The sequence below is a fragment of the Prosopis cineraria genome, unplaced genomic scaffold, assembly GCF_029017545.1.
Source record: "Prosopis cineraria cultivar Desert tree isolate PC_DT_omini unplaced genomic scaffold, ASM2901754v1 PC14, whole genome shotgun sequence".
Lineage (NCBI taxonomy): Eukaryota > Viridiplantae > Streptophyta > Magnoliopsida > Fabales > Fabaceae > Prosopis > Prosopis cineraria.
Window position 1 is genome coordinate 26,274,202 of NW_026555345.1, and position 72,089 is coordinate 26,346,290.

A 72,089-nucleotide genomic window follows, 5' to 3' on the forward strand; every position below is an offset into this window, starting at 1 on the left:
ATCCCACTAGGTGGGGTCGGCTACATGGATTGCAAGACGCCATTGTGCTCTATCATTTATTAAGCTTTTAGAAATATTATTAATTAAGAGATCACGTTCAACAACTTCCAAGAGTGTTCTCTTAGGCCTTCCTCTACCTCTCTTAATCGGACTCAAAGTTATATGTTCCACTCTTCTCACTGGTGCCTCCCTTGGTCTTCTTTGTACATGCCCAAACCATCTCAACCGATTTTCTACCATTTTTTCCTCAATAGGTGCCACCCTCACTTTTTCACGTATGTGCTCATTTCGAATTTTATCTTTACGTGTATGTCCGCACATCCATCGTAACATTCTCATCTCTGCTACTCCAACTTTATGCTCTTGCTGTCCCGTTAGAGCCCAACATTCACTACTATATAACATTGCCGGTCTGATAGCAGTACGATAAAACTTTCCTTTAAGTTTATTAGGCACCTTACGGTCACAAATAACTCCTTTAGCTTTTCTCCAATTAAACCACCCAGCTTGAATTCTATGTGAAATATCTCCACTGATTTCGCCATCATTTTGGATAATGGCTCCCAAATATCTAAACTTTTCCACTTGAGGTATAATTTGATCTCCCAATTTCACTTCCAAATTATTTTCGAATAGTCCTTTATCAAATTTACAATATAAATATTCCGTCTTACTTCTACTCAGACGAAAACCTTTCGACTCCAATGTCCTCCTCCATAACTCAAGTTTGCAATTAACCTCTTCTCTTGTCTCTGCTATAAGAACTATATCATCCGCGAAGAGCATACATTTCGGGATTTCCTCTTGAATATGTTCCGTCAAAACATTTAAAATCAAGTTGAACAAATAAGGACTCAGAGATGATCCCTGATGTAGCCCAATCTTTATAGGAAAATCCTTTGTTTGACCACTAGGCGTTCTTATACTAGTTTTTACCCCCTCATACATATCTTGTATGGCTTTAATATAAGCAATCCGTACTCCCTTTTTTTCCAACGCTTTCCAAAGCACTTCTCTTGGTATACGGTCATAAGCTTTTTCCAAATCAATAAAAATCATGTGTAGATCTTTATTTTTACAACGATACTTTTCCATTAATCCCCTTAGTAGATAAATCGCCTCTGTAGTTGATCTACCTGGCATAAAACCAAATTGATTCTCAGAAATACTTGTCTCCAATCTCAACCTGTGCTCAATTACTTTCTCCCACAATTTCATTGTGTGGCTCATGAGTTTAATCCCTCTATAGTTAGTACAATTCTGAATATCTCCTTTATTTTTATAAATAGGAATTAATGTACTTCTCCTCCACTCATCAGGCATTTTCTTGGACCGTAAAATCACATTAAATAACTTAGTTAACCATCTCACCCCTTCTTCACCTAAACATTTCCACGCTTCGATAGATATACAATCAGGTCCGTTAGCTCTACCATTTGCCATTTTCTTAAGAGCTTCCTTTACCTCCTTATCACGTATTTTTCGATAGAATGACAAATTTTGTTCTCCTTCACCAGTTACTAAATCCTCCAAGTTACTAGATGAATCCTCTCCATCATTGAAAAGTTTAGAAAAATAAGTCTCCCATCTATTTTTAATTTCATCATCTGTAACTAAAATTCTTCCCTCTTCATCCTTAATACACCTTACCTGTTCTAGATCTCTTGATTTTCTTTCCCTACTCTTGGCAATCTTATAAATATTTTGCTCTCCTTCCTTCGTCTCAAGGTTCTTATAAAATTCTTCAAAAGCTTTAGAACGAGCTTCACCCACAGCTCTCTTAGTTTCCTTCTTAGCCATACGGTACCTCTCCCAATTTTCCTCATTGTTACACAAATGTATGGCTTTAAAACAGTTCTTCTTATACTTGATTTTGTCCTGTACACTATTATTCCACCACCAAGACTCCTTATCTCTCGGACCAGGACCTTTCGATTCTCCCAAAACTACTTTTGCAACCTCCCGTATCTTTTTAGCCATATCCTCCCATATGATGTTAGCACTTCCCTGAGAATCCCAAATTCCTTTATCCAAAAGATTTCGCTTGAAAATATCTTGCTTCTCACCTTTTAATTGCCACCACCTAATCCTTGGTGTTACTACTTGTCGACGTTTTTGGATTTTACTCATAATACACACATCAAGGACTAGGACCCTATGTTGTGTCGTTACAGCATCTCCAGGGATCACCTTACAATTTTTACAAAGTTTTCTATCTGTGTTCCTAACCAAAAGAAAATCAATCTGCGACCTTGAGGCTCCACTTTTGTAGGTGATGAGATGCTCATCTCTCTTCTTGAAACAAGTGTTGGCAATCTTAAAATCATACGCCAATGAGAAATCAAGAAGAGTTTGCCCTTCATTGTTTAGCTCTCCAAAACCAAAACCACCATGCACCCTCGCATACTGACCAGCTTCCCTCCCGACATGCCCATTAAAGTCTCCTCCAATAAAAATCTTTTCACTCTGTGGTATGTGTCGAATCAACCCCTCCAGATCCTCCCAAAATAATTCCTTAAGACTGGCTTCTATCCCGACTTGCGGCGCATAAGCGCTAACAATATTAACAGTCTCACGTCCAATTATCATTTTTAAAGAAATAATTCTGTCTCCAATTCTGCTAACTTCTACAACGTTCTTCTTCCACTCCTTATCTATAATGATGCCTACTCCATTGCGTGCACTTACTTTTCCTGTATACCAAAGTTTGAAACCTTGAATATCCTTAGCTTCTTCTCCACGCCATTTTGTTTCTTGCAAGCAAAGGATATTGATTTTCCTTTGAATCATAACCCCTACAACCTCTACAGATTTACAATTTAATGTCCCAACATTCCAAGTACCAAATCTAATTTTGCTCTTATGGACTAACTTCTTTAGCCGCGTGCGTCCAAAATGACGCGGTAGCCCTTGCTCATTTAACACTACATCCGGGCGCCGATGCAGCGGCTCTAACTCACTTATCACTGTACTCGAGCCATGCAGCGCGTTACTTACGGGCAACGACCTAGCATTAACATTATAACGTCTATTGTCCATGTTCATGATAGATTCAACAAATTTTTACATTGGCTGTTGATGGCCTAACACAACCCTCCTCCTTTACCCGGGCTTGGGACCGGCTATAAACATAGGCGGAGTTTAGGGACATATAATTACAAAAATTAAATTATGAAAGATAGATATACGAACTTCGATTTTTCTTTTCTGATCATCATGTTCAGATTTAACTGATTAAGAAGTCTCTGACATTTGATCATGAAAGGGAAGTGATATTATAGAAGGCATAGTGTTGGACATGCCTAACCTGGAACAAGAAGTGAAGCTGAGTGCTGATGCCTTCAAGATAATGAAGAGACTTAGAGTCCTCATAGTTCGGAATGCACGTGTTTCTGAAGCTCCTAAACATCTTCCAGACAACTTGAGATTGCTTGAGTGGAATCAATATCCTTCACCATCTTTACCAAATGATTTTTATCCACGCACACTTGTTGTCCTCAACATGCCACATAGTCTTCTTGCACCTGACCAGCCATTCAAGGTTTGTTATTTTGACATCATCATTGTGAAATGTCATGAGCTACCTTCTTAGAGATTATTAATAGCTGCTAAACTGGGGAAAATATTCATCGGATATTGATAACAAGAATGATATCACATGAATATTGTCTTTTCTTTCTTAGCTTAATCATTTGGTCATCAACTCTTGCTTCTGTATATACTATATATACCGCAACTAATTACTGTTTTACTTCGTTGTCATGCAGAAGTTTGAGAACTTGGCTTTCATGAACCTCAGTAACAACAATTCTATAACAAGAATACCTGATGTCTCTACAGTTCCTAATCTAACAAGACTTCTTGCTAACCACTGTCCAAACTTGGTTGAAATTGATGAATCTGCTGGAAATCTTGGCAAGCTTGTCACGTTGAGCACCCAAAATTGCCCTAAACTTCAGAGTATTCCACGTGTCATGAGATCTAGATCTCTTGAATATGTAAATCTCAGCAAGTGCTCTAGCATTCAGAGTTTCCCAAATATGTTGGCAAAATTGGAAAACGTGAAAAATATTGACACGGAAGGAACTGCAATAAAAAAATTTCCCAGTTCAATCACAAACATTGATGGACTTGAGGAGCTAGTTTTGCCTTCTTGTATTGAAGATCTGCCTATTAACACTGATGTGTTTCAAAATACTGAAGAGATTAACGTGGAAGGATGTCCACAGCTTTCAAAGCTTCTGGAGAAGGTATCAATGGTGGATCGGACAAACTGGACACCAAAGTTAAACAGACTGGTTCTAAAAAGCTGTAATCTGTCCGATGATGATCTTGAGTTGATTTTGAGTTCCTTTCTGAAATTGAAGTGGTTGGTGCTATCAAAAAACAACTTTGTAAGCATTCCTGAGTGCATTGAAGACCTTCAGGACCTTCTTTTCCTTCATGTGGATAATTGCAGGCAGCTTAGACACGTTTCTGTGCTTCCACCATACTTGCAATACATTGATGCCAGGAACTGCACATCATTGACTCCAGATTCATTTGACGTAATACTGAGTCAGGTTGATTTCTCATTCTTGTTCTATATAATATAATAACTCTTATAAAACCCAAACTAGTATAGACACAAATGACTAAAACACATTACAGTGTTGTGATCTATTTCGTGTTTATTAATAACAATTAATTAACAGGCATTTCTAGATGTGGAGAACATAGACATTGTTGTCTCAAGGCAGAAAATTCCAAGATGGTTCGACCATTGTAGAAAAGGAGGATCTGTGGCTTTCTGGGTTCGTCGGAAATTTCCTAAAATTGCTGTACTTTTGGTTCTAGGTGGTGAAACTGAAGCATCATGCATCAACTTTACATGCGAATTCAGCTTGATCATCAATGGCCTCCAAGTGTACCAAGATGAAGGAACGTTGCCAATTGACCATGTATGGCTGTTTGACCTGCGAATTCACTTGACAGCCCAGGAGAGGCTCAACCTCAACGAACATCTTCGTAAAGGTTGGAACCATGTGGAGATTTCATGTACTGTCAAGAACAATCAGCCACGCAATGCCGTTGTTAAGTGCTGTGGGATTCATCTCTATAAGGATAGAATGAACATCCATGACGTCTCCTTCAAAAACCCAGAGGATGAGGATTCTGACATTGCTCATAAAGATATGGTAAATTCTGATGCGGATATTTATGATGAAGAAAACAGAGATGTTGTTTTCCGTCAAGTATTAGGTAAATTTTTTGGCAAGGGGATTATAAATCTTATGGAAGCTCTTCGATCTAGTAGAACAAGAGATGATGAGGATGAGGCTGAGGAAGAACAACATATGACTGACATCGTCGACAATGAATTCCCAGAAATATGTGAGGTTGTGGTTAAGGACAAAGGGAAAGGTAAAGTGGCATGCAGTGACAACCCTGAGGAGGAACAACATGGGGATTTTACAATTGATAGTGAAACTTGGGATTTGATGAAGTTGGAGAGTTTGAAAGGTGAAAGCAGTAAACAAGGTAAGACTAAGCAATGATTGAATCAAGCTGAAACAACCTCCAAATTAACCTGCAAAGTTTACTGATTTTAGTTAACTTTGTCTTCGCCTTTGCTTGCAGGTGCCCAAGTGAGCAAATTACTTCTGGGTCCTTCAACAGAACTAGAACCCTCTGCTTCAAGCATCCAATACAAAGAACCTTTTTTAATTGGAAAAACCAAACTTGTGCGGGTAAGCCTTACTTTGATTTTTATTTTCCTTTTGGCCCTGACTTGTATATATTGGTAGAAGAAACTTACTCATTCTCATTCATTTCTGCTCGCCTTCCTCTGTTTTTCAATTTCTCAATTCCAAACAAAACCCAACATTGATAAACTCCTTTCTAACAATTTCCCTATTCAAGTTCAGGGGTCAACTTCCTTTGCTTTTGCAAGCACTAACAAGGGAATACCAGACAATGTTTCAACCAACTTTAAGGTCCCAGAAGTTATTAGTACAATGACCAACCTAGAAGCAGAGGAATCTAACATCCAGATTCCACAACCTAGAGCTATTCAAAAATTGGAAACAAATGACATTGAAGGTCCTCTGATTTCGATGGAAGTATTCTATGCTTCTCTTGAAGCAGAGAATGTAACTCTTTCAGATCGCGAAGATACCCAAATCAACACAACGTCATATGAAGAAACAAAACATGCATTGCAAATTGTACGAGGCTTTGTCTCAGAAAAGTTCTCTCATTTGTTACAACCTGAACAGTCCAAGCAAATGAAGGACAACCTTGAGTACCTCCTCAGTTTGACCCCAAGAGATGGAATTTCGTTGAGGATGAGATCAGTGATAAGTCAAATTTCAAGTAGTTTTACTGAGTGGTGTACGGATTATCACAATGCAAGTTTTAAACTGGAATCTGCAACTGCAGAAGTATCAAAAGTTGAAGAACTGAAAGAAGGGGTTGAAGGTAATGTGAGAGAATTCCGAGAACTTGAGGAATTAGAGAACGGAATGTGGAGACAGTTGGAAGATTTGGAAGAAAAGAAGAGAGAACTAGAGAAGAAAATCAACGCAGTGAAAGCTGAGATTGCAGATTTCACTTCAGCCAGAGAGGATTTTGCTAAGAGAAAAAGGGAAGTCTGTGAGAATGGAAGAGTGCTTAAAGCTCGAAGGGATGATTTGAGGATCAGATTGCCACGGTTGATATCTGAAGAGGAATGGGCCAAGATAATGCAAGCTAATATTGAAGATGAATGGTCAAAACTTGGACAACAATTTATTGAAAACTTAACTTTTGGAGATTGGGCTAGGTGCACATCTTGTGCCATGTCTCTGTATACAGACAATTTGACGTAGGTACACTCATTATTATGTTATTTAAAATTATATTTGATCTCACGTCATACTCTAGCTTGTTAATTCAACTTACTAAACGTAGTACACATAATAATACAATCTTTTACATGTGGGACTGATTACCTTACTGTTAAAAGTATGTTATCCCTCCCAACACAATTGAGTTCATATTTCATATCCCCTTTTCTTGATAATGATGTTGTCAACACATTGCTTGATTGGCAATATTTTGCGTCAGACATCTATAAATTAAATCAATACTAACGATTCTTTAGGAAATTCCATGAGATTAAAATCTTAAATGCACCTTGCTGATGTGGAAGAATGTGCCCTGAAGATCAACTAGGAAGGATATTAACTGTGGACAAAGCATGAAATGACCATGATACCAAAAGAAAAGTGAACTCTGTAATCATGAAGAAACTTGAGATCAACTTGAGATCATGGCTTGTGTAGATCATCATCCACTTGCATTCCATGAAAGTGTTCTAATATACTTTCGCTTTACTTTAGGCCCTGCCAGTGCCACCTGCTGACAATTCTTGCAGTGCTTCTTCTGCCACTTACGATCACCCATTCATGTTACCATGTAGATCGTTTCAGCTGATTCTTGCTTGAGGTCATTTATGGTGTTCATATGCAACTTCCCGGAAAGCCTACCGAGTAGTTGAAGATCAAGGTCTTTCTCCTTCTGCACTACAGGAAAATTTAAATCTGACCGTTAGCCCTGCTTTCTTAAGAAGATTATATGCAAATAGCCAAGTAGGTATGGTAAATAGAAATGAAAGTATTAAACATTTCTTTTTTTTTTGCCTTTTTTCTTTTTCCTTGTGAGAATGAGAGGTCAATGGGTCAACGATGGTAAAGTGGAGTCCTTAATTACTGGGAAGAATTAATCATAGATAGCGTCTTCCAGCCAAAAATAAAAAAATTGGACACATGGGTGCTTTTCATTGGAAAGGAAACTCCTCACAATGCCACGACGAGTGAAAGCAAACCGCAAAAGCAAATTAAGAGAATGCGTGATAGTCCCACATTATGTGACGAGAGAATTAATCCCAATTATATAAGTATATGGTGAGTCCTTTTAACGTATACTTAAATTATTTTGATATAAGTGACAAACCTTAGTTTGTGATTAATGTACTACTCTAGTTTGTGATTAATGTACTACTCTCCTGATTCCTATTATAAAGCGCATTTTAAAAGTATTTTTCCCCTTGATATAATGAACTTGTAATGATATTAATTACTTTTTTTTAATATTATCCTTATTCAAATTCATTAACAATGAGAGGGAATATAATGCATTACCTCTCCTTAATTATAATGAGATAGTTATAAGTGCCTTATAATATGGACAATAATGAATGTACAAATACAGTCAATTATACAATCAATTAATTAATTAATTCCCTTCATGACTCACTGTTCCAATAATTCTAATTAAAGGGGGTAATTAAGCGTGCATATAGGCATAATGCTGCAGTGCAGCAACTCTAATTATAACTCTTACTAACCAACACAACAGTCAACACGTGTTTTCCAGTTAAAATAATAATGATTATATACTATGCGAATGCAAGTTGGCAAATCCAAAGACCAATCATTGTCTCTCACACCATATGATTAAATGAATAAACCCTTGAATAATGATCCGTTTAACTTATTCAACCCTCATTGTTATTGTTGGGTGTCAAATGTCAATGGTCACCCATGGCGTCAATAGTCAATGGCAGGAAATCATTCTTAGATCGATCGAGTTATTCTAGTCTTATGGAAATTGGAAACTTACAAAATATTCACTTTCTTATATCTTTCTGGGAGTCATTCTAGTCTCGTGAAAACTAACAAAAAGAACACTTCCTTAATCTTTCTTTGATGAGAGTCATTCTAGTCTCGTGGAAACTTAAGAAACATTCAACTTTCCTCTGGAAAGATATATACTGTAGTTAATTATCACATCTCACTGTTGATGTCTGATTTGTGAGGTAAAGCATGTTGATGAATGACGACAGCGTGCATGCATGGGGGCTCTATCTTTGAAAAATCAGCAAGTGTTAAGTATTAACATAGAACCTTGGATTCCTTTTTGAAGATGGAGACTAGCAAAACAACTGTTATGTGTGCACAAATCGTTGGAAAAGGTAGGGGTCCTATTTTTTGGAGCTTCAAAGTGTTTTTTTGGTAATATTAGTGTTTGCACGTGGCCCACAAAAGATGAATCCTTAACTTATTTTTCTCTGATTCAACGGCACATTAAGCAGCTGAACAATTACCCCTATTACGTACTATTCATCTGTCTATACACGCTACGCAGTAATTTCGTGTTGCCAATTATTTTTTTTTCCTTGTGGTATAACACTCATAGATTCAATATCTTGGAGTTTTAGGTGAACATATAATGCCAATTAAATCAATGTATATGTTTGCTTTTGAAAATAAAATTTGAACTTACCTGAAAAGAAGGGAACTGGCCACCAATCACAAACTGAGAGAATAGAGATTCAACTTAACTTCTCTCTTTTTAAAGTTACAATACACCCATTCTTTTTCATAATAGACAATCTTATTTGAAACTCAATCAAATACTAAATTTTGATACTTGATTTATCACTATGCGAAGGATTAGCTCCTTTTTAATCGGAGCAATGTGAGGGAGTAACCACTTAACCTCTTTTTAACTTCCAAGTTTTGTATTTATTATATGTATTAGGTTGTCCCAATGTATGTGAACATAAATTAATGTGGGAAATCACAAATCAAATAAAATTGGATTTAACTATTAATATATAATAAAAAAAAAGGATTCATTATTTTGAACATGGAAGTTTAATTTTGAATTAAAATATTATGTCCTCCTGCTAATCTTCGCATTACACCATAACAGCAAATTTCTATTTATTTCTTCATCTCCTTTCCATATGAATCACCAACTCCCTCAAATTTGCTTTCACTTCCATTACATTCTGTTAATGCTTATATTTACATATATCTTGCTATATGCTATGCGTTTATCAGAAGAGAGATAAATTCCTTCTATAACAAAGAAATTAATGGACTTCAGGTCAGAATTTGGGATGTGGAAGTTCGATATGTTTTTTAAGCTTTAAAAGGTGAAGATACCTGCAAGAGTTTCACAAGCCATCTCTTTGACGCACTTTTGTCAAAAAGGAATATATACTTTCACAGACATTAAGGAGCTCGAGAGGGGAGAAAAGATTTCAGCCACAATTGAGAGAGCCACTGAAGACTCTAGAATCTCTATTTTTGTCTTATCCAAAACCTATATGAAACGGAAGCATGAGCCGTCTCACTACCGTTCACGGGACATCTAGGAAGCCAAAAATGTCCCAACATCCTAAAGATAATTAGAACCAATAAAAGCTAGCATAACATTTGTACCCTCTCACCTATTCCATTTAGAATCCTAATAGTATAAATAGGACTACTTTTTATGCTGTAGCATCATTTATTTTTGGAATAAAGATCAGAATATCCCTTTTTATTTGGTTTCTGTACCATTTTAGCATCAAAGCTTATCCCCAGAGGTCCAGAGAGTGAGAGAGTGAGGTGAGAGAGTTAAGGAATTATGTTAGAGAGGAGAGAAACTTTGAGGAGGAGTCCCTGATTTGTTCAAACCTTGCATTTCATGCATTTTTTTTCAAAAATTGACATTACCATCAAGCTCAGGAAGTTCAAAAAACGTGGAATAGGAGGTTCCTTATCACCAAAAATGCTTTCACACGCCTTCACACTCCATCACTTGAAGCCCACTCGCCGTCACCATTGTTACACGTGCCTGCTGGAGGTTGAAGATGATGGCATCATTAGTCAAGGCATCAACCACATCACCTTTTTGACTAGTCAACAACAAGTCAAGCCAACCAGATTCTGCCATATGTCACTTTAGCCACGCCATCCTGTCTAGTCAACCCTATTTTTAAAAATTACAATTTGACCCCTAAACTTTCAAAAATTTCATTTTAGCCCTAATAATTTCCAAAAAATACACTTGACCCCTCCATTTTACAAAAATTCCATTTGTACCCATTTTTTGAAAAATTACACTTTAACCCCTCAATTTTACAAAAATTATATTTTGGCCAGATTTACCCAAAATTACATTTCCACACCAATTTTTCTGAAATTTTTCTTTCCATCCTATACCATAAAAAAATACAATCACACCCTTATATTTGTTTCTTAAAGTCCTAACCTTATAAAAAACACCCCAAAGTGCCTCCAAGACGCAGGAATGTGTATAAGGTTAAGATAAAAGAGATGAGACGTAAGATATGGGAATTAAAAGCTATAAGGTCACCCTTACTTATCCACAATTAACTCCACAAAATCAAGATAACTATAAGAATAACCCAAATGAATTACCAAATTTCTAAAAATTTTATAAATAGGATCCCAAGTCTTTAAAAGTTAAAATGCTATAAAATTATTTTAAATAAATAAAACCAGAGCAAAATATGCATACAGAAGCAAGGATATCATACAAGGTAAGATAACATCAAACTAGGGTCAAAATAATAATAAAAACTAATTTTGGCACAATTACGCTGCAACATAAATTTTATGCTGTAACAGAAATAGCAGAATCCATAATAGTAGCAAAAAGCTGTTATGGCAAACTTTTAGGCTGAAATTTTGACATACGCTAAATTTTCGTCTGACGTTCGATTGAGGTGGTCTAGGTGTCTACAAAAAGCTTTCTCCAAGCTTTAGCTATTGGCACTAGTTTCGCATTTAAATCATTTCTCAATCAAAAGTTGGACACTAAAATACAAACTTACTCATTTATGCTTTTAAAGCATAACTAGGGTGTCCAAAACTTAATCCAAGTGCCAAAAGCCACCACCAACCCTTATATCACACTCAATAGATTTAAAACAACCTATGTAACTTACCATAATAATCAGATATCACATATTCCACAATTTCAACCCTCAACCCCTTGATTTAAGAAATAACAGGGGGAGGCATTTTAACTTCAAAACTCAATATAATCTAATACAACCATGCATATAGTCAAATTTATACTTGCACTAATATTTTGACCTTGCTTATATATCTCAACTAAAAAAATACCACACATACTAGGCCCAAAATACACCTTTCAATACTCAATATTCAGTAGTGCAAGTAATAACAAAATATGAACATCCTAGTTGGCAATATCAATTAATTACACATATGCAACTAAAATTACAAGAGGCCTATAATAAGAAGCTGAGTTTCCAAGCCTTTGGTGCTTCTCCTTTGTCCTGCTCGAAACTAGTGCTTGCAAAATGTTAAATAGAGGGGTGAGTACAAGTACTCAGTAATCAAATTTCACCTAATCTATACAGTTGCATATCAATCGAAAATGGATGTAATTGGTAATAAACACACATATAAAGTACATATGATAATGTATAGCCTAGGCCACAATAATAACAACCATGTGACCGCTTGCAAAATGTTAAATAGAGGGGCGAGTACAACTACTCAGTAACCAAGTTTTACCTAATCTATACAATTGCATATCAATCAAAAACAGATGCAATTGACAATAAACACACATATAAAGTATGTATGATAATGTATAGCCTCAGCCACAATAATAACAACTATGTGACCGGGCTTCCAACACATAATCATATATATATATATATATCAATAATGCACAATCTAGCGTCACAATAATACCAACCATACGCCCCTAAGTCACACCGGATCATAATACTAATGGCCATGTGGTCGAGACTAAATGTATGATCATATACCAGCCGTATATCTTCCTAATTACCTCTGACGTGAAACCAATGGCTATTCGATTGCTATGCCCTTCACGGACTAACCCAACCTTCCACTTGTGAGGAGCTACCAGGCTAGGGTCAACTCACTCACTTGTGTAATCTGGTTTTCTCTAATATTAACAATCATGGGGTGTCGTACCCCTAATCTTGCCTCCTCATGAACTGGTAGAGACTAGTTAGGTTTAAGTCCCTTATAGAACAAGTAAGACAGTCCCGAATCAACTATGGAATAAGGGTTACCTCCCGATTTCAATAATTGGTGCCAAGGCAAGCTCTCGATTCCAACTGTAGCTGCCAATACCACATGGATTTATCAATCTACTCATCTCCCTAGGCGAACTCTGACCAATAATCATGCTATACACAGGTTACACATATTATGCAAAAGTGACCAAATTCACAATCCCATGTCATGTCCACATCAATTTCTCACTCCCAATAAACTCCACAGCTAATATATATATATATATATATATATCACATATGTTATATTTTCACAATATCACATTCAAATAGCATCATTGCTTCACATATATGTATCATGCATAAAACTCTTTATTTTTCAAAAGCCATTTTATGTATAATACCACACATTACCAAAATTGCATCAATAACTTTCTACACATCAATCAAGTTTCAAATCATAAATTTCAACAACTACTTAATTAACATACAACTATATAAATAAGGTTTCCCCATTTACCTCAAACCTTTGAGAAATTAAAGGTTACTCCTCAATCATACCTTACTTTCCGAGCTAAATTCAAGCTCACCAGTGTTTTGTGAGGTTAATCTATAATTACATTAATATCCATTACTAATAATCATTAAAATCACCACTTCTAACATATAATTTCAAACTTTAATAACTAAATTTCTCAACTACAAGATCAACCTTACATCCAATGAGTTCCTTAACTCTCATTAACTTCATTTAGCTCTCCACAACTTAAATAATCATAATATATCATCCAACAATCCAAAATCATCATCACTATCACAAATTACTAACTTTCAACTCTCAAATTTCAATACTTTAATAACCCAAACCTCTCAGCTATTGAATTTAATCACTACATTTGGTTTATTAACTCTCATTAGATCTAACTAACATTAACAAAATATTTAATCAATATCAATGGTAGCCACTTACCTCAAGCGCCACCATTTATGGTATTTAAATGCACAAATTCGTCTATAATTGAGAGCCCACTATTATGGACATATAAAACCTCTATATCTAGGCTTAAATAACTCTAATAACTCCCATTAGTCCTATTTAGACCAATGAATTTAGACCCATAACCCTAGGTCCAAAAATCATTAACTTCTAACCTCAAATCTCACTTCCAAACATGTAGAGAGAAGAAGAAGAGATAAGGAAGACTTACCTAGGTGAAATCAAGTTCCAATCATCTTAAGTTGATGCTGTAACAGAGAAGTCTCTCTCTTCATCGCTCTCCCTCTGTTTCTAGTCTTCTCTCCCTATTTCAGACCCTTTTTTGTGTTTTTAAAAAAGCTAATTATAGGAATGCATTGTAAATTTTTATGCTACAGCATAATGCATTGGGCCAAAATTTATTTTTTTCTATAATTTAAGCCCGGGTGACCCAATCCAAAGGCTAAAGCCAAACCTAATAACCGTCTCTAATTATTCTCAAATATATTTATATTTAAATTTACAAATTTATCCTTCATTAGCTTAATTAATTAAGGGAATAATTTTTAGGATGTTATAGAAGCTATTGTAGAAATGCAGCAAACTTTGTTAGACAATAATAGAGAAAACCCACAAAGAGATTCGGGAAGCAGCAGTTCATCATCCACTGACAATCATCGCCATCCTCGACAACAATCATTTTGTCTTAATGACATCAAGATAGACATTCTTGAATTCGAGGGAAGACTCCAGCCAGACGAGTTTGTAAACTGGCTTCAAACTATTGAATGTGTATTTGAATATAAGAAGATTCCTAATACATAGAAAGTCTAGATTTTCACCCTTAAACTCAAGAAACATACTTCTATTTTATGGAAAAATATCAGGAAAAGTGAGAATGTGAGGGGAAGCACAAGATTGAGACTTGGGCAAAGATGAGATGCCAGCTCAACAAAAAATTTCTACCGGACCATTACCATCATGATAACTTCCTCCAACTATAAAATATTTGACAAAGATCGTTGTTTATAGAAGAGTATACCAGAGAGTTTGAAAAACTTATGATGAAGTATGACATTCAGGAGAAGGAGGAGAAAATAATAGCTCGATACCTTGCAAGCTTAAACGCTGACATTACTGTCCAGTCTAACTTCAACAGTATTAGACCTTGGATGATGTAATCTGTCTAACCATTCGTGTTAAGAAACAGACACCCAAGGGATCATCTTTCTAACCCTCTTTCTCTAAGGGTTATTCAGATGCCCACAAGGTAGAGTTTTAATAATCCAACCCCTCAAGCAAGCCATAATCTTGCGTTATGTGCAAGCCACCATCAAATACTGCTAACAAATCTAGCTCTAAAGCACCTAAATGCTTTAAATGTCAAGGATTTAGCCATATTACTATGGATTGTCCTACCTAGAGGTTGTCACTATTATGGAAGGGCAAGTGCATGTAGCACCTGAAGAAGATGAGGAGGAGACTAAGTCTTATGAAACTAATCTAGTATATAATGAAGAGGTTACACCTGTGGATTGGGGTGAAGTATTAGTGATTAAATGAAGTCTGCATACAACTATAGTTAAGGAAGAACCTTAGTTATGATGTAACATTTTTTCACACTCGTTGCACGACCCAAGGAAATGTTTGTAATGTTATCATTGATAATGAAAGCTTTGAAAATATAGTGTCTGATTACGTGGTGGAGAAATTGAAGTTTCTAACACAAGACCATCCACATCCTTACAAGCTTCACTGGCTTAATTAGTGAAATGAGGTAAAATTTTCTAAACAATACCTTCTGACTTTTTCTATTGGGAACATGTATTGTGATGAAGTTTTGTGTGATGTTGTTCTAATGGATGCATACCACCTTATTTTAAGGAGACAATGGCAATATGATTGAAATGTTATGTATAACGGGGTGCAAATACCTATTCTTTTAAGAAAGAGGGTGTCAAGTTCACACAAACGCCTCTATGCCCAGTGACAGTGAGATTAGCCAATTGTTGAGGATATTTAAGCCATTGATGTCTGTAATGACCAAGGAAGAATTTAAGGTGATGAAGTTTGAAGCCTAAATGACCAAGGGAATTCTAGTGTTTGAGGTGAATGATAAGTCTATCAATTTGCTAGGAGTCATGCCTTTATTGTCTAAATTTCCAGATGTGATATTTGATAAGATACTACCAGGATTGCCACCCATACAAGACATACAGCATGCCATTGACTTGTTCTAGGAGCAGTTATTCCTAACAAACCTGCTTATAAGATAAGTCCCCAGGAACATGCTAAAGTCTAACGGCAAGTTGAAGAGCTATTGAAGAAAAGGTTGGTTTAAGAAAGTGTTAGCCCTTGTACTATACCTATTCTTTCGGTACATAAGAAGGATGGGAGTTAGAGAATATGCATTGACTGTCGAGCTATCAACAAGATCACTATCAAGTATTAATTTCTGATACCCTGACTCGATGATATGTTAGATCAATTGCATGGTACCACTACCTTTTCTAAAATTGACCTTCGTAGTGGATACCATTAAATTATAATTTGGCCAGGAGATAAGTGGAAGACCACTTTCAAGACCAAAGATGGCTTGTATGAGTAGAATGTGATGCATTTTTGGTTGACAAATGCCCTTAACACATTTATACGCCTAATGAATCAGGTATTGAGACCCTTTATTGAAAAATTTATTATTGTATACTTTGACGATATTCTTATTTATAGCAAGAGTCAAGAAGAACACTTAGATCACTTATGGCCAGCTTTGCAAACCTTATAAGAATAGAAGCTTTATGCTAATGTCAAGAAGTGCACCTTCCTCACCAGTGAAGTTGTGTTCTTGGGTTACATCATTACTGTAGAGGGTGTTCAAATTGATCCAAGTAAAGTTACAGCCATTAATAGCTGGCTAATTCCAAGATCTATTTAGAAAGTTCGAAGCTTCCATGGATTAGCTTCTTTCTATAGGAGATTCATCTATAATTTTAGCTTTATGACTGCACCACTTACAGATTGCACCAAAGGAGATCAATTTTACTGGACAAAGCAAGCTCAGAAAAGTTTTAAGGAGCTTAAGAAGAAGTTGACTGAAGCTCCTGTTCTAGCTCTTCCCAATTTTGACCAAGTATTTAAAGTTAGCTATGATGCTTACAACATCAGCATTGGTGCTATCTTAAGTCAGGATGGCCATCCCATCTCCTTTTTCAGTAAGAAGCTCAATAATACTAAACTTAGGTATTCTACCTATGACAAAGAATTCTATGTCATTATTCAGGCTCTTTAATGTTGGAGTCACTATCTTGTGAACAAAGAGTTCATACTCTTTTCTAATAATGAGGCTCTCAAGTATTTAAATTCTCAATAAAAGATTAGCCATAAACATGCCCATAAAAGTGAACTCTTACAGTCTTATCCATTCCTTATTAAGCATAAGGCTAGAACTTTGAACTTTGTAGCTAATATTCTTAGTCGATGACCTATGTTGCTTATAACAATACAGACTAAAGGTGTTAAGTTTGAACTTATCAAAGAGTTGTACTAGAATGATCTTAATTTTTAAGGAGTATGAGAAGCAACTACAAATCAATCTTTCTACTAATTTTATAAACATGATGAGTTCCTATTCCAAGGTAAAACGCTATGCATTCCACAGGGTTCCTTAAGAGAAGCTAAGCCATAATTTGGGAAGCCCATGATAGAGGACTAGTTGGTCATTTCAATAGAGACAAAACAGTTGATCTAGTCAAAGAGAATTTCTATCAATTGAGGCTTAAATGAGATGTCAATTGGCATATACAGAGATGTAAAATTTGTCATTTGGTTAAGGCTAAGAGTTAAAACATAGGATTATATATGCCGCTGCTAGTTTCAAAAGCACCATGGGAAGACGTGAGCATGGATTTTGTTCTTGGTTTACCATGAACATAGAGACAAAGATTCCATCATGGTAGTCGTGGATCGATTCTCGAAGATGGCCCATTTCATTCCATGCCAGAAGACCAATAGCACCTTTCAAGTAGCAAATTTATATTTTAAAGAGATTGTTCATCTTCTTGGCATTCCTAAGACTATTACTTCTGATCGAAAGTTTCTCAGCATTTTTGGCAAACGCTATGGAAGATGATGGGAACTAAGCTCTAATTTACTAGTGCTAGTCATCCTCAATCAGACAATCAAACTGAAGCTATAAATAGGGTTCTTAGCAACCTTCTTCACAATTTCATAGCAAAGAATTTGAAGCAGTGGGACCTTATCCTTGTTCTAGTTGAATTTACCTATAATAACTCAGTTGACCAAGCAACTGGAAACTATCCGTTTGCATTTATTTATGGTGCTCGTCCTCTTAAGCCACTAGACTTGACGCCTTCACTTGACATACTTTGGTGCATATTAAAGGGCTAAGAAAATTAAGAATTTGCATGAAGTTCATGAACAAATACAAAAGCAGAACTTGAGATACAACACTCAACATGACAAGCATTGAAAATATCAAACTTTTAACGAGGGAGACTTGGTTTGGATACATCTAAGAAAGGAACATTTTCCTAAACAACCACACGCTAAGCTGTCCCCAAAAGCTGATAGTCCATTCAAGATCATGCAAAAGATCAACAACAATAAGGTGGAATTGCTTGGTTTTTATGGAGTATCTTCTACCTTTAGTGTTGCTAATATATCCCTTTACATTGATGATGAAGCCGAACTTGACTCGAGGGCGAGTTCTAAGGAACCCAAGGAGGATTAAATGGAAGCATGAGCATGAAATTAAAGCATAAGCCGTTGCACTACCGTTCACGTCGCGTCTATAAAGCTAAAAATGTCCCAACATTCCAAAGATAATTATAACCATTAAAAGTTAGCATAACATTTGTAACCTCTCATCTATTCCATTTAAAGTCCTAGCAATATAAATAGGACCACTCCTTCTGCTGTAGCATCATTCATTTTTAGAATAAAGATTAAAGTATCTCTTTTCATTTGGTTTCTGTAATTATGCTTCTTCCAGTTCATACTTAGATGAGGTCTTTAAGATCCTCTAGGTCAAGGATTCTAAGGGACAACTGGTGTTGCTAGTGTTCTATAATGTAGATCCTTCAAAAGTACAACATTAGAAGGGAAACATTCATGAAGGTTTCCTCAAACATGAAGATAACTTGGGAATTACAGAAAAGGTTAATAAGTAGAGGGTAGCCCTACACGAAAGTGCTTCTTTGTCTGATTGGCATCTATGTAATGAGCATGTGTCCGGCATAAAATTCACCTAATGTATTCAATTTTTGGTGAATGATTTTACTTGTTATTTTTCTATAACAGTTCTTTTAATATGATCATCCACAAGATTCAAACTCTTGACATTGTTTGAAAAAATTGGATCATTTTCACTCAATTAATAATTGATTCAATCTTACAAGTGGACAGGTCATTATATTAATAAAGTATCTCACAATGAAAGTCAATCATCATTCATTTGGTTCTAGCCTTCATCCAATAGCGGATATACAAACAAAGATGAGCAAGTGACCTCCCTTAATTTTATGATTCTTCTTATTCATGGAACACAAGTCACACTCTCCTTCTCCTTAGCAATTGTGGGTATTTTCAGCCTGATCTTCTTTTATCTTATCAAAAAGAGCACTAACAAACATGCAAGATATCAACACATGACTAAATGTGAAAGTATGGAATTTTCAAAGTGATAAGAGTTTATAGTCATTTCAAAAATGGTGGAGACGGATTGTTAGAATATTTTCAAAATAAAGACAAGTCTGAAAAATCATGTCCTTAAAAATTAAGGAATTTGTATGAATTTAGAGATTTATAATCATCAAGGTCATGTCTCTCTAAATTCTAAAGGCAAATCTACAAATTTATAAAACTAAAAGGTGTCACTTAAAAGGACATAATGCATCTAATAAAACTTTACATATTAAAAGGATGTTTATTTTCATGCAAAGTTATTGGGAAAATATAATTTTTGGTCCTTATAGTTTTATCAGGTTTTATTTTTAATTCCTGTAGTTTTTTTTTTCAATTTCTTTAGTCCCAATAGTTTCAGAAAGATTGGATGACATTTATTTTCTAGGTTCCTATAATTTTTATTTTTCAGTAGTTTTAATCCTTATAGGTTTGAAAACGTTGGAAAAAAAATTACAAAGATTAAAAGTAAAATCCGATGAAACTATAAAAACCAAAGATTATGTTTTTTCAAAGTTATTATAAATAACATTTGGTTAATATTAACCAACATATAGTTATGAACCACAACATAAGTTATAACTTTTAAGTAGAGTTTTATTATTTAAAAGGTATCACTTCAAGGTATTGCTTTAGTATTTATAAACATCCCTCACCATTATTCATTTTGCATGTCTCTATCTATTGCAATTCAGTGTCTTTGTCTTTGAAATTGAATGCACAAAAGATAATGTTAAATTATCACTTTATAAAAACTATTGTTATATTAGTTTAGTTTTGGTATCGTGAACCATACTCAAGAGTTTTTGTTGTATTTCAAAGAAAATTTGTTATCAACTCAATTTGTACCTGAAAATTGGAATAGGGTGGAGTGAATTAAGCCTGAAGAAAGCCAATGCTCACACCTTAAAAACACCGCACATAACTTTCTTCTTTACTTCTACTTGAAGATATTCCTGCCAACAATCGTCACAGTGCCATTCCTACCAACAGTATACTCGGATACTCATTATAATTCTCGTGCCCTAATTTCTAAATCTAGTGATTCATGTTGTGCAACAAAAAGAAAACCAGCACCATTATTCATTTAATTTAATTAAAACCCCCAAGCAGCCAAGGAGGTGGCGAGTTGAAGCCATATGTCTTTCATTTGTGTGTGGACATATATATTAAAAAAATGGCTGCCAAAAATTCAAAATTCGCAGTTACAAGTTTTTAGAAGTGAATTTTCATTGCTAAAAAGCTTTCGCTATAACTATCATTGCTAATAATTTTTTACGGCAATAATATATACTTTCAAAGGTGACAAATATCATCACCAAAAGTTTTTCGCTATTAAAAAGTCTATTGTTAGTAGCAATAGATGTTACTACCAAAATTTTTTTAAAAGAAATTTATTTTATGTCACATCACTCTGTCACATGTGCATTACGTTATGCCACCTCAAGCCATGTGTGTACCTCCTTAAGCCACCTCATGTGCCACATCACCACCTCATGATGCATTACATATTTGTTGCAAAATATGCAAAAGTCAATCTTTAAACTCTTGACCTCTTATCTCAAGACCTTAAATCTCATTTCTTTACCAGTTGAACTAAAATGCAATTACAGTTATTATATGCGAAATTAAATATATGTTATTTAACTACATACAAATATATCAAATAATAATTATTAAAAAGATATATATATATATATATATTATTTTCTATTATCAATATGACAAAATAATTTATTTGAATATTTAAATTATATTTTAAATATTAAATAATATCCCTATATGCATTGTATACAATTTTTAAATTTTGTTTTTGCTTTTAAAATGAAAATGATTAGGTATACAATTTATTTATAAATATGTATTATATTATTTTATGTTAAATGTCTTTTACTTTTTTCTTCTCCATATTTTTTCAAAAATTAATAAATCAAATGATTAAATTTTTATCTTCTCTCAAAATGGTTAAATGTTTCCCCTTCTTTTATTAAAAATATATTTTATCTATAATTTTTTAATATCTTAAAAAAGTATTTTAATAACATTAATTTCAACCACATAAATTTTATTAATAGTCATTTTAAATAATTTTGAATTTTTAATGAATACTAATAACTTTTACAATACAAAATAATTAATAGAATCTCATATGTGATCAATCTAACTAACGTCTAATCATTCTCTATCTTATAACAAGGTGAATTTGAATAATTTTTCATATTCTTCTTAGTAATAATTAGTTATAAAAATCTTATTGGCAACTTCTTTTTTAGAACAGTGAAAACCAAAATACATTAGATAGAATCACATAAAATTCTTATTCAAAAGTCATTAGATCCCAACAGAAAAAATAAACACCATGTATATATTTCAAACTAAGCATTAAGTGCGTAATATATCAAGTAGTTTATTTGACATATTTTTTTTTGAATATTTATAAGGATTTTTTATCATTTGAAGGGTAAGCATGAAATAAAAAAATAAAAATTTTAAAATAATTTATTTTTATCTACTTATGAAATGTTACTTTATGAAGATTTAAATTTAAATAAAAAAATTGTTGTATTTTAAAATTTGTTTTACTCAAACATATTAAAGATATAAAATAATTTTTAATTTTATTTTATACAAAATTTGTTATTTCATGTGAGTTAAGATTTGAAATAATAAAAATTATTCATCAGATTATACACATATTTTTTTATAATTTATATAAATTAAGTTTGTAATTTCATTGCTATAAAACATTCTATTTTATGATTTATTATTTAAATTTATATTTTATAACACAATTAATTATTTTATATATATACAAAATACCAGCAACAAATAATAAGTAGAGTTCCTACCTTTACCAAAAATAGTAGGTCTTTTCTTATTTTCTATTATAAATTTTATATTCACAAATATTTTTTATTATGAGTCCCACATGAGATCTTAGTTTACAAGAATTAATTTTTTTTAAAATATATGATTATTATTCATTCAACTGTAGATCAACAATAACCATATGCATTTCACACACACATATATATTCTTCATGTGAGGGGGGTGCATTCCCCTCAGGCCCTCACATATGTGTAGTTCCACCATAGAATGAAATTATAAACATTTAAATAATAAACGTCATTTAATTTTGTTAAGACTATAAAAATTTTGAATACTTAAAAAATTATAATAACTAAAAATAAAATTTGATAAAACTATATGTATAAATGATTGTATCTTCCTGCTAAAAAAAGGTGCATTATCACCTGTGAGGTCAATATTCATGAGTGGAAAAGTAATCTTTCTTTGAGTCATTCTAGTCGTTTGGAAACGCATAAAAGACTGTAGATGATTAATCGTTTGATTTGGGGTCAAGCAAGTTGAGGCATGAGGCCGTAGTGCATGGGGCTATCTTTGAAAAATCGAAAGGATTAACATTCAACATTTGATTTTTATCCCAAAAAAAAAAAAACTAGTCTTTGATTACTTTCCTGGAAAGGAGACTTTTAGCGTAACAAACGGTACGTGGACTCTGGAAGTGCCATGGAACTATCCATTTAAGTCTAAGATTATGATAAAAAAAAATTAATAACATGATTTATAAATAAAATTATAAATTTATTTTCACTGTTTAAATAAGATTGAGAAAGTATTTATTTATATGTTTGTAAACAAGCAAAATGGGCACCCATGCGAGCATTAATGAAACTAGTTTCAATACTATAAATAGTTTAAATTTAATATTAAATATTTTTAAAATTTTTATGAAGTTTTATTTTTGTAGATATAATATTAAAATAAAAAATAATCTCCAAACTAACCCTTTCAAAAAAATATTTTTAAAAAAATGTTGCGAGTTAAAAATTTTAAATATAAATTGTCCAGAGTATTTATAAATAATTAGTTTATAAAAATTTTAAAAAATTTTAATATTAAATTAGATCATTCAAGTTAAATTTATATCATTTAAATTGATGAAAAAAATATATTTATCAACATTTTTAATTTTATTATAATAAAAATAAACTAATTCTTTAAACTTGGACTCAGATCTCATCAGCTTGATGAGTGCATGGTGCTCATCAGGATAAAAGCATTGAAACTGGTTCAGACCTAAGACCTATGTGCTATTTAGACCATACCATATACAAACTAAGAGATCCAACTTAACCTCTATTTAATCCTTCAAAAATTAGATCTAGTAAAAAGGATTAGTCTCTCAAATGACAAACCAAAATTTGAATTCTCACTATAAGAGGTACTCACATTTAGTACATGTGTTTTAAATGGAATTGGCCTCCATCCTCCCACTCTTCCCTACTCCTACCCTCCTTGGCTTCTACCACTTTTTATTGAATCTGAACCATTTAGATTTAATCTGGATAATCTATATTTAAATTTAATATTTTTATTTTAGTAATATCAAATATATAAAAATTATAAATTTTTTTGATAAATATTCTTGTCAATCTAACAGTCTAGAATTAACATGAACGGTCCAAATTTAAAATTAAAAATTTAAATTGATTATTCAAATGGGCAATGTAGATATGCTTTGGACAGAGTAGTCAACTTACTAAAAAATTTTAATATTAAATTTAGATCATTTATATTAAATCTTAATTGTCTAAACTGATGGGCAATTTATATAATTTTTATATATTTTTATTCTAATAAATATAAATATAAAATAAAAATATTAAATATGCTTCAAATTTATACCTCACGGGGGTGCAGAGAAGCGCTCCTAGAGAGCCAACTCTATTTTAAACAAGATTGTTTTCAATAATAAAAGAAGTTGTGGGTAAGCTATATATATATATATATATATATAATTAGATAAATACTAATCCCTCTTGAGGTGGCTTCAAGGCTGTACGGTAAGCCAGTGGAGGTTTTTTTTTTTTTTGTGCAGTTTTTGAGGTGGACAAGGCATCGAACAGTAATATTGCTGGAACCGGAATGTTTTCATGTGTTTATGAGGTTATCATCAAAGATCACAAATTTTTGGCTATAGCAAGAAATTTCGATTCATTGGAGACAAGTCACGTGTGGCTGACAAAGATCAATTTTTGTCGTCTGATGTGGCCGTTCAACGAGTTCATGCGTTTTTGGAATCACTTGGTGGTTTCATTTGGAGTTTCTCAAGTATCGCCGTATGTGAAAGTAAACGCGGTCCTCAAATGTTGTGGGTTTCATATTTCAAGAAGTTTGAATGATAACTATAAGCAGTCATGCATGTTTATGTGTTAAAAGGTATCTGATTGAGGAGTTGAACTCTAATTAAAATCTGCTGCATATGTTGCATAACTGGGTCTTTTTTGGGGACATGAGATTTTGTTTCTTTGTGAGTTTCAAGGAATCAAAGTTAATACTTTGTTACTTTTAGAGGCAAGTTCGAGTACTATATTTTTGTGCTCAATTGAAATGGCTTCAAGGACTCAAATGCAAAACCTAGTATGTTAAACAGTGATAATTCTTTTCATTAAAATCAACCATACTTGTGATATATTTTGGTGTGATTCCAAACATGATTTCAGTGGCTTCCACAGCTAGCTCAGCGTATTTCATGTAAGGGCCATATCGGAGCTTTTTCACCATTACCATGCATGCTTTGTGAAAATCTCGGCTTTTTAAATGAATAGTATATACGCCAATGAACTAGCAGCTTCAATTACGTACCTCCATAGTTCTTTTTGTCTATGTCAGATTAATATTAAGAAAAATGATAAAGAAGTCCTAAATAATTTAAATTAAGTTTTAAATGTTAAATTTTAAAAATTTACAAGTTTGGTTCTCAATTTTATAACTTTGTTGTAATTAATTTGCAACTTATTTTTTAAATTTTAATGTGATCAAAAATAAATTTTTTTATTTTTAACCATATTAAAATTTAAAAAATAAGTTACAAATTCATTATAATAAAGTTATAAAATTAAAAATTAAACATATAAATTCTTAAAAAAAATATACATCATCACCCATGGGGTCAATAGCCATGAGTGTAGAATTAATCTTTCCTTGAGAGTCATTCTAATCGCCTGGAAACGTGTAAAGGACTGTAGGTGATTAGTCGTTTGATTTGGGGTCAAGTAAGTTGAGGAATGAGGACAGAGTGTATGGGACTACCTTTGAAAAATCTACAAGATTAACATTCAACCTTTGATTTTTATCACAAAAAGAAAAAAAAAAATCAACCTTTGATTACTTTCCTACAAAGGAGACTTCTACGAGGAGTCTGGAAGAGTGCCATGAAGCTATCCATTTAAGTCCAAAATTACAATAAAAAAATTAATAACATGCTTTATAAATAAAATTAAAAAATTTATTTTCACTCTTTAAATAAGAATGAGAAAGTATTTATTTATATGTTTGCAAAGAAGCAAACCAGCCACTCATGATGGGTGCAGGCACTATAATATTTATCATCCTGATTCGTCAAGTTGATGAGATTTGAACTATTCATATTTTATTTTAGACAATTTAAATTTAAAAATTTTACTTTTTATTTATATTTATTAAAATAAAATTATAAAAATTTTAATAAAGTAAATTTATCATTACCTTGGACAATATAAATTTAATTTAATTGATCCAATTAAATATTAATATTTTTTTAAAAATTTTATAAATTGACTATCTAAATTTATTATAGACAATCTAAGTTTAATAATAAATTTTTTTAGAATTTTTATTTTATTAAATAAAATATTGAAAGTAAAGATAATTTCTAAACTGACACTTTCAAAAAGATATGTTTTTAGAAAAAAGTCGTGAGATAAAAATTTAAACTATAGATTGTTCATAGTATATTTGGATAATTAATTTACATAAAATTTAAAAATTTTTGATATTAAATTGAATAATTCAGATTGAATCATATTATCTAGATTAATGATGAAATAAGTTTATCAACATTTTTTTTTTATTTTAATAAAAATAAAATAAACCGTTAAACCTGGACCCAAATCTCATAACTTTGATGGACGCACGGTGGTGATGAGCATTAAAATTGGTTTCAAAGTGAGACCTATATGCTATCTAGACCATACCATACATTATGAAAGATCCAACTTAACCTCCTTTTAATCCTTCATGGATTGGGTTTAGTAAAATAAATTAATTTCTCATAATACGATAAATCAAAATTTAAATTTTCACTTAAATATATATTCACATTTAATATTTATACTTCAAGTAAGATTGTCTCTAATAATAAAAGAAGTCATGGGTAACTAGAAAAAATCAATAGGATTTATCTTTGTTACAATCAATATATATAATTAGGTAGATACTAATTAATTACTCTCTTAATTTTTTTTTATAAATCATTTTTGTCAATCTCATTAAAGACAATGTAAAAAAAAAAAGTACAATAAATAAAAGTGTGTATAATTTTAAATATATTCATATATATTAAATTTAAAAAATAATATCACATTATTTTTTTCCTTATCATCATGGGTAGTTTTAAAAATAATTTTTAAATATTATATAAAATGTAATATCATAATTTATAAATGAGATTAAATGAATTTTTTAAAACGTATATTATAAGTAAGGGAGCAGGGAGCACCATTTAGCTTGGACACAATAACAGCAAATGTCTACTTATTGCTCTCCCTCCTTTGTATTCGAATCACCAACAGCCCCTCATATATAATTATAGGATAAAGATGCAAATTGAGCCTCAAATTATTTTTTAAAGACTACTAAATAACTTGTATTATAAAATAATGTAAAATAAATTATTAATTATTAAAATCGGTGCATGCATTGCCTTCGGTCCATTTTCACTAATAGCCGTTTACTTTTAATATTATGGGACCCACTTGCTTCATTCATTCTCTTTGAATTTTGAAAGCTCCATTAGTCAACGCCATCGTCATTGCCCAACCAACACCAAGCGAAGCCTGACCTTGCTGTCGACCCGAACTCCATAGCATCTGTCTTGACCATTGGCTTGTTCCTCCTCTCTCTCAACCTCTCTTCATCACTGACTTCGCATTTTCTCTCCTCCCTACCATTGCTTCCTCCACCACCGTCCTTGTCGACTCTGTCACCAGCCACTACCTGTCTGAGCTGATAGAATTATCAAAGATAATAAACCAAACAGTATTGTCGAGAGAGATTGTCGAGAGAGATGATAGATGTGGAGTTCTAGCTAGAGTGATTGAATTCATGTGGCAGAACGATAGGTTTTCCTATGAACTTATTTGGCCTATGAGTTCATCAGAAAATATTTGCATGCTATGAGTATGCAGCGTCCTACTCTCTATTTATTTCACTATTTATTGTAATATAATATTTTTTTTTCTTCAACTCTTCGCATTTTCTCTCCTCCCTACCACCACTTCCTTTACCACCGTCCTTATCGACTCCGTCACCGGCCACCACTTGTCCTACTCTCTCTTCCTTCACCAAGTCAGAAACCTCACTTCCCTTACCCCTCTTTCCAAACATAACGTCACCTTCATTCTTTTCCCTTATTCTCTGAACATTCCTGTTCTGTATTTCTCTCTCTTGTCTCTTGGAGTCATCATCTCATCCACTAACCCGCTTAGCTCAGCCTTGGAGGTGGTTTACTAGGTTCGACTTGTTCAACTTGTCATCGCATTTGCCACCTCTTTTACCAAGGGTAAATGGATTTGTGGATGCAATTGCAAACGATGGTGGAAGAACTCAAAACTCTGGAAGATGGCGATGGTTGAAGGCGAGTGGAAGGGAGCTGCACAATGGTCTATAACAAAGGAAACGAGAGTGTGGAAGATTTGTGGTCATCGTTCGGACTAATGGAGCCTGAACATTGACGCTGACAACTTGAAGAGGGAGGAGGCAAACGGCTATGGAGGATAAGTAGTAGGAGAAAAGAACGAGAGAGAGAAAGAGGGAGAGAAGAAGAAAGGAGCCACATACCACAAGAAAAACTAACGTCCATCCAGTCAAGGGGAGACATTAGATGCTCCACTTTTTTAAGTTTGAGATTTATTTTGCACCTTTTTATACTTTAAACGCTCCTCAAAAATTATTTCAGAGTTAAATTTGCACCTTTATCCTATAATTATATATTTGCTTTTCACTTCCATTCTATTTTGCTAATGCGTTATCAGGACAGACATAAATTCCTTCTTTAACAACGAAATTAATGGGGTTTATCTCATCAGAATCCTACTGGAAGTGGAAGTACGATGTGTTTTTGAGCTTCAGAGGCGAAGATACCCGCAACAGTTCACGAGCCATCTGTACGGAGCTCTGTGTCAAAAGGGAATATATACTTTCATAGACAATGAAAAGCTCAAGAGGGGAGAGAAGATTTCCACTGCACTTGAGAGAGCCATTGAAGACTCTAGAATCTCTGTTGTTGTCTTATCCAAAACCTACGCTTTTTCCAGTTCATGCTTAGACGAGGTCCTTAAGATCCTCGAGATCAAGGATTCTAAGGGGCAACTGGTGTTGCCAGTGTTTTACAACATAGATCCATCAGAAGTACGACATCAGAAAAGAAGCTTTCATGACGGTTTCCTCAAACATGAAGATAACTTGGGAATTACAGAAAAGGTTAGCAGGTGGAGGGCAGCCCTGAGTGAAATTGCTTCTTTGTCTGGCTGGCATCTTAATAACGGGTATGTGTCCGGCATAAAAGTTGCCAAATTTATTCAAATTTCTGTGATCAATTTTACTTATTGTTTTTACGTACAATTCTTCCTTTGATTTCGCCTGAAACCGGACTAATTAAAATAGAGATGAATTCATGTTTTGTTTGGTCTGTGACATGATTCAAACAGGGGCCAACCTGCTTCTTATCCTAAGTAGTTGTGGAAACTTGGTATTTTTAGCCTCACCTTCCTTTATCTAGCTCAAAATACGGACAAACATGCAATATACCAATATATGTGAAAGTATGCAAATTCTACCCACAAGTTAGCCGATATTATTGAGATTTTAAGCTTAAAACTAAGCATTTTATCAGGTATAAATTGGGTTATTAATTTATCATCGACCTAACTATAACTGTTGTTACTTCAATTTTGTTAATTTTAAAATTTGGGAAAATAAAAATTAAAGATACTACTAAGACATTAATTCCAATAACAATTTGATTTCCACGCCAATGTGATGACATAAATTTCAATACAAGGGAACCGCTCATCTGATGACATTAATTTCAATACAAGGGAACCGCTCATCTGATGATTTCTAATCCTAGGTATACGACAATTTGTCTTCTACAATTTTAGCCTTATACACTCTGATGCTCATTACAATTTTGTGCCTTAATTTCTAAATCCGGTACCTTGGTTTCTGATTCATCTTGTGATAAAAAGAAAGGGCAACAGCCATTCATCTTCATGAGTTTAATTTACACGCCAAGCAGGTGCGTTGCAGCCATATGGCTTGCATATATATTCATTTATTATCAGATACTTAGAAGCTTCTTCTTTGGATTTATAATGGCAGGAATGAGCCTACATTCATACAAAGAATTGGTGAAGAAATACTCAGTAAGCCGAACCGCACACCTCTGAAAGTAGCTAAACATCCTGTGGGCTTGGAGTCTCCTTTAGAGGACATAAATTCATTGTTGGGTGTCCAATCAGAAAATGATGTGAGGGTTATTGGAATCCATGGTATTGGAGGAATAGGTAAAACAACTTTGGCTAAAGCTCTCTATAACCAGATCTCTTATCATTTTGAGGCCAGCACATTCATTGCAAATGTTAGAGAAATTTCAAAGCAAAACTTCGGCTTAGTTCAACTACAACAAGCTCTTCTTTCAGAAACACTAAACTATAGAGACTTGAAGGTTGGCAATGTAGATAGAGGAATCAACCTCATAAAGAACAGACTCTGTTCTAAAGGAGTTCTCATAGTTCTTGACGATGTAGATTCGATGGAGCAACTTGAATCATTGGTTGGAGAAAACAACTGGTTTGGCTTAGGAAGTAGAGTTATCATAACAACTAGAGATGAACACTTGTTAATTGCTCACAGTGTTGAAGCAATCTACAAGGCTAAGGAATTAAGATATGACCATGCTCTTGAATTGCTCAGCTGGTATGCTTTCAGAAAACCTTATCCTCCCACAAACTATGAGAAACTTTCAATGCACATATTAAACTATGCCAAAGGTCTTCCATTGGCTCTAACCGTGTTGGGGTCATATTTAAGTGGGAAGACTATAGTAGAATGGATGAGTGCGTGAAAAAAACTGCAGAACACTCCAAGCAAACTGATTTCTGAAGTTCTTAACATCAGCTTGGATGGTTTAGAGGAAAATGAGAGGGCCATTTTTCTGGATATTGCATGCTTTTTCATAGGAGAGGACAACGAGTATGTGAAGAAGATCCTAGAAGCTTGTGACCTGCATCCAGATATTGGAATTCGAGTTCTTGTGGAGAAGTCCCTTGTTGCTGTTGATATGGACAAGCTTTGGATGCATGATTTGATTCAAGAAATGGCCAAAGAAATTGTTCTATCTGAATCCCCAAAAGATCCTTGTCAACGGAGCAGATTATGGTTTCATCAAGATGTTCTTCAAGTACTGAAAGAACAAAAGGTACCCTCTCATCTTAATTTGAACCTATTTATAAAGCGCCAATAATTAATTGCTTCCCTGTAGAAAAACACTTGTCTTAATTACAATCATACTAGATGCAGTACAAACCTCAAATTATACCAAAATATATTGTATTTTATTCTGTTATGTATTCACATGTGTATAACTCTGCTCTTAATTATTAGGATTTGACTTTACCAAACTTTTTTTTTTTTTAAATTATGTCTAGCTAATTCCTGCATGTGCATAACCAGGAAAGGAACAACATAGAATGCATAAGGCTAGACATGCCTGAAGCAGAAAATGTGAAGATCAGTGGCAAAGCCTTGGAGAAAATGAAAAAGCTTAGAATTCTTATGGTTGGTAATGCAAACATTTCAGATGGTATTCCATATCTGTCTGATGAGCTAAGGTTAATTGACTGGTCAAGATACCCTTCTTCAACTCTGCCACCAAACTTCTACCCAAAGAGGCTTGTTTCTTTAAAGATGAATCATGGCCGCATCAAACATTTATGGAAGGGAGTCAAGGTTTGAAACATCTTTTTCTGCAATTTATGTTTGCTGCGTATAATTGAAACGAAAGTTCAAAAAAACTGTTCTTGTAAAAGCACCATGAGATGTCATTTATGGAAGGTCATGTACTTTGATTGTATTTTGTTTTTAATTCTTGTAGTTTATTTTGTTGTTTCTAGTTCCTATAATTTGATCAATCTGCAATATATTTCAAAAGTGCTTATGAAGACCATGAGATGGCAATGAGGGAGATAATTTCGCTGTAACTCTACCATCCTCTTTGTTGACATGATAAAAGTATGTTGATGCTGTGAAATGAATTGACTAGGTATGATTAAACATAAAAGGTAAATAAAATTAAAAAAAAACTATCTTTTTATATTTGGCTTGAATAGAATGTGAGAGACAGAGACAAAATTAAATACACATAACAAAAAGGTTAACAGAGTTAAATGAATGTCAACAAAATTCATTCTGTCAAGGTCAAACCATGATCTTTATGTGCATTTTTAAAACTACAAGGATTAATATTGTAGGAGAGGATCAACTAAAGGGACTGAGAGCAACGAAATAAAACTATAGAGACTAAAAACAAATCACAATCAAAGTATGGGGACTTATTTTTATACTTTCCCAAAAATCAATATCAGTTTGGATATGATTTTCTTTTATTTTAACTTGTCTATATTAATTTAGGTTAAAACTAAGTCAATAACTTTAATTTTTATTTTGTTGATCATACAATAGTTTTTATTTCCCTAGTTCCTTTAGTCTGAACAATCCGCAACGTTAGTCCTTATAATTTTAAAAATGCATATAATGACCATGGAATGGGCATTGAAAGTGATAATTTTGCTTTAACTCTACCATCTTACATGATAAAAATATGTTGTTGACATGAAATAAATTGATTCAGTATGATTAAAAATAAAAGGTAAATGAAAAAAAACTTCTTTTTATATTTGGCTTAAACATAATGCAAGAGATGAAGACAGGATTATAGAACACGTGAGCAAAAGGGTTAATAGAGTTGAATATATGTCAACAAAATTAACCTTGTCCATGTCAGCCCATTGTCTTTATGTGCATTTAAAATTACAGCGGCTAATATTGCAGAAGGATCAAACTAAAAGAGGCTGAGAACAATGAAATAAAATTATAAGGACTAAACCAAATCACAATCGAAGTATGGGGACTTATTTTTATATTTTCCCAAAAATCAATATCAGTTTGGATATGATTTGCTTTTATTTTAACTTGTCTATATTAATTTAGGTTAAAACTAAGTCAAGAACTTTAATTTTTATTTTATTGATTATACTATTTAATCACATTTTGATATCAATGATGTTACAGATATTTCGAGATCTGAAGTTTTTATCCTTTAGCTGCTGCGAATACCTCTCGGAAATTCCAAACTTGTCATTGATTCCACAGGTTGAGAGTTTGAGTCTAGACCATTGCAAAAGCCTAGTGGAAGTTCACGAGTCTGTGGGATCTCTTGAGAAGCTTGTCACCTTAAAACTTGTTTTCTGCTCGAATCTCAAGACTCTTCCATGTCGTTTCAAGTTAAAGTCTCTACGCTCTCTTCTCCTTACAGGCTGCTCAAACATCCGAAACTTCCCTGAGATTGTTGAGAAAATGGCAAGTGTTGAAGAAGTCCTTCTCGAAGGGACTTCTATAAAAGCATTGCCTCAATCAACAGAATATCTGATTGGTCTAGAAGTGTTGCTGTTGGATTCTTGTCAAAAGCTTGAGCATCTCCCTTGCAGCATTGAGAAATTGCAGTGCCTTGTTAGTCTCTCTCTCTCAAACTGCCCTAGAATTAGAGAGCTTCCAAAGCTTCCACTGAATACAAGATTCATGTGGACAAATAATTGTAGATCATTGCAAAAGTTTCCAAATTTATACAGCACATCAAGTTCTATTCCTGGTCTAGACGACTTCCAACGTTCATATCATATGAGTTTCATCAACTGCCATAATCTGATCCATAAACAAGTCCAAGACCAGATAACAAATCGTTTATTTGATGAGGTTGCCCTCTTCTCTTCTTCTTCCTCCGTGGATTAGCTTTTATATATATATATATATATATATATGAATACATTCAGCTTAACATGATCGGAAAAGTTAATTGCGTGAGCTTACACGCACATATATATCTGCTCTCACAGCCAACTTTCATGCTTTACAGGCATCTCAATATGAAATCATGCTTCCTGGTGGCACGGTCCCATATTGGCATGACCATCACAGTACTAATGGATCGATATCTCTTGAGGTGGCTTCAAGGTTTAATGGTAAGCCAGTGGAGTTGTTTTTTGGTGCTGTTTTTGATGTGAACAAGACGTCTAACAATACTTTTCCAACTGGTGCATTTTCATTTTTTGTTGAGTTGGCCATCAATAATCACAAAACTCTTGCCATAGCCAGAACATTTGATTCACTGGAGACAAGTCACGTGTGGCTAACAAAGATTAATTTTGGTAATGTGTTGCGGCCCTTCCTGTGGCCATTCAACCATGATATGCATTATTGGAATCAGTTTGTGGTTTCATTTGGGTTCTCTCAAGTATCACCAAATGTGAAACTAAACGCAGTCCTGAAATTCTGTGGGTTCCATATTTCGTGCAAGCAGGATGGGTATTCAATTGATCATACTTTGGTCAAAATATGAATGATAACAGTTAACCACACCATGGACGTGTGTATTTGTGTAAAGGGTATCTGATTGATAACTTGTTTCATTATGATTAGGATGTCAAAACTACTTATGGTTGTAATATGATGATTACCCTAGCGATTTAAAATTAATATTGGTCCATGCTGCTTATATAATGCCAACATTGGCCTCAGTTAGAATAAACCCTATCTCGTGATTTTCTCCATATATTTGTTCAAGACTCATGCAGTTCTTTTACCGCTCATAAGTTCTGAAAAAAGATTCCTTCAAAATTGCCCTTGTGAATATTAAATATAAAATTTATTGGATTCTATTTATAAGTTACGATAATTTCAGCTCATGTAGGACTCGGTGTGTGTGTGATCACCGAGCGAAAACCAAACCAGAGTCGATGCGTTTCAAAATATACAAGGTGATTCAAAAATCATTCATGTTAAGCCGCAATGCATTTCGCTCCAAAATTGAATTTCTATTCAATCTATGCAATTATTACATCACATTTTCAAGCGGTCTCTGCGTCGTGCTGAGACGATCTTCCCCCGACTCAATCCTGGTACGATGAATTTATCACTTTATTATCCTCTTCTGTTGATCGATGCACTATACAAGCTTGCAATTGCAAAGATCGCTGGAGAAATGTATGAGCTTTGACCAGCTCAAGCGAATCCATGCCCTCTCTGTAACTCTTGGAATTCTACCGAATCTCCAGTCCTTGGCTTGCAAGCTTCTAGAAACTTACAAGAATTTGGGCAAAACTCTAGACGCTCAAAATGTCTTCAACCAGATTCAACGCCCAGACGTCGTGTCTTGGACATCCCTCCTTAATCTCTATCTCCATTGTAATCTTCCCGCCGAATCCCTCGCCGTCTTTTCCCAGTACATAAACAGCAGATTCAGACCCGACAGCTTTTTGATTGTCGGAGCGTTATCTTCATGTGGACGTGGCAAGGATTTGATCAGAGGGAAGGCCATTCATGGGATGATCTTGAGAAATCATTTGGACGTGAATCCTATTGTTGGTAATGCACTGATTGACATGTATTGTCGAAATGGGAAAATTGAAGTGGCTGTGTTGGTCTTTGAAAGGAAGAGCATAAAGGATATCTTTTCCTGGACTACCTTGTTTAATGGCTATATCCTGCGTAATGATCTGCATTCTGCACGTCAATTGTTCGACGAAATGCCTGAGAGAAACGTTGTTTCTTGGACGGCTATGATCACTGGCTATGTTAGAGGAGGAAATCCAGTTCAAGCTCTTGAGCTCTTTCAGAAAATGGAGGATCGTCCAAGTTCAGCTACAATTGTGGCAGTGCTCTCTGCATGTGCCGATACTGGTGCTCTTAATTTTGGTCAGTCCATCCATGGAAATGTTGACAAAACAAGCCTCAACCGGGATGTCACGGTGAAGAATGCTTTGATGGATATGTACTCTAAAAGTGGGAGGCTTGACATGGCTATAAGAATATTTGACGAGATCTTTGAAAAGGATGTATTTTCATGGACGACAATAATATCAGGGTACGCATATCATGGGAAAGGACAACATGCTCTGGAGGTGTACTCTCAGATGTTAGAATCAAAGGTTACTCCAAATGAGGTAACCCTTTTGTCACTTTTGACAGCTTGTAGCCATTCAGGGTTAGTTCTCGAGGGGAAAATGTTGCTCCGCAGAATGATTCATTACCATCATTTGAAACCAAAGATTCAGCACTATGGATGCTTAGTGGATCTGTTAGGCCAAGCAGGGTTTCTGGAAGAAGCAAAACAGATGATTGAGCTCATGCCTATTGAACCTGATGCTGCGATCTGGAGGTGCTTCCTCACAGCTTGCTTAGCCCATGGAAATTTGAAGTTAGCTGTGACAGTAGGAAGGAAGGTGATTGAGCTATTGCCAAGTGATGTTGGCGTTTATATGCTTCTGTGGAATGTGTATCATGCTGCCAACATGTGGAAAGAGGCATTAGAAATAAGGAAGCTGATGAGGGCTCGTAGGTTTAGAAGAAAGCCTGGTTGTAGTTGGGTTGAGGTGAATGGTATAGTTCAAGAGTTTCATGCTGATGACACATCGCTGCATGTTTGCTCTGAGCTTTCCTTATTGTTAGAAGACTTGCAAGAGCACTCAAAGACAGACCTTTATTGGAAATGATTCATGCAAATTGACGAGTTTTATAGCTCTTCCATTCATTATGTAATGAGCAGGAAGTTCCATGTGGAAAAGTTTCAGCATCTTTTTAGAAAATTTCTCTCTTCATTTGGATTGGGTCGGCTAGCTACCGCACAAGGATAGTGCATGCATGCCGTTCATGCAGATGGTTCATGTGGCATTACCGTGCATGAAGGAGAACATGTGTCTTCATATGTTGCTTCCACGAAACGCAAATTAAATTTTCTGATCTGGTGCTTCAAGGAGTAGATGTTGTCTCCATATTCAAGTAGTCGTGTAATGAATTAAGATATGAATTTTTATTAAGAAAAGTGTCAACATTTAACACCCAAAGTATCTTAAATTAGTCACCTTCAATGGAAGAATATATGTGATAACAACAAAAAAAATATAATTTATTATCACATAAATATTAAAAATTTAAAACTATTTTGTTACAAAATTTATTTAATAATAAAAAGTATAAATATACCATAAATCTGGATCTCTAGATTTAATGTTATTTTTTATTATTTATTTTAAATTTTTAAAAATAAAAATTTATATAAATTATATAAAAAATTAATAAATCTATTTACTAGTTTGAACAGTTCAGATTTAATATGAATGATTTATATTTAATTTATAAAAATTATAAAAAATTTAATATTAAATCTATACTGTACAAAATATGTTTAAAAAGTCTATTTATAAAAAATTAATATTAAATGTGAGCTATTTAATTTAAATTTGGATCGTTCATACGGGTGAACAAATTTATTAAAAAATTTTATGATTTATACTATGTTTTTCATTTTAAAAATATTTTTAAAAAAATCATTAGCAGAGGCAACTACTTACTAGAACCACAGCTAGACCAAGAGGATAACTCGACGACGAAAAACGAAAGCGAACAGAGCCAACATGTCTGGTTCTGAATCTCATGCTCCGGTGGCTCTCCTCCCTGGCGCCGGTGTGGGCCACCGTTTCTCTGACTTGCGGGTCTCTCAGTCGCCGTCAAGTCTTCCGATCCTTTCTGGCTCCGATTTGAAGCTAAATATTATTTATAAAAAATTATTTTATATAGTATAAATACAAAATCGAAAATTTAATAGCATGCTTTCATTAATATGGATATTAAATAAAAATTGAAATCCATATTAATTTTATTTGAAATTTACTACAAGTCACTATGACACTATAGGAAATCTGATTCCCAAATACATTTGCATTATTGATTATAGAAGGGGATGAACTGATGAAGTAATCATGAAAGGGCTTGATGTGGCCCAAAAAAATACTAATAAAAAATAAAGAAAAGTGAGAATTACATGCAAGTTTTAAATTAAAAAATAATAATTAGTCCGCTCTTGATCTCAGTGGTTTGTGTTTATATTTGTACTTCAATTTCGTTGAAAGGTGTCATTCTTTCCGTGAAAGAAAAAATAAAATAGAAGACTCAGAAATCGCACATTATTTTATTAACCAACCAAAATTATAGAACTTTGGATGAAAATTTTATATCATAAAACTAAATAAAATATCCCGTGGCAACACATTGAAACAATATTAATACTCAAATTAATTTCTTGTGGTGGCTTAATTACACCAGCGGAATAGCGGATGCCGATATATTATCGTTAATTATTGATCCTGTTAGGGTGTCCAACTAAACTATTACTCCTTCCATTTTTATATATATATATATATATATGATATTTTTAATCAAATCACACAAACTAATAAAAATGAGTTATTTAATTAAAAATATGATAATATTTTAATTTTGTCCTTAATTACTATAAATAAAAAATAAGTTTTTTTAAAGTAAATTAATGAGTATATTTATCTTTTTCTCTTTTTAATTTAATAAGGATATAATGATTCATTTATTAAAAAATATGCTAATAATTTTTATATTTAAAGATAAAAAATTAAAAAAAAATATTTTATATATAGAAATGGAGAGAGTAAGCACTAAACGATCGTGAGTTAGAGATTTCTGGTGACTGGCTTTTTAACTGCGCCACACTAAAAGTCTAAAAACACATTGACACGATATCAGTACTCAAATTAATTTCTTGCTGTGGCTTAATTTCACCTTATTATTTTTTATTATACACTGGTTTCTTCTTCTTCTTCTTCTTCTTTTTTGAGACAAGTATATTTGAGTCATGACTGGACATAAATGTAGGTGCTTTTCAGTTCTCTGGATAGAATTTCAAATCCTGGTTTATCATATTATAAGATACCAGTCATTTGCGCTAAACACAATTCCGTTAGTATATTTTCATACTATTGTTTTCTATCCTCAATGTGCGTATTAAAAAAAAAAATTGTGAATTAAAACTTGCAGGGCACAGCCAACACAATCATGAATGGGCCCCTCCTTCACGTTCAATTGTTGGCAGTGTTTGAGATCCAGAATAAATTTACATATGTAGTGCTAGTACACAAGAGACTTGCTTGTCATGTGCTGCATTACGTGCAAAAGGATATGCAAGTTTCTTATTTGGGAAAATTTTATTGAAAATGACTGGACCAACGATAATAAATAAGACAATTTCTGATTTCTAAAATTTTACCATAAGTCTAGAATATTAAATTAAAATTAAAATTATATAAAAAATGATAAGATTATCCCTGTTAAAAGAGAAAAGAAATTTAACAAAAAAATAAACTATAAATATGTAAGTTTATAAACAAGTAAAATATAATAATGAACAAGTGTTTGAAGAATAATGAACAACATACAGTAAAAACATTAACAAATCATGCTAACATAAAAGCAACACATAAAATTAATTCAAATAAAAGTGTTGCAATGAATAAATGAAGTAAAATAATGAACAATAATGTAAGAGATAATGAACCACATATAATATGAACATCAGTAAGTGGTGATAATATGAAAGCAACACTTAAAATTAATTCAAGTGAAAGTATTACAATAAATAAATAAAATATGATAATGAATAATAATTTGAAAGGTAATGAGCAATACATGGCAAAAATATAAACAAGTCATGCTAATAAAGAATTTTAATAGAAATAATTTTATCATTTTTTAAAAAATTTTAATTTCAATTAAATATCCTAAATTTGTGGTAAAATTTCAGAAATTCAAGTGTTTTTTTTTTTACTATTATTATCTCTCATCCAGATCTACAGTAAAATTTTTCCTTTCTTATTTGCAGCAGTCAAGGGCTGTGCCAAAAAACGATCCTGTACAATCCGGTCCAACCCGGATAGCCCGGTCTACGAAACAATAAAGATAGCGTTTGACAGCTAGTTAGCTACTAATAAAATCGCCTTATCTCTTCACAGTTCCCACTCGTCAGTACCGTTGGACGGACTTCAACCACCGAAACCTCATGCAACAGGTGGCTACCAATCTCTCTTTTCCTGGATAACCTCTTCTTCCCACTTGCCTCAACCATTTATATTAAATGTTTAAATGCGAAAATAAATTATTCCAACTTGACGAAAATAAAACAAATAAAATGCTAAAATACTCGGAACGAGATCTCCTCCTCATCCCTTCTATTCTTTTCTTCTCCTCATCGTATCTCCATTTATTTTTATTTTTATATGATAATTATTTTATAAAATAAATAAATTTGGATCATTTATTTTATTATGAGGAGAGGATTCGGACCCAAAGTACTTCAATACTCTCTCCTGTGAAGGAGAATCACTTCATAAACTACTGACCTGGACAGCTAGAACAACTCAGACCGCGGAAAACGAACGCGATCGATCAGAGATTCAGACCCAACATGTCTGCTTCTGAATCTCATGCTCATGTAGCTCTCCTCCCCAGCGCCGGCATGGGCCACCTCACCCCGTTTCTCCGACTTGCGGCTCTTCTTGCCTGCAACGACGTCATGGTCACTCTCATCATCACTCGCCCCGCCGTGTCACTCGCCGAGTCACAGCTTCTCTCTCGTTTCCGATCTTCTCTTCCTCAGGTCAAACTAGTTGACTTACACCTTCTGCCACTCGATCCAACCACCGTCAACTCCTCCGATCCTTTCTGGCTCCGGTTTGAGGCTATTCGCCGATCCTCTCACCTTCTCTCTCCTCTCATTCTCTCCCTCGAGCCCCCTCTCTCTGCTTTCGTTCTCGATATGACGTTGATCTCTCCTGTCATTCCTGTCACTCATGCTCTCTCACTTCCTTCCTTCATCTTCTTCACTTCCTCTGTTAAAATGCTCTCTTTCTTCTCATATTTACCTACCGCTTCGTTCTCAGATCATGATGATCTTTCCATTCCTGGGATTTCACCAATCCCCAGATCTTCCATCCCTCCTCTGCTTCTCATGCCCGATAGTCTCTTCGCCAACATATTCTTCCAGGACAGCGCCAACCTCGCGAAACTAGATGGTGTTCTGATTAACTCCTTCAAAAATCTAGAACCAGAGACAATAGAGGCCATTAATGGCGGAGAAATACTCAGAAAATTGATTCCTCCTGTTTTCGATATCGGTCCATTCATGCCGTGCGAGTTTGAAAATGTGGATAATGGGAATTCAGTGGTTACTCCATTGAAGTGGCTCGACGAACAACCTCAAGATTCGGTGGTTTACGTAAGCTTCGGCAGCAGAACGGCCATGAAAAGGGATCAGGTCCGAGAAATAGGAGACGGGTTGCTGAAGAGCGGGTGCAGATTTCTGTGGATAGTGAAGGACAAATCAGTGGACAGAGATGAAGAAGAGGAAGTAGAAGAAATAGTAGGACGCGAACTCATAGCGAAGTTGAAGAAGAACGGTCTGGTGGTGAAGACGTGGGTGGACCAGAGACAGATTCTGGGTCATCGATCTGTGGGAGGATTTGTGAGCCACTGTGGATGGAACTCAGTGACCGAAGCAGCTTGGTACGGAGTGAGAATTCTGGCATGGCCTCAGCATGGAGATCAGAGGATAAACGCAGACGTGGTGGAGAAGAGTGGGTTGGGGGTGTGGGAGGAGAAGTGGGGTTGGGGTCAAGAAGTTAAGGGAGAGGAAATTGGGAAGAGAATCAAAGACATGATGAACGATGAATCTCTGAAGAAATCCGCAGAACAACTCAGAGACGCAGCGAGGGAGGCCGTCGGTGATGGAGGGACAAGCCACGTTGCGCTTCAGAGATTGATCGGAGAATGGAAGAAGAAGAAGATGAATACTTCTGCAACGGCTTGAGAGCTAAGAGGGTCAAATTAGCGCTTTTTTTCAATAATAAAATAAATAGTAATATCGTCGGATTGAATTGGATTAGTAGGAAATGGGAACAATTGGATTATTTCCGTCTGTATTCACGTTCTATTTCCAAAATAAAATTAGTGGGATTAGAAAGCTTTTGCAAGTTTATGACTTAATTTGGGAGAAATTCTTAGATACAAGGTGTGATAGGTAATTTGTGGTTTGTATAAGTAGAATGTTTTAAATCGCTTAAATAAAATTACATGTGATATTATTTTAATTAATTTTATTCACAGAATGAATATTTAATTTTTTACAAATAAATAAATTTTTATGTGATATTATTTTAATTAATTTTATTCTAATAATTGAATGTATATTTATTTTTATCTTTTTATATTATTATTAATGTTAAAATTAATTTATATTTAATGTCATTTAAATATTATATTTTTATTAAATAAATTATAAATAACATGATGCACCAGTTAACTTACAAAATATCTCCTTAATGTGGTCAATCCTTTGCTTTTGTGTACCCATATGTGAGTGAGGGTACTTAAAATACTCACGAGATGCAAATTATAGCAACGAACAATTATATTTTTTTTCCAAAAATAAAATATGCACATGTATCAGTATCTTTTATTACCATATGTATGTTATAAAATGTAGAGTAAAAATACAGTAATTTTTATTCCAGAAATTTTTCATTTATTTTTCAAACTTGAACTTTAGTTCAATGTTTAATAATGTTAGGAGTTTTATAAAACACTGAATTTTTTATTTAAATATCATTGAAAATTTTAAATATTAATATTTGCTTATAATCCAATTATAAGAGTGTATACTCATCCCATGAAAGAACTTAAATATTTAAGTGTGAAAAAATTCAAATAATTAATTTAAATAATGTGTTTACATTAATAAAATTTAAAAAAAATTAATTATATCAGCTAATTTATTTTTTATCATGTTAAATCCCTAGTCATTCGTTTTTTAATGTGTTTAAAATACTGTTTGAACCAAATTACATATTTAAATTTTAAAAACATTAACTGTGTAAATAAGTTCATAAAAATAAAAAAATTAAAGTATGAACTAAAAAAGTAAAAAAATATATGCATTAATTTTTTTTGGGTAACTTGAATGATTTTTAAACAACTATATTTAAGGTAGATATATTTTAACCAATACACTTGACTTAATAGATCAACTAATGATTTGATATGTGAAAATACAATTTCAAAAGTAAAAGAAAAGTCTGCGTTTCGTGACAATTAATTTCAGGAGAAATTTGTATGGCTTTTAAAAATTAAAAAAAAAAGTATATGCCATTAGAATAAAATAAAAGAGATGCGTGGTTATATTGAAAAGATAATAGTCGTTATAGGCAGAGCATACTCCTCATATTTATTTTTTTAAAAACAGACCGTGGTTGCATCCGGCCTAATACATAGGTCCTCATAATTTTTTTTTAAAATTTTTTTATGTTAATATATATTTTCTCTATTTAAAAATATAAAATATTTTTTGAAAATTTAAATATTAAAAAAATATAAGGTGCTTTTAATTTTTTAATGTGTAATTATTATTTTTTCTAAAAGTACCCATATTAATAATGATTTTATATTTATTATAGGGTGTTTAATAGGAATAAATATAAAAATATAGGATTAGTTTGAAAGTAAATAATTACTTTATTAAAAGGTGATATTTAATTAAAAATATCTTATATTTTTAAATGAGAGGAGTAGTACTGAACCACTTATTTCCATCCGACCTAATGCACTCCACATTTGAACATATCTTCTTTGTCACAAGCATATATATTTTACAAATTATCACATATATAAGTTATTAACTTGTATAAGTATAAATTAAGAATCATTTTTTAATATCATAGAACACCCTTTTTTCTTAAGAAAGAAATAAAGAATTTTTTTATGAAGTACAAGAAATATCTCATTCCAAATTAAAAGTTAAAACATAAGAGCACTACTAATGAATCAATGGACAATTTTTTCCAAACGAAAATACTTAGAGTTTATAAAAAATTTAATTTAATACTTTTAACAACATCAAAAAAATTGATTTAAAACACGGTTTTAAATTTTTATTAAGATTTTATGAAAATTATATAAGTATAAAAATATTTAAAAGATAACTTAATTATATAAATTTTAAGTTATAAAAATTATGTAATTAATTCTACAGTTATATAGTCATTTAATAAAAATATAAGCTTTTTTAATTTTATTTTTTTAAGAAAAATTTAAGAATTTTAATTTTTAAGAGTTAAAAAATTTAATTGATCAAATTGTAAGAACTCAATTAAAATAAAATAAATTACATGAGCCTAATTTAAAATTAAAAAAAATATAAGAATTTATAAATATGTTTTCTCATTTAAAATTACTTATTTGAAATGAGTGATTTTCAGATTTGATACGGTCTCAGATTTCGTGAGGACCCTAGTACTTAATGATTGTTTAGGATTACAATCCTCTCATGTTTAGCTTCATGTAATGGGCCTTTTCCCTCCCTTGTGGGAAAAAAAAAAAAAGATAACTTAAAGATTTTATAAAAAAAATTATCTTGTTGATATTTTATTTAAAAAAACATATATTATTGTATGTTTAGTTACAATAATGAAAAAACAATTTTCAATTAATTACTTTTAAATTTTATAGTATTTTCTTTAATTTTTATTTTATAAAAATAATTTATTATTTAATTATTTTAAAATTTTATGATATATTCATGTATTCAACATTTTTAAAATATTCACCCTCATTTACCATATCAAATTGTTTTAAGCCACTTAAAACAGCTTTTTAAAATAATTATAATTTTTTTTTTCAAATTCTTATTATTTTCACAAGTTCAAATAAGTATCATAAAAATACTTAATTATTTTTTAAATGATTTTTTTCCTTAAAATAAGCTAAACGGGCCTTATCGTAATGTCCATTTTTTAAAATTAAATCATTCACACACCTTGCACTTTCTTCATTCAAAGGTGCATTGATGCCACTGGACTAATAAGTCTTTTGCAATGTAATCACTGTTGACACAATTAACTAAAACTCAGCAGGAAACTCATTATTGGTCAAACTCACTCTTCCTATACAGTAAAGAAAGATTGTTCTATCTTTCTTAATACCCCATAACACAAATATTATTAAGGGAAAATCTCAGTGATTGAATTTGGAAGATTTTATTTACCAAGAAAAATCACAGGATTCTGAATTCACACTACAAAATTAAGGGCCTAAAATATGATTAAATTTTAGTGTGAAAAGAAAAATTTACCCCTTATTTTTAAAAAGATCCTTACTGTCACTAACCACCAGTGATTACACTAGCCATTGGAGCTTCGGTCACCTATGAGGGAGACAAATTAATTTTTTTTAGAAGATCCAAGTTGGGTTTGAACCACATCTTTTTGCCCACCAAAAAAATAGTTAGCTACTAGATTAATAATTTCTTTCAATTATAAATTTATACACACACACACATCTTTGTTTTCACTTTCCATGCTAATATTTAATAAAAACTCAATGGTTACTTGTCATTTTAAGAATGACTACTTGTTAAACTACTAATGAGACTTATTAAAAAATTTAATATGCATTAATTTTTATAAATATTTATTTATTTTTATAACTAGAAATGACAAATAACTATTGACAATTTAATAAGTAATCATTTGTGAAATGATAATTCTCATTATTAGTTTTAATTTTTTTTAATAATTTGACAAGAAAATTTTGATAAAATAATAAGCTCATATAAGCTTTTGAAAATAAAAACAAGCAAATATTTATTAAAATCACTCCATATTAAATTTTTTTAATAAGTCCCCACTACTAATTTAACAAGTAACCATCAATAAAATAACAAGTCTCATTGCTAGTATTGAAAATTTCTCTTCATAATTTAACAAGTAAATTTTAGTAAAATGATAAGTTTACAAAAGCTTTCGAAAAGTAATCACTTGTGAAATAATAAGTTTTGCTATTAATTTTAAAAATTTTTTTTGATAATTTGAAAAGAAAATTTTAATAAAATAACAATTTCATATAAGCTTTTAACATGTAAGCTTTTTGTAATAAAAATAAGTAAATATTTATAAAAATTATTTCATATTGAATTTATTTAACAAGTTCCCATTACTAATTTAATCATTTGTGAAATAATAAGTCCGGTTGCTAGTGTTGAAGAATTGTCTTCATAATTTCAGAAGTAGATTTTAACAAAATAATAAGTTTACAAAAGCTTTTGATATGTAAGCTTTGCGTAATAAAAACAAGTAAACATTTTATAAAAATCAATGTATATTAATTTTTTAATAAGTTTTATTAATAATTTAACAAGTAGTCATTTTTAAAATGACAAGTAACCATTAAACTTTTAATAAGTATTGACATGAAAAGTAAAAATAAAGTTTAAAATATATATAAAGATTTGCATTGTTTATTTAACAAATTCATATTGATATATCAAAATCTTATATGAACTTATTATTTTATTAAAATTTACCTATCAAATTATTAAGAGAAATTTTTAGTGCTAATAAGGAGACTTGTTATTTTATAAATAATTACTTATTAAATTATTAATGAAAACCTATCATTCTTGATAATAAAACAAGTAAACATTTGTAAAAATTAGTTCATATTAAATTTTTTAACAAGTTCCATTAGTAATTTAAAAAGTAGCCATTTATAAAATAACAAGTGATCATTAAGCTCCCAATAAGTATTGATATGAAGAGTAAAAGCAAAGTTCAAAATATAATGGTCTTTATTATTTCACAAATAATTACTCATTAAATTATCAATAAAAATTGTTAAAGAAATTTAATATAGAGTAATTTTTTAAATATTTACTTATTTTTATTACTAAATTTTTTTAAATATTTACTTGTTAAAGCAAAGTTCATACAACTTGTTATTTAACTAAAATTTATTTATCAAGTTGTCAAGAAAAAAAAATTAAAATTAATAACAGAACTTATAATTTCAAAAATAGTTATTACTAATGGGGACTTGTCATTCATAGCAATAAAAATAATTAAACATTTATAAAAATTAATATCTATTAAATTTTTTAATAAGTTTTGTTGGTAGTTTAACAAGTAGTCATTAAGCTCTTGATAAATATTATCATGGAAAGTAAACATAAAATTATATATATGTATATATATTTATATTATATAAATAAAAGAAATTATTAGTTTAGTGGCTAATTATGATATAGGTTTAAACTCCATCTTGATCACCTTAAAAAAATTAATATGTCTCCCTTACCGGTTCGATAATCAGTGCCAAAGCTCTGACGAATACTCCAACCACCAACATTAGAGTTTCGATGGTCTATCCGACAAGATGATCCAACCAACAATGTCTTAGCTCCAACAGCGAGTGATAACGAGAAGGTTTTTTTTTTTTTTTTAGTGAAGGATTGTTTTATATTTTTATATTAAAATTTAATTACATTTTGATTTATTGATCCTGTGTGAATTCATAATCATTTAATTCTTCTCAATAAATAAAATTTTCTAGAGGTCCTTCTATGTGACTTTCCCTATTATTAACTAATTAGATAACGGCCACACAACTTGAAAATACGCGTCCAACTGTCCATAGCATGCACATCAGTGTTTGACTGACTGGCATGAGTAGTACATAATACTTCAGTGATGACTGGTAATTCAGTGTATACTCCCTTCAATATTACCTACACCTTTTAAAAATAATTTTTAATTTAAAATGTATGATATTTTATAATAATTAAATTATTTTTTAATTAACATAAAAATGTTTAATATAAATATATTATTATTTAAAAATAAAAATAAAAATAAAAGTATATTTTATTTTTTTATATGAAGAAACTATTTTTTTAATATGCACAAAACAATTAAAAATCTTTTATAATAAAAAGCATAGCAAGTATTATATAAAAATAAAGCCCCCCAGCCTCTCATCTCGAACCACCACTTCCCAAGAAGATGGATAGACCAAACATGTCTGATTCTCATGTTCACGTGGCGCTCCTTCCAGTCGCCGGCACGAGCCACCTCACGCCGTTTCTCAGACTTGCGTCTCTTCTCGCCCACAACGGCGTATTGGTCACTCTCCTCACCACTCGCCCCACCGTGTCACTCGCCGAATCACAGCTTCTAGCTCGCTTCGGATCCACCATTCCACAAGTCAAACTCGTTGACTTCCACCTTCCGCCTCTCGATCCAACCACCGTTAACTCCTCCGATCCTTTCTGGCTACGGTTTGAGGCTATTCCCTGATCCTCTCACCTTCTCTCTCCTCTCATTCTCTCCCTCGAACCCCCCCGGGCTTTCGTTCTCGACGCAACCTTGTTCTCCGGTCATTCCCGTCACTTATGCTCTTTCTGTTCCTTTCTTCACTTCCTCTGTTAAATTCCTCTCCTTCTTCTCATATTTCCCTAAAGCTTCATTCTCTGATCATGATGATGTTCTTTCCATTCCTGGGATTTCACCCATCCCCAGATCTTCCATCCTTCCTCCGCTTCTTGTGCCCGATAGTCTCTTCGCCAACATGTTGTTCCAGGACAGCGCCAACCTCGTGAAACTAGATGGGGTTCTGATTAACTCCGACAAACAACTTGAACCAGATTCAATAGAGGCCATTAATGGCGGAGAAATACTAAAAAATTTACTTCCTCCTGCTATCGATATTGGCCCATTCCCGCCTTGCGAGTTTAAAAAGAGAGACGATGAGAACTCTTTGGATTCTCCATTCAAATGGCTGAACGAACAACCTAAAGGTTCGGTGAGCTTTCTTTTAATAATACTTCAAATTTATCTTCAGTGAAATTTCAAAAAACGTTTGTGAGCAAAAAAAAAAAAAAAAACAAAAGAAAGAAAGAAAGGCCAAGTAGCTAAGCAATTGATTTTTGAGTATTTTTTTAGTGTGTTTTATTTGCATTTTTCTGTCATGCAAACGCATTTGATACGAAAAATATTGGAGCACCTAGTCCCTCCTATTTCCATTACAAAATACTCCTTTCATTTTTATATATAAAAAGTCTTTTAAAATTTTTTTTATCTTTAAATTGTTAGCTTTTTTTAATAAATAGACCATTATGCCCTTATCAAATTAAAAAAAGATAAATGTTCTCATTAATTTACTTTGAAAAAATAGGTTTTTTATTTAAAATAATTAAGAGTAAAATTAAAATATTATTATACTTTTAATTAGATAACCAACTTTTATTAATTTGTATGATTTAGTTCAAAATATTTTATATATAGGAATGGAAGGAGTACTTAATTACAAATACCTTATCACAATCAAAAAGTGTTAGTTAGGTTATTTAACTTTATTTTTATTTAAAAATAAAATAAACTTTTAATTTAATCCATTTCAATAAAAAAATTTTAAACATGCATTATATTCTCTGTTATAGGTAATAAGTAAACAGGGATGATATTATAAAATTGTAATTAATAGTTTATAGTGTGTCTTATATTAAGAAAAAAATGTTTTTACAAGAAGCTCTGTAATAAAGACAGGAGGGAGCATGAATTTGTCAATGCCTTGGTGATGATTAGTGGCTCATCCGGAACTCAAAAGAATAAATAGTTCCTCTAATCATGTTACAAGCACCTTTAATCACTTCACCTATGTACTTAAATAAATATAGTTAAGTTATCTTTGTCTAAAGAGTAAACTTTCAATTTTACTCATATTTAAATAACAAAATTTTAAATTTACTCATAATCAAGGAGTTTGAATAGGAGTAATGTTGAAAAAAAAAATGTAATAATACCCATCAAATTATTTATATTAAGGATCATTAATCTCTTCTAAATGAGCTAATAATAAATATGTGAGGGAGTATGTATCATGCTTTAATTAAAATTACCATGAAATAGTCTCATTAGTATTTATATTAGTAAATATTTAATATCTTTAATTTAAACTTACATTCTAAAACTAAAATTGGAATATTATAACGGGTGGGTTTCGGGGGAAAAACTCAAAAGTAACGAAAGAGAACTTCGTAACAACAACAAAAATGAGACAAATCCACTCCCCATTCTCCGTTCAGGATGCTAGCAGCTAGTTTCCATAACTGTATCGTAATCTGGATGTAACGAAGCATCTCTATCCCTGATGATGATCTCCACTCCACTCACAAGAATCTGGTTCGATAGTAAATAATTTTTCTTTAGCCATAATCCTGTCATGAAGTTTTTAGTTATTTTTAATTGATCAAGTGTACTATTCTTTTTTTTATTTCAAAACGTGGTGATCTACTTGATCTAGGATATATGGATGGCAAATTTAACAGAATATTGAAAGAAAATTAGAAACATTTTTTTAAGAGAAATGTTGTTGTTGACTATAAGCTACATTATTTTTAAACTATTTTAACAAATAAAATTACTTAGAAAGCAATTGTAAAGGATGTAATTTGAAGTTTACTTATTTTTATATACTTAATATTACATGATGATGATAATTTATTTATGAGTAAAATATTGTGACCTTCCTTTTATTTTATTAAAATTATAGGGACATCCCTCATATTTTCAAAATATACATTTTAATCAAATTTTTAAAACCGTTAAAAATATTTTGTTAAATATTTTAAAATATTTAATTTTCCTTTTAATTAGGTTAGAAAATTTATAATTACTAATTTACCCTTATGATCAAATTGTATACCCTCTCTCAAAATTTAAATAAATAATTGTGAAAATATTTAAATAAATAATTTAACAATATTTTTTGAAATTGATAAAATTTACAGAGAAAGTAAACATACATTATATTAACTGATTTACCTCTTATTATATTAAAGACATATTTTATTAATTTTGTTCTACATATGCATTTTAGAAAAATTTTTGCACGGATTTGGTGCACCATGTCATTCATCCAATAAAAACATGTCATGTTGAATCAAGTAAAATGTCATTATATGTTTTTATTTTTAATGGCTTTATTTTTGAAATTTCATTTCTTATCTTATGTCTTTCCATCATCATTAATGACAAAATAAATTTATATTTACAACCATTTTATATATAATACTTTTATTAAACAGATTATAAATGATGTGATACACTAAGTTCGTGCAAGAATTTCTTTTATGGTTGAATTATCATCTTAGCCAGTTTATGTATTTATTCTGTAAATAGTTTTACATGTCTAACAAAATATAAATAAAAAATAAAAATACATATGCTTTAATTTTTTTTGGGTATTTTAAATAATTTTCAAGTAACATTGATGTTTAAAAAGGGTATTTTGGTTTAACAAAATATGACTTAATAGTTAATTAACAGTTTGGATGAATGTAAATGAAATATTTAGAGTAAAAGGAAGGTTTGTATTTTGTGATTATTAGATTCCATGGGAGGTTTGTATAGGCTTTTGAAATAGAAATGAGGTTTATTACAAATATGTAATGAATTCTACAAGTGTACAGGTCGTAAATTAGTAAATGGTAAATTAAAATTAATCTCATGAGGAATCAAGTTAATTTAAAATTAGGCAATAAATTTCTCATTTTCATTTAAGTTGCGCAAGGCAAGATTTGGATTTGAAATTGCAAAATAAAGATTGAAATGAGAAAAATATACTAAAATTAAAATTTCAATAACCACAAATAGTCAAGGCAACCTAGGGTGGCTAATCCTTTTTTTAATTTATAAAGCATGTAATTATCTAAATAAATGCACTTAATAGTAATTTGTTAATATAAAGTATTAATAAGAATAATTATCTTCCGATTAATTACACTCTTCTCTTGAATTAATATGCTATTTCTAACACAATTACTCAAGAGGCAAAAAGGTACAAACTCACTCTAATGTAATTATATGGGTTCAATAGGTATATTCTTATCCTATTGACAAATTAAAATAAATTCTAATTTCACATTATTCAATCTAATGGTTTAATTCAGATTTGTCTCTTCCACGGCAAAACCTAAACCCCCCAAAACACTCAATAATGGTCAAGCATTAAGTAGACAAACAAGCATAAGATTAAGTAAGCAAAACTAATATAAGCTTAAATAAATAATTCAAACATACTCTAATTTAAGAATCAGTTCATAGCTACCCTATATATTAAGAGAAAATCAGCCATATATGGTTTCCATGACAGCAAAATCAACAATATATATATATATAGCAAAATAAAGAGAAGAAGGAGAAAAAAAGCTTAATCAGAGCAATCTTGAACAAAATTCTTAATTTTTTACCAAACCCAAGCTTCTCCATACCTCTTTTGGCTCCTTTTATTTTTCCTAGATGTTCTGCAGCTGCTGGAGGTGAAGAATGTATGAAAATGAGGAGAAGATCAAAATTGTATGTTTTACTAAAATCATGTTTCGCTGTAACAAAATGCGTTTTCATTGCAACAGACACGACCTGTTCAAATTTTCTTTTCAGATTTAATTTCTTTAATTTAGGTTCTAAAATTTTCATTTTTAGCCTCTAAATTGAGCCTCCCTACATCAATAGAATTCAGAATTAATACTACATTTGATCTACTAACTTTTAACATATTTCCAAACCCATTTTTACACACAATCATTCACTTAATCATATTTTCGCTAATAAATTCAAACAAATGACTTCCAATTATATTAAAATATTGAAAGTCATTAGAGGTATATGTAATTAAGATAAAATAGAGAGAATATCAATATATGCTATTCTTTTGTTTTATTTAAAAGTATTGCCCTCATTTGTCTCGTATTGCCTCATGGATGCTTGGAAAAAATATATATTTTTTGACATGAAAGAACTAGCTCAATAAAATACTCCTTCTGTTAAAAAATATAAAGTATTTTTAACCAAATTTTATCTTCAATAAAGTAATTACCTACTTTTTAACTAATCCTATCTTTTTATATTTATCCTTATTAAATACCCTACAATAAATATAAAGTCATTATTAATAGGTACACTTTTAAAAAAAATTAATGATTATATTTTAAAAGACTAAAAATATCTTACATTTTTGAACATCTAACTCCTCAAAAAATACCTTATATTTTTGAACGGAGAAAGTATTCTTTATTTCTTTATAAAAAAATAGTGTACAAGATAAGAAATGTATAAATAATATATCAGATTATTTTTATATTTAAAAATGTACTTTTAATTTATTTTCAAATCAATGACAAACTGATTTTTTAACAAAAAAGAAACTATACCCAGCCATGAATATCGTGTAAGATATATATAAATACTAATATAGCAATAATATTAAAACCTGTGCATTTTGCTAACATGGATTACATTTAGCAGGAGGAGCCACTACGTGGCTTAAATCTAAAAGAGGTGCTCTTACAGTCGTACGTGCCTCCAAACCGGGCACGCGTCACCAGCAATAAAACGGTCATTCTATGCGGCCGGCATCTGTACATGTATACTAATACTAGTACATATATATATTGAACATTGTGCGTGTCCGTATCTCGCGCAATCAAGTCAGGAACCGGCAGCATTTGGCGACGAGTAAGCCATGAATAACGCGTCGGGGTCCATCGTTCATGTGGCCTTCGTCCCAAGTGCAGGTTTGGGACATCTCACCCCTTGTCTCCGACTCGCCGCCTTGTTCCTCCGCCACCAATATTGCCACGTCACTCTCATCACCCCCAAGCCCACCGTCTCCCTCGCCGAGTCCCATCTCATCTCTCGCTTTTGCTCTTCCTTCCCCGATCAAGTCTCCCAAATCGATCTCCATCTCCTTCCTTTTGATCCCACCTCTGAAAACTCCTCCGACCCTTTCTGGCTTCACTTTGAACGCATACGTCGCTCTCTACACCTTCTCGCCCCCATACTCTCTTCTCTCACACCTCCTCTCAGTGCTTTCGTCTACGATGTTAGTTTGATTTCTGGTATGATTCCTGTCTCTGAGAGCCTCGCTGTTCCTAGTTATATCTACTTCATCGCTACCGCCAGAATGTTCTCGTTCTTCTCACACCTGTCTGTTCTTGATGCGGCTAAGAAACATGCCGGCGGTCACCCTGCTTCGTTTATCGGTGATGCTGTTGAGATCCCAGGGATTCATTTGCCAGTACCCAGATCTTCGATCCCTCCTCTGCTTCTCGTTCCGGGAAGTTTGTTTGAGAAGATATTCATGGAGGACAGTCCTAGGCTGACGAAACTCGATGGGATTTTCATTAACACATTTGAAGAAATGGAAGAGGAAGCTGTGGCGGCTCTCAATGCCGGAAAAGTAGTTCCAGGGTTGCCTCCAGTGCATGCCGTTGGCCCTTTAATGCCCTGCGAGTTTGAGAAGGTAAACATAAACTCTCAGATATATCTCCTTTTGAAGTTAAGAATTTTAATTGTTACAATATCCTTCAGGAACAAGATCAAGACATGTCGGCCAATTCGCCATTGAAGTGGCTTGATGCTCAACCAGAAGGGTCAGTGGTGTATGTTTGCTTCGGCAACAGGACTGCGACAACGAGGGAGCAACTAAAAGAGATGGCAGAAGGGTTACTGCGAAGCGGCTATAGATTCCTATGGGTGGTGAAGCTGAAGATGGTGGACAAGGAAGACGACGAAGATCTGGAACAAGTGCTAGAACCAGAGGTGATGAAGAAGATGAAGGAGAAGGGTCTTGTGGTGAAGACATGGGTGAACCAAGGAGAGATTCTGGGGCACACTTCTGTGGGAGGATTTTTGAGCCATGGAGGATGGAACTCGATAGTGGAATCCATATGGCATGGAGTGCCTATTCTGTCATGGGGTCAGAATGGAGATCAGAAGATAACGTCGGAGGTGGTGGCGGAGAGCGGGACCGGAGTGTGGCCGGTTGAGTGGGGTTGGGGAGGAGAGGCTGTGGTGAAAGCGGAGGAGATAGGGAAGGCAGTGAGAGAGATCATGAGCAGCGAATCTCTGAAGGCGAGAGCCTTACAACTCAAAGAGGCTGCAAGGAAGGCCGCAGGTGTTGGGGGAAGCTGTGAGGTCAAAATCAGGACAATGATTGAAAAGTGGAAGAAGAAGAACGTGGTTTATTAATTAATTAGGGTTTAGACGTTAATGGAATGTAAAATATTTTTAAAACTAACTAAAGAGCTGGTATTTGTCTCCTTGTCCCTATTTTACTTACATACTTACACAGTTCACCGAGTATTTACTCCCTCTAAATCTTATTATAGATGAACCTCTATAAAAATTCTTTTGGTCTTAATATTAATTTATAACTCATAGAATATATATATATATATATATATATATATCTTCTTATTTTTAATAAGAAAAAAAATCATTTTAAGACATAATCAATGAGTTGTTATAGCTGTGTGTGTCAAAAAGGAAAGTATATGGCTCAAATGTGTAGAGGTTATAGTACATACTAATACATATTAAGGTGTGAATTTTAGTTGGTAAATGTCTTGGATGGAAAGTGAGCTCATGCAAATAATTGAAATCTATTGACACGCAAGTTAGATGCAGTACTGAACATTTTTCCAGAATTTTGGAAATTATTTTAAAGAATTACAAATTATTGATATAAAATAGTTTTTCAAAGTTTTTCTTCCTTTTAAAATATGTTGAAGATTGTAAGGTATTATAAAATATTTTATGGGTATTTCAAAAGAAATTATTTTACATTAATAACATTAATTTCTATTTAAATCAATTTATTTTGCAACCTATATATATATAACTCTATTATTATTATTTGAAATTTTTTTATAATTAAAGTGTTTTTATTGCCCAATGGTTTGAAATCTCTCTCTATAAAAAGCAGTGGTTGTTGCAAATTCTTTGACTAGAACTTGGAGATGATGGCAGGCAACAGAGCCTTGTTTCCTAGTTAGGTTTTCGTTTAAGCGCTGATCTTGAGGAGTGGACTATCCAAATTAAATTTAAATTTTTAATTAGTAATTAGAACGATATACTAAAAAAGGGGGAAAAAAAGTTGATCAAGAGACCTAGATTATCCAAATAAAAAAAAAACCATGACAAATTTTAGATGTGAGATTTTTAATAATTGACTAATGCCTTACAATTTAGTGAATCAAGATTCAAATAATCATTATTAAAAAAGTGCTTACATTTAATGTGTGGTTATATTTTGAATAAAATTATTTTTAATAGTACAATACGTTATAAAAAAAATTGAAATTCAAGGTTAAATCCATCAATTCAAATTTCAATTAAACGCTACCACTATTACAAGAAAAATTATTTATGTTGGTAATTTAAAGTTCATTTTATTTACATGTTTGCCACTGTCTATTTGGTTTAGGTTAGTTTTGAATCAACCGATGCAGATAGGAGGCATAGATACTATATTTTGTGATAATGTATCTAGATGTATTGATAATCTCATTATTTTAGAAAATAAAAATATAAATTTTCAAAAACACATTTCATTTAATGTAACTTTATTTATGAAATAATATTGAATAGAGAGAAAAGATATAATGAGAAGGGAAGGATAATATTGAAACAAGTATAATTAAGGATGAAACTTTATTTAATCTATATAAAATTGTAAGTTATAATTAAAAAATAACAAATAAAAGTTTCGTAATTAACAATAATTAAAATGATCAAATTTTGACGAGTTAATCTCTTGTTATTACACTTAATCCCAATAAAATTTCAAATTATCATTAAAAAAATAATAAGCAAAAGTTTCCCAATTAATAACTACACTGGGCTTTGATGTTTCTGCCATTGCATTATCCAATGTCTTTCATTTGTTCTGAGAAAATTTTTGCCACTCCTTAGTATATATTTCGTCATATCTCTACTGAAATCAAAGAAAGATGGTTAATTTATTAATTTTATTTTAAAAAATAAACTTTTAATTTTATTCATATTTAAATAAAAAATTAAATTTGCATTACATTATCTTTCATAGTTAATAAATTTAAATAAGAGTAATATTTAAAAAATATAATTAATACTCTACCAAATATTCCTTTGTAGGCACCCCTAAGTGCCTCGTTGAAATTAATGAAAAGATGGTTAAGTTATTAATTTTATTTAAAAATAAAATAAATTTTTAATGTTATCTCTACTTAAATAAAAATTTTTAAATTTCTATTATATTCTCTGTCATAGTTGATAAGTTTAAACAGGGGCAATATTGAAATAACATACTCCCTCTATTTATATACATAAGAGAAACAACCACTCAATTGTTTATTTTTATTTATGAGCAAAATCATATATCTCAATAAACATTTATTATAATTTTTTTAAATTACTCTTCATAAATTTTATTTATAAGAAACAATTAATGCAACCTTGTTTTGATTAAATACAAGGATATTTTAATTTAGTTTCATTTATAGTTAGTCAATATTTTTAAATTATATAATATATTTATTTTATATATATATAAAAATGGAAGGAGTAATTACTAATATCCCAACAAGTGTCTTGTATTAAAAATAAAAAAATTTAGAAAACACTCTCTAATAAGGATTAAAAGGAGTGTTTTATATTAATAAAGACTGTTAATTTTGTCTGTCTTACAATAAAAATAGAAGGAAAATAGCTCGCCAACTTTTATTTTTATTTTTAAACCTCTGGGAGTTTTGGGAATGAGCATTGATTTGGCATGGGAGGTTAGACTGAAGACAATAATTGAGGAAGCGTGGAAAGAGGAGACGCACATTGAAGTTTTTTGGAGTGCATGAAGACAATATTTATTGGTGTTTGGTTTCAGTTCATTGCATTCAACTGTCTGTGAATTAATATCCAGCATCATCAACAAGCACTGACAGTGCAATTATGATCTACTAGGCCCACCCATTTCCTATTTTACCAGAGGGCCCACTCTTTAATTATCTGACCTTCTCTTTCTTCTTTGAATACATTAGTGATGCTGTGATGGGCGGTCTTCCATGCTCATCGAGGCCATGACCATGAATGATAGCCCGTCACCATAATGGGATACAGTAGACGGTTGGGATTTAAAACTATTAGTTTATACTTAATAAAATAAAAAATTATTAAAATTATTACAAATTTTAATAAATCTATTAATCATCAATCAGCTTTCCAGATTTAATAATAAAAATTTTTATAATTTTTTAAATTGACTGTTCAAATATATTTTCAACAGTTCAATTTTAATGTTAATTTTTTTATCATTTTTATTTTAGTAAATGTGATATTAAATGTCAAGATAATATGTTAAATAGCACTTTTCAAAAAATATTTGTGAAAAGAATTATAAGGTAAATTTTTTAAAACTATATCATTTAGAATAAATTTGAATAATCAATTTATAAAAAAATTAATATCAAATTTGGATAATCTAAATTAAATCTGGAGAGTTTAAATTGATAATGAATAAATTTATTAAATTTTTTTAAATGTTTTGATAAACATAAAATAAAATATAACTTAAAAGATTTAATTTTAAATTGTTCAAATTAAATCTGGATGATTCAAATTTTATTCAAAGTAATAAGCATCGAACACACACTCAAATACTATGATAACCTTTTATAGAATATAATAATTAAGGATCTCATAAAAAATAATGTCAAATCAAAACTTTGGTTTCTTAATTTAGATTTTCAAGTTTATCACTTCGTGTTAAAAATTTTTAAAAAGTCCTCATTTAATATTAACCTTCTTAAAAGATCCTTAATTCTCGTTCTCACTAACTTGAGAGAATAATTCTACCTAGTCCACTCAAAATATGTGTGTAATCCTGCCAATAGAATAATCATATCGGACTTTTTTCTCTTACACAAGTTAACTCATGTTATTGATGAACGTAAACTACACTAGGAAAGAGACATCAATGCCATATTACAGTGTCTATAGCTTGTCAATGTTCTTGTAGTCCAAAGGCATGTAAGCTTCTCAGTAAGTCAAAAATTGTGGGTTTGATGTGCTTGAAATTTCAAGCTGTTTAGTGTTTGCCCCTCTAATTTTTTTTTTTAAAGTATCTGCAGCTTCCATGTTGTCATCAAGCGTCCAATAATAAACGGTTGGTGAGAAAGTTTAAGTAATCTAAGGCCTAAAGGGTATGAAAATGCATCATAAAAGCAAGTTTGAAAGTTTAAAAACAGTAACGCTTGCTTTGGAGCTTGCCAAGCTTTCCTGAAACTCGAGAAGCACACCAGCTGATAGAGATGTCCCCTGTCTTCTGAACTGATCAAAGTACATCGACCAGTAACTCTGAAATCTTCTGTGTAATTCCTTTGTTAGTGAAGTTTGAATCGCTGAAGATTTCATAAATCTCTTAGTCTCTGCATCGGGACGATGAACTGTGAGATACACATATGTAATTCGAACGAGAAGTTGCTCAAAAAATTGCATCCCCTCGTCTAAATGCTTTTCCTGCAAAATATGTTTGATTTCGAAGAAACCATATTGAATCATATCATACCTGCATATTGAATTATATTTTATTTAGAATGACTAAACTTTTACCCTAAAATTCTGTTTGATTACTGAAAAGGAATAAAATAGAATAAACTAAAAAAAATAAAGATAAAAAAATGATCAAAATGTGGAAAGAGATAAGTAAACCACTTTCATCAGAGAGAATGATAATTTAGTTCAAAAGATTAGAAGTCATGATTCATAAAATTTTTAAAGAATTTAATCAATCTTATATTTATAGTATATAATAGTGTATTGAGTTTTGTTATACTTAACATGAGAAGAAATAGTAATTTAATTTATTTTTATTTTTATTTTTTTAATTTATTCTGTTCCTATCCATTTTAGCAACCAAATAAAACCTAACTGTATGTAGGTTCTGTTGGTAACCATGCGACTTATATCCAACAAAAAGGGAGATCGAGGAACTCAACGTTGATGTTGAAGTAGATTCGGCCAGAGGGGATGACGCCGATGGCTTTGTCATGGAAGATGGAAATGGGGGTGCAAACAAGGGTTTGAGTGGGCTCGATGAGGGAAGGAAGGAGCTGTTTGAGAGTGAGAAAGGAGGATTTGGCTTCGAAAGCTTCGGTCACGAATTTGGGATTGCTTGAGAGAGAAGGAAGGAACAAGATTGTGGGAGGTATAAAAAGAGAGAGAGAGTGAGAGAAAGAGAGGCAAAGGCAAAAGATGAGGGGCATAATGAGAATGTTGCCATTAAGCCAAGACTTGCTGGCAGAGATATGGTGGCATGAAAGAGTACATGAGCCAAGAAAAGTATTCATTTAATGTGGCGTATACTCCTTACATTGGAAAATATATATAAAGCATTTATCAATGGATGGTTTAATGAAAGAAACTAGTCTCTTAAAACGTGATGAATCAAGGTTTAAATCTCTATTGAAATAGATGCTTGCATTTAATAATTAATTGTGTTTGAATATGACTACCTTCAATAAAAAAAAACCTATATAATTAATATAAATAATATAAGGCATTTTGAGTCTTTTAAAATATAATTAATGAAAGTTTGTCAAAAATATCCTTAATTAAAGGTGTAATTAATTTAATTTTCTACTTGAGACATCCTATTAAATAAGGATAAACATGAAAAGAGTGTGTGATTTTTTTGAACAAAACAGAGAAAGAGTGTTTGATTTTAAAAACAATATAGTTAACTAATTCATTGGAAGTATAATTTAATTAAAAATATCTTATAATATTAAATAGAGGGAGTATATAAAATTTTTAAGTGTCCAAGATGAATTAAAACATTTGTTGCGTGCCTGATTGATGTAGTCAAGAAAGTTTAAATTTGATTAATTAACTTAGCAATGGATTGCACATAATTTAAAGGATGAGGATTCCACCAAGATTATCTTTAACCAAATGGACATGGAATCCCAATGGAAATAAGACAAATACATGGATCACTGCTACATGGATCAATGCTAATTACAAATTTAAAGGCACTTTGTCTAATAATCAAATCATCTTTTTTTTTAAAAAAAAAATCCCTTGAATATAGAATAAATTAAATCCCTAAAAAAACATGTGCCGAGTGCCGAGTGCCGAGTGCCGAGTGCTCCCTGTCGATCATATTTTGCCTCATTTTTTGTTTGTTGAATTTGTTCACCAACTTCCTGATGCTCCCAATGATCCCGGTCTTGCTATGGATTTTTGTTTCTCTTATGACTATAAATTTAGTATTATAAATTTCTTCTACAAAGAAAGCTGAATCATGCCAACGAAAGTGATTTGAAATTCAGTGGACCAAAAACAAAAGTTTTTTTTTTTTTGCCAAATGAAAAATAAGGTTGATCATCAAAGAAACTCATGGATTAAAAAGTTCTAGACAAGCAAGTTTAAGTGGAGCCAAAAAAAAAAAAAACCAATCCCTCACAAGCAGGCTATATGATAATTGAAAAGTTAATTTCTAAATATCATTAACATAATATAACATAAATATTTCAATACAAATATGTATATTTAATTTTACTAATATGCAATAAAAATAAATATATACTTTTATTATTTAAGCTTTGCTCATCAATTTTTTATGATATAAAAAACATTAATTATTATACCAACGATAAATTTTTTTAGCAACTTTATTCTCAATATAAACTATTGTTAAATTAATAAAAATTTTATCTTCTTTATAAGCATTGAATGATTTAAATGTACCCTAAGGGTCTAAATTTTGTTAAATATAATAAGCTTTATTACTTGTTTATTGAATTCATTGTTTAATTTTTTTGATTGATAATTGTAGTAAATAAATATATTTAACACAATAATGATTCTCAATTGTTATAAAATCTTTATGTTGATGAGATGAAATTATATTAAAATAAAAATTATTGATATCATAAATTTTAATAGTTTAGTTATTACAAAAAAAGTAATTTTTTAGAAGAATATCTTAACTATAACCTCTTAAATTTTGAATAAATAATTTTATAATAAATATTAGCCACATAACATTTAATATATCTTGAGATTTTTATTGCAATACTTGACAAAGTTTATTATTAATAATTCTCATAATTCCTTTTATCAAATATAAAATGAAAGCAACATAATAATGATATCAATATTTTAAGAGTATGTATAATATTATCTTATTAAAAATAAGTAGATATAATTTTATGACAACAATATTTTCAAGCTACTAAAATACTTGCGTTATACATACGTAAATGACTATATATAAAATTAAAATGAGAATTATATCTAATGTCTCAATACTTTTATAACATGCTAATTTAGGAGTCAAAAATATATAATTTTTACATTTTACTAAAAAAAGTTACTCCTTCAGTTTAAAAATATAAGGCATTTTTAACTGAATCTCACCCCCTAATAAAGTAGTTACCTACTTTCAAACTAACAATATTTTTTTATAGTTACTCCTATTAAATACCTTACAATAAATATAAAACAATTATTAATAGGGGTACTTTTAAAAAAAGTAATGATTACACTTCAAAAGACTAAAAATGTCTTACATTTCTAAATATTTAACTCTTCAAAAAATATATTATATTTTTAAATGGAGGGAGTAAAAAATATGATCCCTCTGTCTCCACCCTTGTCAAATGCTCACAAGTCATAATATGAAAAATTAAGGTTCAAATTTCTACTAAAATATGTGCTCACATTTAATGCATGTTTGATATATGAAAAAAATGTTTTAATTTACAAAAAATAAATGAGAAATGCATCTAGAAAGAAAACAAAATAAATACATTTCTTATTTTTTGTTTTAAAAATTCACTGTTTACCAACCAAACGTTTTATTAGTGTCCCGGCATACATCGAGCAGAATTATGCATGATGCAATGACACACGTATGGAGGAAGTTGTAAACTTAAGTTTTTTTTTTTCCCTTGGAATTAGGTTTCTTGGTGCTTTGGATATGCCGCCTCTGCTCTCAATCGGATACAATAATTCATTTTATCTTAATAAACTTAATTAAAATAATAAAAATATTTATAATTATAAAAAATTTATAACAACATCTAACAATAAAAAAATATTTTAATTATAATTCAAATAATTTAAATTAATAACTTTAACAACAGCAGCAATAACATTCAACAAATTTCATCAACATGTCTAATATGCATTATAACAAAAATTTAGCAGCAAAATTAAATTAAAATTATATTAAATAGAAGTGTGAAATGTGAATGAAGAATATGTTGCATTCAAACTTCAGACTATTTAAATATATTAAACTAATTAAAATTATATTAAAATAATTTTATAGGATCAGATCTGATAAAGTGCTTTAAGAGCTTGATCTTTTCTTCGGTCCAACTGAAAAATAGTATAATTTTTTTAGTCTTTTTAATCTTTTGGACTTATTTTTTTTACTGAATGAAACCGAACTGGACCTATTTGAAGACAGGACAACCCAATTTTTGCACAGCTCTAATTGTTTATATGTTGTCATATGCATTTTTTGGCGTCCCCTAACTACTGTATCAATAATGAGTCATGTTGATAACGACTTTTAATACTTTTATTGGATTAAACACATATCATTTTTTATTTTTTTATTGTAACAAGTTAATTATTGAAATGGTGAAAACATTGATAAAAAATTCTTTTTTTTTTCCACGAGCAACCAATGAACTAAATAAATTCAACAATCGACTGCCTTGTCATTATAGATCATAAGTATTATAAGACAAATCATCATATGTAAGGACATTACATGAATTATTCTTGGGCGGCTATTTTTCATAATAAAATAAATCATCATTTGTAAGGACATGTTACTAGTCCATAAATATATATAATTCTTGCTGTTATAAGATATAGATGGAAACTAGTCAATATTCAAGAGTTCAAGTCAATATAACTTGCACATTTAAAAAGCAATTTAATAAGCCACCTTCAACCTGTTTTATTGAAATTAAGAAAATTTAAATTTAAAAATAATTTTGACTAAAAAAACTTAAAAATAGGACAAATAACTGAATGATTGGAATCTCTCAATGAAATAATTAACTAAGCAAATGTCATTATTCAATTAAAAGATTGGAACTGCAAATTAAACTATAGTACAATAATATTGCTTACATGCACTATATTCCAGGTGAACAAACCCTGTAATTATTAATTAATTAAGGAACCATTTGTTGACCGAAACAAAAAACAACGTGACAGTTTGCCTTCGAAATAAAAATCAAAATCTTATTTATTTTTTGTAGAGATTCTAGAGAAACGTTACAATCTTTGGGACTCATCGTGCAGTATTATCGAGCATTCTGGAAATTATAATCACAATTAATGAGCATTAGCAGAGAACACGTGAAGCAATTAATTAATTAAGTAATCAAGGAACTTCCGAAAGATATCGTAGAAGTAGTAATCATCTACGTTGGTCTTACTAGTTATATTATACTCCTTTCATTTTAAATTATAAAATATTTTTAAATAAAATTTTATATACCAATAATCCTAATTAAATACACTTAAAAATTTTATTTTTTTAAAATAAAAATATAAACTTTTAAAAATATCCTTAATTTAATAACTTTAAATCCACACCTAATTAATATTAAATAGAGAGAGAAAAGATAATATTAAAATAAATATATTTAATAAAATTTTAATTTTTTTAAAATGTTTTATATTTTGTGGTAGTAATTTTTTTAAAAAAATATTTTATAATTTAAAATAGTAATATACTGATGCAAGTGGATTCAATAGCCACCATTTGTAAAGATATGCACGGCATGACTCATTGAATTTAGATAATTCAGATTGAAATGACCCTTGAAAAGTGACGGAAGGAGTAATTTTTTAAGACGTTTGTCAAATTTGAAATAAGAATATCTAATAAATGTATAAAGTACCAAGACGACAATCTAAATTGTTAATAGCAGTTTTAATCTATATATATAAAAATTATAAACATAATTATTGTCAAATTCTCAAGTTATCTATCTGAATTTATTATTTTTATGTTTTCAATTTATAAAATTATATTAATTTACTCATAAATTTAAACTAAATGCAAACTCAATTAACTTATAAGTTTATTCACTGAGTTTATCATTTTTATATTTTTAGCTTCTAGAATTGTATCAATTTATTCATAAAATAAAATTAAAAATATATATTTGATTAAACTCGCTAAACTTATTAATTTTTTATTAAGTTGAGTGTATAAAGTATACATTATGTAAAATTCGATCATATAAACAGTAAGACCTGCTGCAAAGAAAAATAGAAGTCAAATAGAAAAATATAATATTAATAAAAACAAGAAATACTAAAAACTAATTTTAATTATTTATATTTGAAATCTATTTAAATTAAATTATAATTATATTTTATATTTTAATTATTTAATTATATATTTTTAATAATTATTTATTAATAAAAATAAATTTTATAAATTTATTATTTAAATTTATATTTTTATCATGAGTTTGTTTAAACTCATGAACTTGATAACCCATTGGTTGGGAAATTGAGGAAATATTAAATTACTACATGTTTGGTGAGCAGCAATATTTATTTGCCGCATTGGTGCAAGTTTCTAGACTTTGAATTATTCTTGAAAGATTACAATAAAAAATATATAGTATTTGATTTGATTTCCACGTTATCCATGGGATCGGGCTCAGATTGCACTTATAGCATCAATCATCAATGCATTATTAATTATAATAAGTAATGCCGCAGGCTAATTACCGTCCATTTCCCAAACATAACTTTTTAGTAATGAGCATCGTATCTAACATTAGCTGGTAAGGTGTGAAATAATTAATTAAATATTTGAAGAAGATATCGTAAAATAATCTTCTGCATATCTATGGGATCTTATAAGATCTGCTAGTATTTCTGAAAAAATTATTAGCATAAAGACAAGATAATTAAGTTAATCATGACATAATTAATTATAAGATAATTAATTAATAAATTATTTAAAGTAGTCGTTTTTCATATTCCAAATCCCACTACCAAATGTGTGTGTGTGTATTTCAATATGGAAAATACATTTTTGACTTATCTTTTGGTTTATGGGTTGGAGATTACGATTAAAACAAAAGAAAACATTTATATGTTTTTTATAATAAATCATCCGGTATCAGAAATCACACCAGACTTCGACTAATATAATCCGAATTTGAGCTGGATCCGGCCTCTAATGGCAGGTGGCTCGTTTCTCAATTTTTTTCTTTTTTGAGGCAATCAAATGGATTGGATTAGGTGAAAGGAGATAGTTTTATATGCACCCTCTCTATCCCAAATTATAAAACACTTTTGATAGAGTTTCTTCCATTTTAAAATATAAAATACTTTGGATAGATTAATGTTTCATTAAATATATCAATTTTAATATTATTCTTTTTCTCTTTATAATTAATTTTCGTTAATTCTTTTTTCAATATATTAAATGATGAGTATTTTTAAAAATTTATATTTTTATTTTAAAAAGATGAGATTGTTAAGTGTATTTAATAAGATTTATTGATGTGTAAGATTTTATCAAAAGTGTCTTATAATTTAAAACGAAGGGAGTTCAATCACATCTTAAACAAGATTGTTTTTATCTAAATATTTTTTTTATAAATTTAAATCCTCTAGAGTTGGGATTGATGAATTTCTATACAGTTTTGCTTTTTAACAAACTGAGGGAAGATTTTATATTTTATAAAAAAATAAAATGAGCAAAAAATACTAAAAAAAAATGTCACCTAAATTCACCATCATTAACTTTAAAGGATTTAAATCCAACCACATACCCTTATTAACACGTGCTTGCTCTTCTTCTTTTTTTCCCCATTTGGAAACTTTATTTCGGCTAAAAGTCAAAATATATGCACTATCTATCATACTCTATATCTTTTCAAACTAAGTTTCTCAATCATTAAAAAAAAATACTTTTGGTTTTAGTTAATATCATACCTTTATCTTGTTCAACGGATTAACCTAAACATAATATCATGTTGATGGTCTGGATATAAACGACTCACTGATCCCATCTCAATTCGGAAATTTATTAAGTTTTATGCATGTAAACAATTTCACCAAAAATAAAATATTTTATGCAAACAATTAAGAGAATGCATTCATGAAGCAACTCGCACGCCAAAATTGAAAGTATAATTATGTAAACTCATTTTTTTAATTAACTTCATTAAATTTGTCTTTCTATTAATTACTATGCATGTTACGTTATTAAGACGGTCTCACATAATGGGGATTTATATCAGTTTGGGCGAAGATAGTAATAATATTAATATCCCAGATTCCCCGAAATAACAAGCGATGGAATAAAAAAACTGTTGAAGTAATAAGCCCCCCCTTTCCTTTAGTGAGTATGAGAAATCGATTATATTATTTTAGTTCTATTTATAAGTTATTTAATTTTTAATATATTTAATCAGAACCAATTTTTTTAAAAACTTATTAACTCTATTTATTTAAAATTTCTTAACTTTATCCCTATTAAATATATATATACTTTAATAATATATTTTCTCTCTCTAACATTTAAATGGAGAGCAAATAGAAAAATTTGTAATAAAAATCAATGAGGTAACTTATAATTAGGACAAAGAAAAAACTTTACTTTCTATCCTATAAATATGTCCAGAGAGAGTATTAGACTCTTGAAGTTTGTGGGAAAAAATGGAAATGTTGATTAAATATTTAGGACTAGCTTGTTTTGTCATTAATACACGTGAGAATAATGAGAGTGTAATTAATTTAATACCACTTCGATGACACAATGCAGACTTCCAAATATAAACTCAAAGATTTTTGGCAGCCCCAAAAAAATAAAATAGTAGAAACTCAAAGAAGTGTGCATCAATCTCAAAGCAATAACACGTGAAAGATCATATGGTTTAACAAATGGAAAATGACATTTAATTAGCAGTCAGTTGTTCAGTATTTAATTTAATTAGGGACTGCTTATTAAATGATATTTAAACCATCAAATTATTCATAATGTATAGTCTTGTAATAGCTTGTTTGTCGTTTTAAATTTAATCCATTAAATTGCAATTAATGCCGTATAATAGTTTTAACACATGCAGTGAATGCTCAAATTAATCAACACGGTCATATGTGTGTGTATAAATATGTGTCCGTGTTGAGGCATGAATGTGTGTCTTAGTGATCACTTTGAAACCTCATCATCATGGGGAATCCACTGCGTGAGCTAATGGATATGGTAGTGAAGACTCTCTGGGGTTTCATTCTCAAGAACCTCATCCTCAAGGATTTCCATGGAGCCTTTCAAAAGATGACCATCATTGATCGCTGTCTCTTCCTTGTAAACCCTAAATCACTACCTAGCTACTTATTTGTCTTATCCTATGTCTTTTTCCGTTATGATGAATCAAATTATCTAATGATGACGAGTAAGATTGTTTGTTATGATGAAGCTTGTGCACTACATAGACCGGCTTGGGATATGGCACCGGCTGCCGGTGTTCATGGGGCTGATATACCTGGCGGTCCGGCGACATCTACATCAAGAATACAATTTGCTGAACGTAGGGTTGAGTCCGGTGGGTGTTCGGAGCAACCCGGCAGGAGTGCCTTACAGGACTGAGGATGGATCCTACACTGATCCCTTCATTGAAGATGCTGGCAGCCATGGATCCTTCTTTGGCAGAAACATGCCTCCTTTTGATCAGCACCATAAGGTGTGTCTATATAATGGATCTTTTCTGGTCCATATGTTTGGATGAAGATCACAAGGGAAAGGGCTGGTTAAATCTTCTTGTTCGTTTCAAAATGTTGCTGTGTTGTTTTGGTTCAGTTATTAGTTATGGGGAAATTATTACATCAACTGATTCAATCTCGGGAAAAAAAATTTAAAAATTGAAAAATCCTAATTAATTTTCAGGATTAAGTTTATAATCCAGTTTTCAAGCAGGATTAAAATCAAAATTTTATAATTCTATTTTTAAGTATTATATATATATATATATATATATATAAAGCAGAAATGACTCTTGAAGGTTTCTTGGAAAGGTTAACTAAAAATACTTCACTAGCATAGAGTATTTGGTCTCAGGGCTGATCGTCTGAAAGTTTAACCGTGAAGTTTCTGGTTCAAATCCTAGTATAATACGAAGACGAAGAATTTAAAAAATTAAAGCTTCGTTATTTTTTTTTCTTATTAATTAATTTCTGCAGGGGAATTGAAGTGTTTTAAATGTTAATAATGAAATTATGTTGTGTTTCCTTTTTGGATATTTGCTTCATGAAAGACGATCAAAGCTATATTGAAGTGAATGTGTGTGGTTTGCAGGTGGAAGATCCTCATCCAATATTGGTGGCGGAAAAGCTTCTGGCTCGAAGAAATACATACAAGGACACAGGGAAGCAGTTTAACATAATAGCAGCCTCTTGGATTCAGTTCATGATTCACGATTGGGTCGATCACATGGAGGATACCAACCAGGTTCTACATCATCACTTTCACCTTCCACTTCTCTCTCTCTCCATCTCTCTCCATATATGCGCGTGTGTGTAATTATAAATCTAATTATGCTATTTCGGCCTCCTGCAAAATTTGACCTAGACTGACTTTATAAAGTTCGATTTTCATTTTAGAGTTCTATTTGATTGACTCGACCCTGGCTTTCAGGTTGAAGAGTCGTCCCTCAAGACCTCGACTCTATATATATTTTTTATTTTTCAATTTAAAATTCTTAAAAACATATTTAAAATTTTAAAAAAGTTATTACATATAATATTAAATCTAGCATAATAAATTTAAGACAATACATATAATAATAAATTTAAGTCTAATCAAAAGTAGCAATATCACAAAATCGACATAGATAATAATTAAACTTTACTAGCATCATTAGCTAAATCTTGATGATTTTATTATCATCAATATCAATATAATTTGATCCTTGTGGAGCTTTATCGGTTATTACACATGACATTTAGTTTTGGAGTATTTATTTTTTATATTAAATTTTAAAAAAAATATAAGAGGGCTTAAAAGGGCAAGCCATTTTATTTTTGAGTTTAAAAAGATCAGCCCTTTTAAGTTCAATTTACCATTTTATAATTCAAAAAGAGGCCTGGTCCTAGATTTTTCAGTCGACTCTAATTGATGGCTCTAAAATAGGATAGAGATAAGCAAGGAGCAAGACTTAGTAGTTCAGGCATTAAACACCATCGTATCGTTTAGATTTAATTTGGATGGTCTAAATTTAATATTTTTAATTTGTAATTTTGTTTTAAAAAATCATTTCATTAGCCACTCAAAAAATTATTTTTATTTTTGGTATTGTAGTTATCAAAATAAAATTTATAAATTTTTTTAATAAATTTGCTTATCACCAATAAATTTGTCAATCTAAATTTAATATGGGCAATTAAACATTTAATATTAAATTTTTAACTTTTATAAATTTTTTTGGTCGATATAACTTTTAGAAATTGACTGTCAAGATTATACTTCAGATGACCTAGATTTCATATTAAAACTTTTTACAAATTTTTTTAATAAATGCAATATGAAAAAATAAGTTATAAGTTTTAAATTTGAATAGCTCAAAATTTCAACAGAGCACTAAAGTTGGTCTTAATAATGATCACTTTCATGGGTCCTAACTCTATTATTTTTATCTCTTTTATGCAAGAGTTCTCTTGTTAATTACAATGACGTATCAACGTATGCATAATACTAAATTATTGAAACATAACAAATGATAGTATATATATGCTAGTATTAGTTTGTGGATAATGTTTGGGGTAATTAAAATAAGAATTGTGGCAGGTGGTTGAGCTGACTGCGCCAAGAGAGTGGCTAGCCAATGTCCTCTGAGCTCTTTCAAATTCTTCAAGACAAAGCAACAACCCACTGGCTTCTATGACATCAAGAACGGCCATCTCAATATTCGCACAGCTTGGTGGTATGAAATATTTACATATCCTCATTCATATGGCTTCACACATATATAATTAACACTTCAATTTTTATAGAATCACTTGACAATTTTAACCCTCTGATCTCAGCAGGAAATATACTTCTGACCATTAATTGTGCCAATTTCTTTTTCCCTCTCAAATGAGATGCTTCTTAAGCTATTAGAATCTCTCAATAATATTATTTTTGAGTTAGGAGTAGTAGTCAATGACTTACAGAAGCTGAGCTCAGGATCTCTTTATTTATAGTAAAATAAAACAATCTTGAGAGATATGTGTGTGTGTGTGTGTAGTTCAATCTAGCTAACTGATCATTATGTACTGTCATTCAAGTCTGATAACAAAACTTGCAATCTGATCTTAAGAGTATGAAACAGAGGGGATCGATCAAACACGCCTGTTTGACTGATCAATCACTTAAGCTGAATTACACCTTTAAGATATGTAATATAATTAGAGTGAGCTATTCATGGAGAAAAAATGGAAATCCAGGGATGCAAGTGTGATATATGGGGCCACAAAGGAAAAGTTAGAGAAAGTGAGAACAGGCGTGGATGGGAGATTAAGATGGCTGCGAATGGACTTCTTCTTCATGATCAAAATGGTGTTGCTATTTCTGGCGATGTCCGAAACAGCTGGGCTGGTGTTTCCACCTTGCAGGCCCTTTTCATCCAAGAACACAATCTTGTCTGTGACGCCATCAAGGTATCATTTAATTCATTGTGATATGCATTGTAATTACACTAATGGATAAGGATAATAGCAAGTCTTGGTTTTAAATGGTGCAGAAAGAAAATCCAAAGTTGAGTGACGAAGAGTTATATCGTCATGCTAGGCTTGTGACTTCCGCTGTGATTGCAAAGATCCACACCATTGATTGGACCGTCGAGCTTCTCAAAACCGACATGTTATATTCAGGGATGCGTGCTAACTGGTGAGTATCATGAGGGACGTCAAGTGTGAGTGGACTTGGCTTGGTGTGGGGAAAAGTGATGTAGTATTATGGATCTAATTAATTAAAACCATTTCAGGTTTGGATTACTGGGGAAAAACTTCAAGGACAAGTTTGGGCATATTGGGAATTCCATATTGGGAGGTCTGGTTGGCATGAGGAAGCCAAACATTCATGGAACTCCATACTCATTGACAGAGGAATTCGTGAGTGTTTATAGGATGCATCCCCTTCTTCCAGACAAGCTTCAAATCCGAAACCTCCATGCTGCACCAGGAGACAACAAACAACCTCCTGTGTCCAAAGAGTATGTAACACATAAATGCCTTCGATAGGACTAGGTTCTTGTTATGTCATTTTTCACTACCTTGTTCGTTGTAATTAATATGTGTTCCCGATGACAATGACAGGGTGGACATGAAAGAGCTGATAGGATAGATGGTGAACGAACCTTGAACTCAATTGGATTCGAGACACAAATGGTGTCAATGGGCCATCAAGCTTGTGGAGCCCTTGAACTTTGGAACTACCCACAGTTTCTACGAGACCTCGTAGCCCATGATGTCGATGGAAAACCCAGGCCAGATCATGTAGACCTCGCAGCTCTTGAAAGTACGTTCAAAAATCAAATAAAAACTATATGTAGTCTACCTATATATTTTGTTCTCACATATAATTGATTAACACCCTGAAAATATCGTTATATATATATGTGTGCAGTATATA

At 31.4% G+C, this 72,089-nt stretch overlaps 6 protein-coding genes and 1 pseudogene across 6 annotated transcripts in view; all 7 read left to right on the forward strand.

The window, feature by feature from the left end:
• LOC129293149 (TMV resistance protein N-like) overlaps positions 1-6,956 on the forward strand; it is a 10,814-nt gene extending 3,858 nt beyond the window's left edge. The window contains exons 3-7 of the mRNA XM_054930953.1: positions 3,266-3,541; positions 3,768-4,562; positions 4,695-5,520; positions 5,620-5,729; positions 5,907-6,956. Of these exons, the coding sequence (XP_054786928.1) occupies positions 3,266-3,541; positions 3,768-4,562; positions 4,695-5,520; positions 5,620-5,729; positions 5,907-6,848 (2,949 nt within the window). The 3' untranslated portion in view covers positions 6,849-6,956. The remainder of the gene's footprint in view (positions 1-3,265; positions 3,542-3,767; positions 4,563-4,694; positions 5,521-5,619; positions 5,730-5,906) is intronic.
• A 21,246-nt stretch (positions 6,957-28,202) lies between these two features.
• Positions 28,203-30,708, forward strand: LOC129292415 (disease resistance protein RPV1-like). The gene is made up of 3 exons (XM_054929969.1): positions 28,203-28,243; positions 28,616-29,128; positions 29,964-30,708. Exons 1-3 carry the CDS (start codon positions 28,203-28,205, stop codon positions 30,706-30,708), a joined length of 1,299 nt encoding a protein of 432 aa, XP_054785944.1.
• LOC129292114 (disease resistance-like protein DSC1) lies at positions 30,705-34,394 on the forward strand. Its single transcript, XM_054929634.1, has 4 exons — positions 30,705-31,062; positions 31,317-31,592; positions 32,934-33,614; positions 33,775-34,394. Exons 1-4 carry the CDS (start codon positions 30,925-30,927, stop codon positions 34,255-34,257), a joined length of 1,578 nt encoding a protein of 525 aa, XP_054785609.1. The 5' UTR covers positions 30,705-30,924; the 3' UTR covers positions 34,258-34,394.
• A 464-nt stretch (positions 34,395-34,858) lies between these two features.
• LOC129292416 (pentatricopeptide repeat-containing protein At2g20540-like) lies at positions 34,859-36,409 on the forward strand. Its single transcript, XM_054929971.1, has one exon. It carries the CDS (start codon positions 34,859-34,861, stop codon positions 36,407-36,409), a length of 1,551 nt encoding a protein of 516 aa, XP_054785946.1.
• Positions 36,410-40,077: 3,668 nt separating this feature from the next.
• LOC129292221 (UDP-glycosyltransferase 708G1-like) lies at positions 40,078-41,866 on the forward strand. The gene has a single exon (XM_054929781.1). The coding sequence runs from the start codon at positions 40,186-40,188 to the stop codon at positions 41,584-41,586; it is 1,401 nt and encodes a 466-aa protein (XP_054785756.1). The 5' UTR covers positions 40,078-40,185; the 3' UTR covers positions 41,587-41,866.
• Positions 41,867-53,042: 11,176 nt separating this feature from the next.
• On the forward strand, positions 53,043-54,721 carry LOC129293210 (UDP-glycosyltransferase 708D1-like). Its single transcript, XM_054931030.1, has 2 exons — positions 53,043-53,903; positions 53,972-54,721. The coding sequence occupies exons 1-2, from the start codon at positions 53,124-53,126 to the stop codon at positions 54,629-54,631; spliced, it is 1,440 nt and encodes a 479-aa protein (XP_054787005.1). The 5' UTR covers positions 53,043-53,123; the 3' UTR covers positions 54,632-54,721.
• A 12,890-nt stretch (positions 54,722-67,611) lies between these two features.
• Positions 67,612-72,089, forward strand: part of LOC129293483 (alpha-dioxygenase PIOX-like) — a 5,261-nt pseudogene continuing 783 nt past the window's right edge.

What these genes read in the sequence shown, in the direction of transcription:
- LOC129292415 (XM_054929969.1), top strand. Translation starts at nt 28,203, where the DNA reads ATGGCGATGGTTGAAGGCGAGTGGAAGGGAGCTGCACAATG. An exon ending in TGGAAGGGAGCTGCACAATG is followed by an intron (nt 28,244 to 28,615) that starts GTCTATAACAAA and finishes ATGCGTTATCAG; the next exon opens with GACAGACATAAATTCCTTCT. An exon ending in GGCTGGCATCTTAATAACGG is followed by an intron (nt 29,129 to 29,963) that starts GTATGTGTCCGG and finishes TTATAATGGCAG; the next exon opens with GAATGAGCCTACATTCATAC.
- LOC129292114 (XM_054929634.1), top strand. Translation starts at nt 30,925, where the DNA reads ATGGACAAGCTTTGGATGCATGATTTGATTCAAGAAATGGCCAAAGAA. An exon ending in AAGTACTGAAAGAACAAAAG is followed by an intron (nt 31,063 to 31,316) that starts GTACCCTCTCAT and finishes GTGCATAACCAG; the next exon opens with GAAAGGAACAACATAGAATG. An exon ending in ATTTATGGAAGGGAGTCAAG is followed by an intron (nt 31,593 to 32,933) that starts GTTTGAAACATC and finishes ATGATGTTACAG; the next exon opens with ATATTTCGAGATCTGAAGTT.
- LOC129292416 (XM_054929971.1), top strand. Translation starts at nt 34,859, where the DNA reads ATGCACTATACAAGCTTGCAATTGCAAAGATCGCTGGAGAAATGTATG.
- LOC129292221 (XM_054929781.1), top strand. Translation starts at nt 40,186, where the DNA reads ATGTCTGCTTCTGAATCTCATGCTCATGTAGCTCTCCTCCCCAGCGCC.
- LOC129293210 (XM_054931030.1), top strand. Translation starts at nt 53,124, where the DNA reads ATGAATAACGCGTCGGGGTCCATCGTTCATGTGGCCTTCGTCCCAAGT. An exon ending in TGCCCTGCGAGTTTGAGAAG is followed by an intron (nt 53,904 to 53,971) that starts GTAAACATAAAC and finishes AATATCCTTCAG; the next exon opens with GAACAAGATCAAGACATGTC.